This window comes from Pongo pygmaeus, chromosome 5 (assembly GCF_028885625.2).
Source record: "Pongo pygmaeus isolate AG05252 chromosome 5, NHGRI_mPonPyg2-v2.0_pri, whole genome shotgun sequence".
Taxonomy (NCBI): Eukaryota; Metazoa; Chordata; class Mammalia; order Primates; family Hominidae; genus Pongo; species Pongo pygmaeus.
In genome coordinates this window covers 121008711-121080799 of record NC_072378.2, presented here as the reverse complement: position 1 = coordinate 121080799, position 72089 = coordinate 121008711, and positions in this window count along the sequence as shown.

Below are 72089 nucleotides of genomic sequence, written 5' to 3'. Positions count from 1 at the left end.
GATTACCTTTTGAATCAGTAGATTGCATAAAGAATATCCACCCTCAATTGGATGGGGATCATACAATCCAGTGAGGGCCTGAATAGAACAAAAAGAAAACAGAGGAGAAAGGACAATTTTATTCTTTCTTCTTGAGCTGGGACAGCTATTTTTTCCTCACCTAGAATGTTAGAGCTTCTAGTTCTCATGGCTTTGGACTTGAACTGATTTATTCCACCAGCTTTCCTGGTTCTCCAGCATGTAGATGGCACATTATGGGACTTCTTGGTCTTCATAATTGCATGTGCTAATTCCCATAATCTTTTAAATATCTATATGTGACCCACTGGTGCTGTGTCTTAGGAAAACCATGATTAATACAGTAGTCTACCACCTGACTCCTTCAAATGTAAATAATTTGCATAAGAAATTTTTAAGTGTCTGGAATGACTATTTGCATCTGTTTCATTATTTTTTTCAACTCTCATTTTTTTACTTTTTAATTATTTCTACTCCATAACTTCAGTTTACTCATGACATTGGTTTGCTACATTTCATATCTATCTCTAATTTTGTTGGACTTTTCAACTCCACTATTTGATTATAGTCTCTTTGTGTGGTAGGCAGCTTTTAAAATAGTTCTCAATGATTCCTGTCTCCTGGTATTCATGCCCTGTGTAGTCCCCTCCCTTTGAGTGTGGACTGGTCATAGTGATTTACTTCAAACATACAGAATATGGCAAAAGAGGTGGGATATAAAATCCAAGATCGGGTTTTTAAAAAGGTTGTGGATATTGTCTTGTTTGCTCTCTCTCACTCTCTCTTTGGCTCTTCTCATTTGTTCACTTTGATGAGGGCAAGCTACCGTGTTGGGATCTGTTTTGTGGAAGAGACCCATGTAGCAAGAAACCAAGGGCAGCCTCCTGCCAGCAGCCAGTAAGAAACTGAGGTACTTAATCTAACAGCCTGTGAGGAACTGAATCCTGCCAACAACCACATAAGTGACCTGCATGTTGATGCTTCTTCAGTTGAGCCTTAGGGTGACTGTAGCGACTGCTGAACAGCTTATTGTAGTGACAGACTCTGAAGGGATCATACCTGGATTCCTGGCCTGCAGAAATGTGAAATAATAAATCTTGTTGTTTTAAGCCACTATGCTTTTAGGTAATTTGTTATGCAGCTTAGATAACTTATACAACTCTGTACTCCATATTTTAGATAAAGTTACATAGACAATCTATTGGCTCTGTTCAATATATGGATCAGCTGCCCGCATTGGTCCAGTCAATTATAAGTGATGAATGAACTATGTGGCATACAGGTAAGGTAACTACTTAGTTTATATTCTAAACTGGGACACTTTTGAGAAGAAAAGCTGGCATGATTACTAATTATGCCAAAACAATAAGGATAAACAGGATGCTTCTAGACAAACAGGGAGACAGGGTCACCTCATTTGTAAGACAATCACTTCTTGGGTATAGTAAAAGGGTTGCATAAGCCAGAAGAGAAAGTTCAATCTGGTAGACTAGTTGGTTTACCTGTTTGATTAACAGCTACTATATTTCCCATTACATAACTGGAAAACTGAGGGTAGATTGTCTTCTAAGTGGCAATAGATCTCATTTTACCTGGTAGACTTGAGATTCCAACTGAGATCTTTGTCATTCTGCAGTTAGCGTGTGCATTCCACTTGGTCATTACATCTCTTCAGAGCCAAATGTACTACTCTGGTGTTCTTAGAAAACCAGTGTAGAATTATCATCACCCTTAGTCTAAATTATTTTAGGACCACTTTTATTCAGTGGTTCTCAACTTTTGGTGCACATTAGAGTTAGCTGAGTACTTTGAAAATGCCAATGGCTACACTTCTCAAACCCATCAAATCAGAATGTGTTGTGGTGGGATTGGCATCAGTATTTAGAAATCTTGTCCGGTAATTCCAATGTGTAGCTATGCTTGAGATAGCAAGCACAGAAGGCCACTGGCAGATGGGGAGTTAGCCTGAGGAGTTTGGACTGGAAAGAACGATGGAGGGTTTATAAGGTCAAATTTTCTTACATAACAATTTCTCTTCTCCTCTAATTTCCAAGAGAGGTCTGTTAATCTGTTTTTTAAGCAAGTGCCCCCAGTAATTCTAATCAAGCAAGTTTGGGAACTGCTGGCCTAATCCAGTTTCAAAATAGGCCTGTCATATCTAATTATCATAATAACATGATATGATTTGGATATTTGTCTCCTCCAGATCTCATGTTGAAATGTAATCCCCAGTGTTGGAGGTGGGACCTGGTGGAAGGTGTTAGGATCATGTGGGTGGATCCCTCATGAATGACTTGATACTCTCCTCGTGGTAATTAGTGAGTCTCACTCTATTAGTTACAAGATCTGGTTGTTAGAGAATGGCATCTCTCTCTCTCTCTCTCTTGCTCCCACACTTACCATGTGACATGCCCGCTCCCTCTTTGCCTTCTGCCACAATTGGAAGCTTCCTGAGGCCCTTACCAGAAGCAAATGCTTGCACTCTGCTTTTGTACAGTCTGCAGAACCATAAGCCAAAATAAACATCTTTTCTTTATAAATTACCCGGCCTCAGGTGTTCCTTTAAAGCAATGCAAAACAGACTGACACATAATGCCTTATGTTTTATTAAAACACCTTATAAGCACTTAGGCTTGACATTTAGGCTTTGCCATTAGCTTCTGATGCCCAGAAAGTTTCTGATAAAACATTTCTGAAAACATATGAATGGGTACTGGTCAGTATTTCTGCTAGTGTGGACATCTCCTTGACACTGGGAATGAAAAATGGAGATCTAATGTTTTTTCAGGTATTGCATTAAATATCAGATGTTAACAAGTCTGCTGCCTTGCTGCTTTTTGTGTATCAGGAAGACTCAAGGATATCAAATATTTATATAGAGACTGTTCAATCATTTATCTTTCCATTGAAGAGGAGAGCTTCTTACTGTAAAGCTACTTAGCTCTTTTTCATTGAGAAAAAGAATAAAATGCTCTTTTATAAAAACTGTACTGCTCCTTCTTTGAAAATGATTACATCCACAGCCTCTTGAATTTTAGGTCAGAGGAGATGTATTTCTGCAGCTGGTGAAAACAGGCATAGGCATACGATTTAAGACAGGAAGTAAAAAATACATCGTTCAATTAAAACTACAGTGAAAATTTTTTGGGAGAAGGTAACCACCTGAGCGGGAACTTAGCCAGGACAACAGTTAATGCTCTTACCCATATAAAGACAGAAAATGGAAAATGAGGAATTCTCCAGTCTAGTCCCAGCCCCACTTCCATCTCAGAATGTATTTCATTTATGTTCTTGTTGCCCTGTACAACTCAGGTGGGAGAGAAATTTATTACCAAATTTATAGAAAAAGACATGTAGGTAGTTTGTAGCTCACAATTCAAAAGCCATAGAAGCTGGCCAAAATCCCCAAACAGAAATTTCTCCTCGTCCCAGCATATTTAAGTGGTGTACAATATGTGAACCAATAGCTATCAGTCAGGCATCCTGTGTTGGGACATCCACTGGGAACAAAAAGATATTATATGCAGGATTCATGGGAAACAGAATATATGGTATTATTATTTCACTATTAAAGAAGTAGATACTATAAATATATAATAGTTGTGGCAAGCATAGTAATCATTATGCTTTTCTCTTTTTCACTTCTTTCATTTTAACATTGTCATTTGTTTTGCAATTATTCATTTTAATTTTATTTTTTAATTTATTAAACAGTAAATTTAACTAGTTTTGGTTCTATGAATTTTAACACATGTATAGATTTGTGCAATCACCAGCACCACTATCAGGATAGGGGACAATGTTATCACCCCCACAAAACTCCCTCATGTATCCTTTTAGAATAAAGCTTCTACCACCCCAAACCTCTGATAACCACTGATCTGCTTTCTATCATTATAGTTGTGTCTTTTCCAGAATGTCATATAAATGAAATTGTAAAGTATGTAACCTTTTGAGACTGGCTTGTTTTACTCGGCATAATGACTTTGAGATCCATCCATGTTGTTGTGTGTGTCAATAGTTCGCTCTTTTTTATTGCTAAGTAGCTTTTCACTGTGTGAATATACCATATTTTCTCCATTCAAGTGTTCAAGAAACTTTGGGTTGTTTTGCAATGAAAGGTTTTGACAATAATGAATATGGGTGCTTCAAACATTTCTCTACCCTTTAGTGGCATTGCTGCATTATCTGGTAAGTGTATGTTTGTCTTTGTAAGAAACTGTCAGACTGTTTTTCAGAATGGTTATATCACTTTGCATTCCCTCCAGCAAAGTAAAATAAATCCAGTTTCTCTGTATCCTTGCCAGTGGTTGGTATTGACTTTTTAAAAATTTTTTATCCATTTTAATAGTGTGTAGTGGTACCTCATTGCGGTTTTTTCATTTTCCTAACGGCTAATGATATGAAAATCTTTTCATATGCTTGTTTACGATCCTTATATCCTCTTTGGTAAAGTCTCTGTTCAAGTCTTTTATCCACTTTTAAATTGGTTTCTTACTTTTGGGTTTGAGAGTTCTTTTATTTAGATATAAGTTCTCTGTTATGTGATTTGCTAACATTTTTTTCCAGTTCATAGCTTATCTTTTTCATTTTAACAATATCTTTTAATTTCAATGTAGTCTAATTTATTAATGTATTTTTAAAGTATTATGTCTAAGAACTCATTGCCTAACCCTAAGTCATGAAGATTTTGTTTTCTTCTAAAAATTTTACATTTTACCTTTTATATTTAGAAATATGATCTGTTTGCCAGTACCGTGCTGTATTGCTTGCAATAACCTTATAGAAAGTTTTAAAATTAGATTGTATTTTTTTTTCAACTTTAGTTTTCTTAAAAATGGTTTTAGTTATTCTCGTTTCTTTTCTTCCCCAAACATATTTAAGATCAGCTTGTATCTAGAAAAAAGTTCCATGAGATTTTGGCTGAAATTGCATAAAATATATAGATTCATTTGAAGAGATTTAACATCTCAACTTTTGTTTTTTAATATATATTTTAAAAGTATATATAAATACTAGAAAAAGAAATAATATATATATTTTAATATATGTAAATATTATTAAATTGAATCCAGGTATGCAAACACAAATACACACACACGTGGATAATACCTGTCTTTTAAATTGGGGTCTTTGGGCATTTTTTTGTTTTTAAGAAAGAGTCTCACTCCATCGCGCAGGCTGGAGTACGGTGGCGCCATCTTGGCTCACTGCAACCTCCTTCGTCTGGGTTCAAGTGATTCTCCTGCCTCAACCTGCCAAGTAGCTGGATTACAGGGATGCGCCGCTGCCTCCCAAAGTGCTGGGGTTACAGGTGTGAGGCACCATGCCCCGGCCTGGGCATTTTTATTTAATGTAATTATTGATATGTTTGGTTTTAGGCCCACCATTTTATTATCTTCTTTGATTTTATTCTTGTGTTTTTATTTGTTTGTTTGGTTGGTTGGTTCCTCTTCATGCCTTCCTGTGGGTTATTTGAACACTATTTAGTGTTGTTTTGAATTTTTCCATTGCTTTAGACTGTATATCTTTGTACACTTTGATAATCTACTTAGAATCAGTTATTAACCACATCAAGTAAAATGCAAATTTCATTGCCGTGTAGGTCTCGTTAACTCCCCTACTTTTATGTTTTAGTCGTCTCATACATATACATACATTGAGACTCTCAGCAGACAGTGTTAGAATTTTTGCTTTCAACTGTCAAACATATTTTAAAGAACTCAACAGTAAAATAATAATCTAATATATTTACTCAGATATTTATTATTTCTGTTATCTTTATTTCTGATTTTCCAAGTTTACTTCTGGTAACTTTTCTCTCTAATGAAAGAATTTCACTTAGCAATTCTTCCAGAGCAGATATGCTGATTATAAATTCTCTTAGTTTTCTTTCATCTGAGAATGAGTTTCTTTCAGTTTCATTTCTGACAGACATTTTCACTGAATATAGAATAATGAGTTAACAGTTCTTTTCTTCAAGCACTTTAAGAACATTCTACTTCCTTCTGGTTTCCATGTTTACTGACGAGAAATCTGCAATCTTTTGAATTGTTCTTCCCCTGTAGATAATGCCTCATTTTCCTCTGGCTGCTATAAAGACATTTTTCCCTCTGTTTTTGGTTTTCAGACATTTCATTATGATGTGTTTGTGGGTGGATTTGAATTTATCTTACTTAGGATTTGATTAGATCCTTAAATCTGTAGCCTTATGACTTTCACATAATTTGGGACATTTTCAACTATTATCTCTTCAAAAAATTTTTCAGCACCACCTTCTCCACTTCTCTAAAGACACGAATGTTAGACCTTTTCTTATTATCTCACATGTCCCTGAGGCTATGTTTTTCTTTATTTTTTAAATCTACTTTCTTTCTTGCATTCAGATTTGATATTTTCTATCGTTTTATTTTCAGGCTCACTGATTCTTTCCTTTGCCATTTCCATTCTAATATTAATCCTATTCAGTGAATTTTTAAAATTTCAGTTATGTATTTTTCAGTTACAAAATTTGTATATATTCTTATCACCTTTTTTTTTTTGCGTATCTATATTTTCCCACTCATTCAAGAATGTTCAAAATTGCCTGTTAAAGAATCTTTGTAATAGACACTTTAAAATCTTTGTCAAATAATCCAACATCTTGTCATCTTTGCCTTGGCCTCAGCTGATTGTCTTTTGCTGTGTGAGTTGACGTTTTCCTGGTTCTTCATATACCAAGTAATTTTGGATTATTGTCTGGACTTTTTGAACATGATATTATAAAACTCTGCATCTTATAAATCCTATAAAGCATGTTGATATTTTTGTTTTAGCAATCAACCTGGTTAGGTTCAGGACATATATATTTCAATATACCTTCTATGGGCTTTGGTCCTAAAATCAGTTCCATTTTTAAAGCCTGTTCAGTACTATTAACATTTATACTACATGTCTGTCCCCCACAGTGGCCAGGCAAAAGTCTAAGGTGGCAGTCTGTAAGTTATTTCACTTCTCAAATTCTTTAAAAGGCTGATTAAGATAAAATATAACTATGAAACTTGAGGGTGAGCCCATGGAGTTATAAGCAACTTTCAGGGACTTTTTCCTGAGCTTCTCTTCCCCCTGCCCCCATCTCTCCAGTACGTCCAGTTTCCTGGGGCTCCTTTTTCAGTATTCCAACCCGAAAGGTGATACTTTTCTGACCCAGGAAGTTGGGCTTCCATGACTGTACCTGCGTTTCAAGCCAAGTGACTGAGAAACAAGGGATAAAAGCAGTGGGTAATGTGCCCTGCCCTCTTGGGATCACAGCTCCACCAATGAGGAGAGAAGATTCCTCTCTTCAGAATCTGGGTTTCAATGGGCTTCTTTTTCCTACTGCTGCTGCTACCTCATCACAGGATTGCTAGTGGGATGAGGTTTGAGAAACTAGAGAAAGGACAAAAGGTGTTTCCACATTCTCTGTGCTTTAGAAATTCTCTTTTCCACTTCTTGAGCTAGAACTCGAGTGTTTTTTCCTGAGCTCTCTCTGCAACTTAGTGCCCACTTCTGCTTCAGGCTACATTGAGATGAGGGTGAGGGATATGGGAGTGGAAAAATGGAAGACTTACCACTGAGTTGGTGATACTTCAAATTCTGGTCTCTTTTACTGATCTATGTGCTACTACTTCCTTTTCAGAGACATCAGATAGTTGCTCCATGCATTCCATCCAGGTTTTATAGCTGCATTCAGTAAAAGAGACAGGGTGGAATATGCTCACTCTGCACTGAAACTTTGTGCCTCAAACTCTTACTTCATTTTACTTTAAAATCATTACTCAAAAGCAAATTACTATCTTAACTCTTGCCTTACAATTTTATGGAAGTTGATCAGCTTTTGTATATATCCTTTTACATATACATACATAAAAACTATAAAGAACCTGTTTCTATTTACTTGTTTCAAAAGGAAATGAGAACAGTTTTAAAATGGATTAGGTAATCAAATTGCTCGTTTTCATGTGTAGTTCAGTTTTATACTGTGAGTCAGTAATCCATTAATTATTCAGTGAAGAGAATAGAAATGACTATAGACTAAGTTCAACAAAATATTTACAGAGTGTCTGTGTGCTCAGAAATGTACAAGATATCAAAACATTAAAGACATATTTTAAAATATATTTTATACTCAAGAACTATGTCCATTGCAGCCCAAATGCTTAAAATGTAATTAGAAAAATCTATAATTGCATAAAAAAGTAATTCTGCAAAATTATATGAAGCTTGGCTCCTGTTTTCGTGTGTTTTTCTGAGGTAAGTTGTACAGACTGTATGTATGTGAATTCTGAGGTGAGACGGCCTGCTATGCAGTGGTAGGAGCTGGTGCGGCTTCCTAGAGAAATGACAGTGTGAATCTGTGGAATGGGAAAATTTGGAAGAGAAAGAAGGAAGAACCTATTCTTTACTAACACAGAGCAATGAAGACTCAGGAGAAGTTTCATACACAGCCCCGTTAACAAAGTTCAGACCTTAGTCTTGGGCCCCTCTGTTGGTATATATGCCAGAACCAATTATGAATTGAGTGGGACTCTTCATTTTATTTTTCAGCATATTCAAAGTATTGAATTTCTAACACATGGCCTATGTTTATTCTACTATCAGGCAAAAATCAAGAAAATGACATTTTTTACTGCATCAACACCTTTTTCCTTATATTGCTAAGCTCAGTGAATTTCATTAAGCTACCAATCAGTTTTAAAACCTCTACTGAAAAATAGCTTTTATGTGTAATTAGTGACTTTAATACTATATTTGTAGGACAAAGCATTATTTTGCTAATTATAGAGGAATAAAGTTATTAAGAGTCATTAAATTTGATTATGTTCCACATGAAGTTTCAACATTCATTAAAGCAACAGTAAGAACACTACAGCTATTTAGAGTATTCTGTCAAAACCCACCTCATGCCTTATGTCTTTAAATATGCAATACTAAGTGGTTTCATAATTCTAAAATAAATGAAAACACTATATGACACTAATAAGATATACTCACATTTTTCTCACAAGATTTTTGGGTCTACTGTTTAGTTTAAAAAATGGGTAACATTTCAATGTTAAACATAGTTAACTGATTATTTCATACTTATATTTTCAGATATGTATTAGCTTGAATACAAATTTGGTTGCAGGTACCATTGGCCTAATATAAGAGTGTTTTGGAGGAGACAGAGCTTTTTTTTCTTTCCTACAGAATTACCTAGGCTTGTGTGGCACAATGCTTCATGAAGGCACCACAGAAGTAGGTTCCTTCTACCTTGTTACTCCCCTAAATGATATCAAAAGGACTTATCTCTTAGATCTTCTTCTATGTGTTGCCTTCATCCTTTTTTGATGGTAATGATGACTGTAGAATCTCCAAGTCTCATAGCTGCATACCAATGTTGGGGACGTCTGGAAAGTGGCAGCTCCAGTGAACATTCCTAGCTCCATCTCATTCCTAGCCTCATTTCTACCTGAGTACCAGAAGTCAGGAAGGGCAAGATGCTCTATGCTCATTAAGGCTGGGGGAAAGGAGCATGGGAACTTGCACACTAGCTCTTAAAGTTCTGCATGGTTGTTACACACATTACTACTACTTACATACTGTTTGCCAGAGAAAGTCACTTGGTACACTACAAGGGAGAAAGGTGTAATCCTTACCACGTGTTTAGGAGAAAAACACTGGGATACTTATGAACAGTCCTAATTATTTCTATAGAACCCAAAAGGACTTAATAAATAATATGATTTTTGAACTTAAAAATTCAAAAAGTGAATTGAAAAATTGTGTTTACAACCGAACTGATTTAGTAGTGAGAAAAACACAGTAAGAGAAATATTTTGCTTCATAGAATTAGAAACAGTAAAAATATGAGGCACTTGGAGAACAGATCCAAGACAGTTATTTATAAGTAAGAGTTTCATAAATAGAAACAGAAACAGACACAAAATTTATAATTATACGGTAATGGGAGCTAGTTTCTTGGTCAAAAGAAAAAATCTGAAGTTCATAGATTAAAAAGGCTCGTTTATTTTCATGAAGAATTAATGTCAAAATGCAATGATAAAAAAACAGAATGCCTCCCAACACACTGAAATGTTTCTTGGTAAAAGTTCTGAATGTCAAGGAAGGCTAGACAAGGCAAATGTAAACCACGGAAAGTAGGAATGATATTAATATTTGTAACTTTGAGGAGAAAGACATGAAAATAAGGCAGAGTGGTATATTAACCAATATAAAATGGACAAACATGAGGAAGATATGTCATGTATAATTATTGTAAATAAACAGTCTCCACATTATATTTACATTTAGAATATTTCAGAAGTACTTTCATTAAAGAAGCTTATTATAATCATTTAAACTAGAAGAATTAGAGAACAAATTGATTTCTCGATTGCAAGAAGCTACACTAAAATTAGTAAATATGACTAATTCAATTTTAATTTGAATATTGATGGTTTAGATTTAGAAGAACTTAAAAGTATATCTGGAAGAATTAAGAAAAATTAATGTAAGGGGCAGAGAAACTAACATCATCAAAGGTTAACGTTTGCTATAAAACCTCTGTAAGCAGAGAATGGTGTTGTCATAGCAACACAATGAAGATTAGTGGAAGAGAATAAAGTCTGGGAAACAAACACTCTTAGTCTCATAAGACTTAATGGGCATTTTAATTTAGAAGGAAAAGGACAATTGTGATAAATAGCTAGTAATAATTTAACACTCTTTTTCTCTTTTCCATATTAATAGAGATTTACCTAAGCAGGAAACATGATCCACCAGGTAAAGATTACATTTTGCAGACTCCTTTGTATTTAGGTATGGCTATGTAACTAAGTAGTACTGGCCAAAAGGGAAAAGGAAAGAAAATGGAGGTGATGCTGGCATGTATCATTTCTGAATTCTGTCCTCATTGTGAGTGGGTGTGTGTTTTCATGTTTCCTTTTTGTTTCTTGTTTTCTGGGAACTGATGAATCAGAAATGGAAGCTATTTGATGAAGATAGCAGACCTGCTCCCTCATAGCTGAATTAAACTGAATGTTTGTATCTTTGTTTGTATAGCTTGGCTTATCCCTGAACTAGCACCGTGGTTAATTTAATAAGTGGTGCAATCTTTTTATCTGAAAGATAATTGAGATACATCTGATAACATATAAAAATAAAGTTCAGTTATATTTAAAATGTAAATATTCAGTGTAAACGAAAAAGCTGCAGAAAGTTTTAAGAATATTTGAATAGCCTTGAGAAGGGAAGGTAGAGAGCCTCTTCTGAGCCATTTAAGAAACCCAGGAATCATAAAGGTTTGTATTTTTGACGATGTACACATTAAGCACTTTGAAATAAAATAGGACAAAGGATAGCACAAACAAAATTTCAAAATTGTGAAATATACTGACAAATATTCAGGGAAAATTAATGTGTCCAAAATGAAAAAGGTTGTTCTTTAAAAAGATCAGTGCAATTGATAAACCTCTAGTCAGGCTAATCAAGAAAAAAGAGAAAGTCACAAATTAATATCAGAAATGAAAGAAGTCATCACTGCTGATCTCATAGACATTAAAAAGATAATTGAGGAATATTGTGAACAGCTGTGTGTCCACACATTGAGAGCTTAGAGGAAATGGACCAGTTCCTTGAAAGACACAGACTACCATCTCATAGAAGGAGAAATACATAATAAAAATAAGCTAATGTCAATTAAAGCAATCGATTTAATATTTAATAACCTTCTGTATTAGGGTTCTCCAGAGAAACAGAACTAATACGCGCACGTGTGTGTGTGTGTGTGTGTGTGTACACTCTCTACATATAAAGATATATATATATAATATATATTATATATATATATAGAGAGAGAGAGAGAGAAGCTGAGAAGTGCCAACATCTGCAGTCAGCAAGCTGAAAACTCAGGAGAGCTAGTGGTGTAAATTTCAGTCCAGAATCCTGCAGGCTCGGGACTCAAGAGGAGCTGATGTTTTAATTCAATCTGAAGTCAGGAAAAGACAGATGTCCCTTCTCAACACAGGCAGGAGGAATTCTTTCTTTTTGTTGGGAAGGTCACCATTTTGTTCTACCCAGGCTTCCATTTATTGTATGAGAGCCATCCACATTATGAAAGGCAATCTTTACTCATTCTACTAATTCAAATGTTAATAAAATCCAAAACACCACTACTGGCAAACTCAAAATACTTGGTTAAAGCCTGGGCTTCCTGTGGACCAGTCAAGTTGACACATAACAATTACATTTCCAAAAAAGAAAGCATCAGAGATGGTTTCACTGGTGAATTCTACCAAACATTTATGGAAGAAATGATAATTTTCCAATGTCTTACAAAAAACAGAAGCAAAGGGAATAATTCCTAACTCAATTTAAGGTGAGTAGTACACTAATATCAAAACCAGATAAAGGTATTACAAGAAAGAAAAACTACAGAAGTCAATATCTCTCATGGATGTAAATGCAAAAATCTTCAACAAAATATGAGTAATTTTAATCCAATGTTGTATAAAAAGACATGATACCATGACCAAACAATATTTATTTCAGGTATACAAAATTGGTTCAATATTCCAAAATCAATTAATGTCATCATTTATATAAATAGGCTAAAGAAGAAAAATCATATGATCATATCAATAAATGCAGAAAAAGCATTTGACAAAATCCGGCATACAATCATAATAAAAACTTAGCAAACTAGGAATAGAGGGAAACTTCCTCAACTTGATAAATAAAAAAGAAAACAAACTACAGAATTCTGTAGTTAACATAATCAGTGGTGAGAAACAAGATACTGTCCCCCAAAGATGGGGAAAAGCACAAGGATGCTCCCTCTAATTATTCCTATTCAAAATTGTATTAGAAGTCCTAGCTAGAGCAATAAGGCAAGAAAGTAAGAGAAAAGATACAACAGGGAAAAAACAAGTAAAACCGTCTTCATTCATAGATGACAAGACTTTATATGTAGAAAATCCAGAAGAATCAGCAACAAAAAACTCTTGGAACTAATGAGTGATTATAGCAAAGTTGGAAAAGAAAAGGTTAATAATAGCAAAATCAATTAATTTCCTGTACAGCAGTGATGAAAATTGGAATTTGAAATAAAAACACAGTATCATTTCTATTAGCACCAAAAAAAGGAAAATTTAGTCATAAATTTAGCAAAATATGCACAAGGTCTATAGAAGGAACACTCATACAGATAAAATTCTAATGAAAGAAATCAAAGATTCTCTGTATAAATGGAGATATACTCCATGTTCAGCTTCCCAGCTTGGTCTGTAGGTTCAATGTCATCTTAATCCAAATCTCAGCAAGTTATTTTGTGGATATTGACAAACCTATTGTAAAATTTAGGTGTAAAGGCAGAAATCCCCAGAATAGCCAACACTAAAGAAGATCAAGGTGAGAGACTGACAATTCTTGACTCCAAGGCTTTCTATAAAGCTACAGTAATCAAGACAATGTGAGATTGGCTAAATAATAGAGAAATATATCAGTGAAACAGAGCAGGGAGCCCAGAAATAGACCTATGCAAATATAACCAACTGATTTTTCATGAAGGAGCCAAGGCAATTAAATTAAGAAAAAAATGTGTTTTTGAACAGACAGTGCTAGACCCATTGAGCATTCATATGCAAAAAATGAATGTAGACAGAGACTTTGTACCTTTCACAAAAGTTAACTAAAAATGGATCATAGAACTAAATGTAAAATGTAAAAGTATAAAACTTCTAGAAAATAACAAAGGAAAAAAATCTAAGTGACCTTCAGTTTGGTAATAAGTTTTTAGATACAGTATCAAAAGCATGATCCATGAAAGAAAAAAATTGATAATTTGGACTTTATTAAAATTAAAAACTTCTGCCCTGAAAAAGACATGGTTAAGGCAATGAAAATTCGGGCCACAGACTGGGAGCAAATATTTGCAAAACATATCTGATAATGGACTTGTATTCCAAATGTACAAAGAACTCTTGAAACTCAAAAATAAGAAAACAACTAAAAACTGGGCAAAGTCTCTGAATACACGCATTACTAAAGAAGATATACAGATGTCAAATAAACATATGAAAAGATGCTCTACATTATAGGTCATTAGGGAATTGCAAATTAAAACAACAATGACGTGTGACATGACACTACACACCTAGGAGAATGGATAAAACAAAAACGGACAATACCAAATCCTGGTGAGAATGAAGAACAACAGTAACTCTCATTTATTGCTGGTAAGAATGCAAACTAATACAGCCATTTTGGAAAATGGTTTGGAAAGGTTTTAGAAAACTAAACATAGTCTTACCATATGATCCAGCGATCATGCTCTTAGGTATTTACTCAATTGAGTTGAAAACTTATGTCCACAAAAATGTTTTTAGCAGTTTTATTCATAATCATCAAAGACTAAAAGTAACCAAGATCTCCTTTAGTAGGTGAATGCATAAACAATCTATAGTATATCTATATAATAGAATACTATTCAGTAATTTTACAAAAGAGCTATCCAGCCATGAAAAAAAATGGAGGTAACTTACATGCATATTGCTAAATGAAAGAGGCCAGTCTGAAAGGCTAAATACTATATAAGTCCAAGTATATGACATTCTGGAAAAGGCAAAATTTATAGAGACACTAAAAAGATCATTGGTTGCCAGGGATTCCAGGGTGTAGAGGAAAGGGGTGAATAGGTGAAGCAGAGGGGATTTTTGAAACAGTGAAATTATTCTGTATGATACTGTATTATACTGATATACAGAAGATAGATATGATATTCTGTATGATACTGGAATGGTGCGTATATATGACATTATGCATTTGTCAAAACCCATAAAGTTGTACAACATAGGGGTATTATATTAAGGTGAAACAATGTAAATTATAGACTTTGGTTAATCATATATTAATAACAGTTCATTCATTGAACAAGTATACTCACTAATGCAAAATAAAAGAGGAATTGTGTGTGGGTTAAGGGGTGTACAAGAACTCTCTGTAGTATTTGTTCAAAAATGAAATCTATTAAATAAAATATACCCTTGCACAAACCTTAAAAATTGTACATACGCTTATACCCGAATAACCACCATACAAAACAAGATTTAAAAATTTCTCATCACTCTAATAGATTCCTGTTTGCCTTCCCTCTTTTAAAGGTAGCTACTCTTTTCACTCTTTTGACTTATTAGTTATGACTCACCGAATTAGTTATGACTGTTCTTGAATACACCATGTACTCTTTTAAGCCAATCTCTCTCTCTCTCTGTGTGTGTGTGTGTGTGTGTGTGTGTGTGTGTGTGTGTCTGTGATAGCATTAACTCTTGTTTTCAGGGTTATTTTGGCAATAATTCTCAATGTGTTATTCCATATGAAGTTTATAATCTACCTTTCTAGCTCCAGGAAAAAGCCAACTGATGGTAATGTCATTGGAATTGAATTAAATTTATAGACGATCTTGGAATGAACTGACATATTTCTAATGTTGCTTATTCTTTATGACATGGTGAATGTTTCTACTTATTAAATCTCTTTTTGTGTGTGTATTTCAGTACTTATAGTTTCTGTACCTGTATTTTTGTTTGCTATTATACATGGAATTTCTTTCTACTGTATCTTCTATTCAGTTACTGTTTTTATATAGGAATGCTACCTGTTTACCTGCTAGGTTTATATTCTTATACTTTACTTAATTTCCTTATGTCCTCATTTATTTATTGAGATGAAGTTTCACTCTTGTTGCCCAAGCTGGAGTGCAATGGCATGGTCTTGGCTTACTGCAACTTCTGCCTCCCAGGTTCAAGTGATTCTCCTGCCTCAGTCTCCTGAGTAGCTGGGATTACAGGTGCATGCCTCCACACCTGGCCAATTTTTTGTATTTTTAGTAGAGACGAGGTTTCACCATGTTGGCCGGGTTGGTCTCAAACTCACCATGTTGGCCAGGTTGGTCTCGAACTCCTGACCTCAGGTGATCCGCCCACCTTGACCTCCCAAAGTGCTGGGATTACAGGTGTGAGCCACCACACCCAGCCAATTTCCTTATTTTTATAACAAGTTTTCTTCTTTTTTTTTTTCTTTTTTTGAGACATAGTCTCGCTCTGCCTCCCAAACTGGAGTGCAATGGCATGATCACAGCTCACTGCAACCTCTGCCTCCAAGCCATTCTCCTGCCTCAGCCTCCCAAGTAACTGGGATTACAGGTGCACGCCACCACACCCAGCTAATTTTTAGTATTTTTAGTAGAGACAGGGTTTCACCATCTTGGCGAGGCTGGTTTCGAATCTTGACCCCAAGCGATCCACCTGCCTCCGCCTCACAAAGTGCTGGAATTATAGGCCTGAGCCACCATGCCTGGCCATAACAATTTTTCTGTTAATATTTTTGGTAGAAGATTTCTAGATACATAATGATTTTCCCGTAAATAGAAATAGTTTTATGTGGTCCTTTAAAAATTATTGAATTTAGTTTTTTTCACTTGTCAATTATTTTAATTCAATGTTCAACTATAGTTGAGATAGTAAGAATCCTTTTCTTTTTCTTACTTTAAGCAGGAATACTTCTATTATTTCACCTAATGTGCAATAATGTTTTGTGTATGAGTGAGTATGTGTTAAGAAAGTTAAGAAGTAACTTGCTATTTTATTGAATTCTTTTAACATGAAAGGATTGTAAATGTTGTCAAGTGTCTTATAAGATCTGAAGAGATATTCATAATGCTTTTTCTTCTGAGATCTATTACAATGATTAAATTAATGGCTTTCTTAATATTGATCCATTCTTATATTCCTGAAATAAACCCCTCATGAACTTTATATATTAATTTTCTTTTTTCTTTTTCTTTAGTTTACTTTTCTTTTTTTTTTTGAGATGGAGTCTTACTCTGTCACCCAGCTGGAGTGCAGTGGTGTGATCTCGGCTCACTGCAACCTCTGCCTCCCGAGTTCAAGCAATTCTCCTGCCTCAGCCTCCCGAGTGGCTGGGACTACAGTCACTCGCCTCCACGCCTGGCTAATTTTTTGTATTTTAGTAGAGATGGGGTTTCACCGTGTTGTCAGGCTTGTCTCAAACTCCTGAGTTCAGGCAATCTGCCCGCCTCGAAACCCCTCATGATCTTTATATATATTAATTTTTAATATGATGTTGGATTCACTTGGCTAATATTTTAGATTTCTGCCATAATATCCATGGGGAAGACTGATCAATACTGTCCTTTTTGTGTGATTATGTTTTTGTTCAAAGTCACATCATATTTGTCTCATAAAAATAATTTGTAAGTTTTTCTTTTTTACTCTCTGGATCAGCTCAAGCAGCAATGGAATTATCTAGTCATCACAATTCTGGTAAAACCAATTGTGTCTCCCACTTTTTCCTCTCTCTCTCCTGAGGGGTGCAGAGGATCTTTTACAACTTTTTCTGTTCTTTACTAAAATCAATTTTAGAAAATTAAGGTTTCCAAAAAATATACATCCCTACAGTTGGGAGAATAACTGGATACCTATCCCCTGTTGGGGGATACCTGGAGACATAGTTCACTGATGGTGTTGCTTAGGTCTTCTCTATTCCTACCAGTATCTTGCCCACTTTTTCCGTCTTCAAGTGAGAGAAAGGTGGTGTCTATCATTAGTTATTTATATTTAATTCTTCCAAGACTAAAGTTTCTGCTCTATGAAAATTGTTGTTTTCATTGGATTCAAAAATAGTAATGATTATTATATTCTCGTGGTGAATTATAGTCTTAGCTTTATAAAGTGTCCTTCTTTGTCACTTTTAACTTTTTTTTATTCTAAGTTTTATTTTGTTGGATAACAAGATTTCGACTCTTGCTTTCTCTTTATTTTCATTTATTATATCTCTAGCTATTTTTCTGTCTTATATGTAGTATGTAATTGGATTTTGCTTTGTTAGTCTTTATGAACTTACTTATTCTTCTAATAGGTGTATTATGTCCAGTTATATATATTGGAATGATCAACATGTTTGCTCTCAGTTCTGTAATGTTATTTTATTTTGTTTCAAATATATAACACACACATTTGTGTGTGCATGTGTCTGCTCCCATTGTCTTGAAAATCTGGATCTTCTCTCACTTTCCTATAACTAATGTAAGATGCAGACTTCAGCTCCACTGAAATGGTCCTCATTTGTGAAAGATCTCGGGGGTATAATATTTGTTCTACTCCACAGCTTTGATTCCTGGTACGGCCTCATGGGTTTGAACACCCAGGCTCACCAAATGTCAGTAATCTGCTTTCCCTTTTTTGTAATTCTTATTTACAAGTAGATTGAATCTGCTCTCCATTTTAAATTTTTCTTATTATTTTATTCTCTTTATCATTGTCTTTTGAATTTTGAGAATGTATTTGTGCTTTCCTTGGCCAATGTAATTTTCTTGATTATTCAATATTCTGCTATTGTCTCTCATAACATTTTTAAATTAGTTGTCATTTAATCATACTCATACTATCTTTACTGATCTAAATTTATTCTCTTTATAATTGCTGCCCTAATTTCTCAGATGCAATGCTTCTTTGACTATTTTTGAAAACACTAAATAGAAATTTTCTATGTATTTCTCCCTTCTCTTCTTTTTTACCATTTATTTCAGAGAGACAGAATTTTCAAAACAGGCCCTATTTAGAACCACAGTGCTTATCTTTTGTAAGTATGGTGACTTGTTTCCATTTCTGTGTCCTTAAAGAAAAGGATTTGAACATTTATACATTCTCAGATTTGGCTGAAAGGAAATTTGAGTTGAAAGCTATCCCTTAGATTCATGTGGATATCAATTTATGTCCAATAGGCCTAAAAGCACAGATGGTGTAAAATTTAGAATTGTGTTACTTTCAATGATAATACTTTAGAAACTTAGCTACTTAATGAAACAGAGATATGTGGTCCAGAATTTAACTTAGTGGCAGTTGATACAGATAGCAAATGTATTTCTTGTTGTTGCTTGTCATGTTTGCTGAATTTTGAAAATGATGGTGTCCTTTGCTAAATGACAAAACTATCTTTATGTCATGTGTAATGCAGAAAAAAGGTCATAAAATCTTGATTCAAGGAAACAGTGGTTGTAGGGTTGATGTGCTCCTCCCACAAGCTCACTGCACACTTTGCCTCTGCTATGACTTCCTAAGTTTCACATTCCACATCCTGTGACGGTGCTTTCCACTTACTTCCAGCAAAGATACTGTCTCACAGGATGAGAGTTTTGAATGAGTCCTTCCTTCATTCAGGTCTCTTGTGTCCTGTATCTCACAGGAATTCCTTAATATTTTTGCAAGTGAAATATATCCTCTCTTGTTTTCTTTACTGCTGGAAATTTCCCCCAATCTCTGGAGAAAAAGAATTAGATTCTGTCTATCACGTGATGATCTACTTCATGTGCTCAGAAAATTACATGTGAAGTCAGTGATGGAAGATATGTGTATTAAGACATCCCCAAATGCAAGTATGCTCACTCTTTACTTTTCAAATTTAAAATTAAGCTAAGACAACCAAAGATGATCAGATTTGTTGATGACATTATATATAATTCCTTTGTCAGTGTGAAAGCTGGGTCAGTATCAATAGTCAATGGCAGTCAGTTCCTTTCAAATATTCAGACACTTGCAAAATATAGTATTAATTATAAAAATGAATGTATTGTCTCAATATTTAAGTCAGCCATATACTTCTACTCAATTAACTTATTATTTAATATCCTTAAAACACTCCTGAAAAGGAAAACAAAAGAATATGCAAGCATGGTTCATATAATCATATGTAAATATGGCCCTTAAAAGCCAATTTACTTTTTCAAAAGCCATAAAGTCATGTTTATTAACAAAATTCAGATGGCACATATATTTTCTTTTCAAGGTTTCTTATGTTAATAAACTATAGAAAAATACAAAACCTTGTTCATATTATATATCTGCTTTTCTTTTTGTAATTTTCAAATAGAGGCATTTTTTTTTTCCTTAAAGCAACTTATTCTTTGCCTAGACCCAGAGAATTTTAGGTAGGACAAGACCAAAGAGACCACTTCATAGTTTATAAATGAGGATGCTAAAGTTAATTGAGAAGTGGAATTTGGGTAGGAACCCATGTCTTTTAACTTAAAGCTCTGTGGACTTTCAAAAGCATGAATGCTATGTAGCCTCAGGGTGAAAGAGCCTTTGGTCAGGATTTCTTAAGTCTAATCGGTCAGGTCTGTGGATGAGCTGTAGCATATGTATGAGCTTCTTGGCATTGTAGGAAACTGTGTGCTTGTGTTTGTGTGCATTTTTTTGGAATGGCTTTCATTACCTTCTTAAATGAGGTCAGTGACTTTCTCGAAGGTTAATAAATATTGCTGAATACTAATAAAAGCTTCCATAATAGTAAATGGTTTAACAATGTATCACAATATGGAGGAAAATGATTTAAATAGAGGGCAAATTCAGAAGGACTGGTATTATAAAGTTATATATTTTTATATGTAAACTTAAAGAGAAACATCATACATATAGTATATACTGCATAGGAAGTAACAAGCTCCTTTAGCAGATATTTCTGATGATAAGTTTAGTATTCAGTCATATACCTGCAAAATAGCCTCTTAGTAAATATAAACAAAATATATTTACATATCTTCTTTAATAATTTAAAAATTCCATCATCTTCTTTTAACTTACTTGTCTACAGTGGGGATGGTGCTTCTCTAATCTATTTGGTGGGGACAGGAGGAGACAGGAGTAGGGTGTGTGGGCGAAAGGAAGAGAGAGGGAGACATTTCCTATTTCTTGATTTTATTTAACCTTGGTCTCAATGAAAGCCTCAGGGCTTAAGATAAAACAGCAGATAAACAACAAAAAATGTAGTGCATATTAATCCTTCTGGGCCGATGTGTCATAGTATATCTATTATTCACAGTAGATTTCACATCAGTAAAAATGTAATTCTCATTCTCAAAGAGTAAATAAGAATTTCTTAGTCTTTTGAGTTATTCCATAATTCATATTCTGATGGTTCATCAACAATAATGCCAGCTAATGCACAGTTACCAGTCAGGATACTCCTTTCATGGAATATCACTTCCTCTTAATAATCCCCGCCAGTGGACTTGAAACTAGTTATCCAATTGTTTGTAGTACTTGCAATACCTTTTGTGCTTGTGTGCATTCACTTGAAACTCCACTCTTGCTCAGTTAAGATCACAAGATATATGTGTGTGTGTGTGTGTGTGTGTGTGTATATATATGTATATACACAAAAAATATATGTATATATATATACACACAAGATATATGTATTAGCCTAATACACGTATGTGTAGGTATTCACACATATATATGTAAATATATGTGTGTGTATATATGAAGGTGGTGATACATATATATATACACTATATATGTGATCAAAGATGGCTTGCCAATCTTCTCTGAATGAAAATCACATAATTTCCTTTCAGGCCAGGTGTGGTGGCTCATGCCTGTAATCTCAGCACACTGGGAGGCTGAGGGAGGAGGATAGCTTGAGCCCAGGAGTTTAAGAACAGCCTGGGCAACAAAATGAGACCTTATCTCTGTAAGTCTTTTTTTTTTTTGCCAGGTGTGGTGGCATGTGCCTGTAGTTCCAGCCACGTGGGAGTTTGAGTTGGGAGCATCACCTGTGCCAAGGAGGTTAGGGCTGCGATAAGCCATGATTGTGCTTTTGCACTCCAAACTGAGTGATCCAGTGAGACACTGCGTCTAAAAATAAATAAATAATTTCCTTACAAAGTACTTCTTAAGAATACTGAACTTAATCTGTGGACTCCCGTTAAAAGCATACAAAATCTATCTGAAATATAAATAAATTCCCTAATGAAAAGAAGGATAAACACAGAAAGTCTTCATATTTGTAGCATTGTGATTTAGGAGATATAGAAAATAATCATCTAATTGACATTTATAATACTTTAATTTCTATTCTGCCCTTCATAATTCTTATAACTTTCTAAAATTTCAGATCAATGAAAATATTAAATGCAATTATTCCAGAAATTATTGCTATTATATATCTTAGTTAGTTTGGGCTTCTATAAGAAAATCTCTTAGATTGGTGGCTTAAACAACAAACATCTGTTTCTTACAGTTCTGGAGGCCTGGAAGTTAAAAATGAAGGTGCCAGCAGATCCAGTGTCTAGTGATGCCCACCTTCTGGTTTGCAGATGGCTGTCTTCTAGTTGTGTCCTCACATGGTAGAAAACAGAGAGAAAGCAAGCTTTTTTTGTGTGTCTCTTCTTATCAGGGCACTAATCCCATCATAAGGATTTCACCCTCAATACTTAATTCCTTCCCCAAGGCCCTTTCTTCAAAGGCCATCACATTGGGGATTAGGGTTTTAATATATGAAATTGGGGGAGTTAGGGTAACTATCCAATAGGAGCTAATACTTCTTAAAAGAATTACATTGTAATTTGTGATTTATATAAATAGTCTCATTTAATTGTATCATTTGAGGTAGGTGCCATTATTTCTATCTGAAAGACTGAAAAACTGTGTTTCATAAAATTGAAACAGTTTTCCAGTGTCCCTTACTAGTAATAAGAGAGGCAGGATATACTCTCACAGTGGAAGCAAATGGGTTACCCAGAGGAGAAATGCAAAATGGACCTTAGCCACTTGAATATATGGGAGAGATGTGCTTATTTGTGATTAATTCATTAATTGAGGTTGTTGGAGAAATTGGAGCATTAGCAGTATGCTCCGAAAAATTCCAGTAATGGGGGATTTATTTTGCCTTATGCTTAATTTTTCACTCTGTTTATCTTCCATTCCAACATAGATCATTAAGTGGCAAACAGGTCAAAAGCACTTTTATTTGCAAAATCCCTTTAAAGCATGTTTTTATAAATTTATCCCGTTAAAATTAAACAAAACAAAATAATTCTTTAGTACTGGTTTAATTTATTCTTCATTTTGCTTAATATTGACTACTACATTGGTGATTGGTATCAAAACATAAAAGATGATGTTACTAGAGCTTTTTGTTTTTAGAAATACAGATATTACATACTATGTGTATGATTGTGCAAAATAATTTTAGTTTTTTGATTAGTGGGATCCCCTGAACAGAGCACTGTAGATGTGCCATACTACTCTGTGGGCAGACAGTGCATCTATAATCTTTTTATGTATTTTGCAAATGCAGGTTGCAGGTGTCAGTCAAAAGGGTGAATGAAACAAGTTGAATTCATTATTCTTGGGGGAAAAAAAGTTCTGTACCTGATGATGATGATTGAGAAACACAGAAGATTCATAATTTGAAAGTGTATGGTTTTTGTTTTGTTTTTTAGTAATGTAAGGGATTCACTATTTTCTTTTTATGCATGAGAGGGTAAGAAACCTTTTACAATTACTATATATAATAGGTGTTCATAAGTATTATTTGACCAGTTTGGGCTAATGGTTAAAGTTTCAGATAAACACTGGCTTGTCCTAAGCATCTGTAAATGTGTTTTCTATGTCCTCTTTTCTATTTGCCTTCTGAACAATGAAGACAAAATTTAATCAAGGTATTTTATATGTGTGGCTAATTAGTATGTGGCAGAAGTGCAGCTGTGTGCTGCTTGCAATCCATATTATTGCCTCTGCCACTTTTCCAAACATTAATAAGCATTTTAATATTTTATTAGCCAAGCTCTGAATTATGGAAAATAAATCTGAACACTATTAATACCCAATGGGGCACATTAAAAAAGGGGGACAGCATGAACTATTGTGTAGCTGAGTACTTAACACAAGAAATTATAATTTTTTACTGATATTGGAGACCTCAGTGAGGCTAAGGAGAGTGCTTGGGCTTTCTAGAAAGAGCTGATAGGTCATGGATGTATTTAAGCACTATTGAAAATGACAAAAATTCATGCTCAATTTATCTCATTGGTGTATCAAAAAGAAACAGCTGCAGAAGCTGTCTGAAAATCATAAGGTCTGACTAATGGTGTGCTTTAATCCATCACATGTCAGGATTTGCACTGAGCCTTATACTGTATCACTAGTTTCAGTCTCATCTTGGCAAGTGCTAGGAAGGAGGGCAATACATGGACAGGAAGACGTTTCAACATGTATATGTTTCCAAATGACAGACAAAGAACTGAATAAGTTGATGATGCTTCACTTATCTTTCAGTTCCTCTTTACTTCAGAATATTTATGCAAGGATATACTTAGAACAGTGAGAGTACAACCTGTAATCAGTGGGTTGAAACTCAATTTTCAGGTATGACAATTTGAACTCATAAAGCTCAACTCAATATAAGTATTTCATAGAAAGTGATAAGAACACTTTTCCACCTCCTTATAATTCAAAATAACAACAGGAAAAAAATCAAGTTTATAGGTGTTATATAATTCTGCTGGATCAAAAAAAAGCCATTATTTGTGGTTTAAAAATATAGAATAATATTCTAGTGAACAAGAGTACATATGAAAATTAAAGAGTGGATTTTAAAAATATCTTTTAACTCATCTGTATGTACCATTAATCATATTTTAAACTAAATACTGTTTTTTTCTTTGATACCATTATGTGTCTTGTTGATAGTGATGTTTTATATAAAACATATTTGTGTTTCCATTATTTTCTAACTCAGAACATATATTGAGTAAGATTCAACAGTTTTGCATATAATCCAGTTAATTGCCCAGCTAAAATATTCTGACTTGCAGATAGGCCATAACTGTAAGCACGCTTTCTTCCAGAGGCCTTTGTACATGCTATACCTCCTGCTCCCTCTTTAGACACAATCTTTGTGAGAAGCTGTTCTTGATCCCCACACTGGAGGAAGCGAGGTGGGCACCATGACTGACTTTTCAAGATTGCTTGTGCCCGTGGCTGACAAGTGGGTATTGGCCGTTAGCTGTGGTCCAGGGGCATTGGTTCTTCTCCATGTATGTCTCTTCACTGACTGCTTGGGCTTCCTTAAATCAAGATATCTGAAATTCAAGAGTGAGGGTCTGGATAGACAGAAATTGGAAGCTCCCAGTTCCTTAAACCTTGGGCCTTAAAGCTTGCATAGTGTCACTTTTGCCAAATTATTCTGTAAGATGTCTTATAGCACCATGAATCTTTCCTTCATAGCCCCTTTCACAGCTTGTCATTACACAGATATTTGCATGAGTTTTTTCTTTATTTTCTGTCTCCCCATTTGATTATGTGAGGAGGGTTGGAATCTTCTTTAATTTTTCTCACTGCTATGTCTCAAACATTTAATGACTAAAATATAAAGTTGATCAATAATTTTTTATAAATAAGTGGAATGCATTCAACATTTTGCTCATTTACTTGAGAGAGAAGCCACATTTGCATGGTATTTAATTCATGTTAGGTTCTGACTTTGGACTGAATCGAGTAGTTCACTTTCTAGATTAAAAAAGCTTTCCTAACTTTTCCAAGTTAAATATACCTTTTTATTTCAATTTTTCTACACATCACTGAGTTTTTCTTTCTAGAATAATTTGCTTTTTCAAATTTTATATTTTGATTGGATTGATCATGGAAATGCAAATTCAGTTAAGTATATAGAACTTTTAATTTTAAATGTATTTTTCTTGAATTACAACAATATATGCAATCAATCAGATATTTTAGACCAGAGTTTTCAACTTTGGATAAACGTGGAAAAGCTGGGGACCTTTAAAAAAGTATTGATGCAGCATGAGTCCCACACCGAAAGATCCTGATTTAATTGGCCTGGAATACATCCTGGAAATTTGTATTAAAGGTCCATAAATAGTTACAATATTCAGCCATCGTTGAAAACTACTGCTTTAACCAGTTTATCTAACCCTTCCCTTCTTGGATTTTAATGGGATTTGGTCATTTGTGTATTTTAAAAACCCCTATAAGATTATAATCACCACAGTAAGAATAACTACTTTAGACAAGTATTATTTGCCTTTTATATTTATTTCATATCAAGTGATCCTTCACTTTATATCTTTCAGAAGACTTTTTTTTTCCCAAATAATACATTATGTGCTTAAAAATACCAACCTGTTTCTTATTATATGTTTTATATTATTAATATTTGATGTTCAATAGATGTTTAGCCCCATTGCTTATATTAAATATGAATGAAGTAATTAATTACACTCTTAACATGATCTCTGTCTTTTCTTTGCAAATGTTATGACTACTTTGGTATATATTTACTGCACTGATGGGTTATGCAAAATACGTAGAATAATGGTTGAGACCATGACTTTGAGTTGCCAGGCTCAGTGACTGAGATTATTGACCAGCGGGTCAACTAGTAGGCCAGTTACACAAAGTAAACTGTTGCACATATAATGTAATTTGAAAAAGCAAATGTCCCAAAAGATGAGAAGTGCATGCTGCCATTTTTACAAGGCTTGGGCCTGGAAGTTAGCACTTGCAGTTTATTCCACTGTTCAAACAATCAAAGGGCCAGATTCAAGAAGAGGGTATACAGACTCTATTTTTCAATGAGAGGACTGTAAAAATAATTTGGGTCTATTTTAAAATTTGCCACAGGAGCACACTGAAAAAGTAAACAAAGTTACCTCCTTTTCTTGCAATACAGTGAATTAAATACTAAGACAGAGTCTCTTACTAACAGCAACTACGATTTGGGTATTAAAAAAAAGACATCTTATACACATCAGGTTGCTGACAAGAAACAAATAAATAGGACAAATACTAAATGAAGTTGATACTAAAAGAAATAGGTGAAACACTGAAGCTGGTTTTTCCCTTGAGGGCATTGGCAAAACCGAGTGAGTCTTTGTTTCATGGGGCTCAGAGGATAGGACATAAAAACACAAGGTATAAGCTGTAAGGAAGGGATCCAGTTTCAGCTTTCTACATATGGCTAGCCAGTTTTCCCAGCACCATTTATTAAATATGGAATCTGGATTAAAGACTTAAACGTTAGACCTAAAACCATAAAAACCCTAGAAGAAAAGCTAGGCATTACCATTCAGGACATAGGCATGGGCAAGGACTTCATGTCTAAAACACCAAAAGCAATGGCAACAAAAGCCAAAATTGACAAATGGGATCTAATTAAACTAAAGAGCTTCTGCACAGCAGAAGAAACTACCATCAGAGTGAACAGGCAACCTACAAAATGGGAGAAAATTTTCGCAACCTACTCATCTGACAAAGGGCTAATATCCAGAATCTACAATGAACTCAAACAAATTTACAAGAAAAAAACAACCCCATCAAAAAGTGGGCAAAGGGCATGAACAGACACTTCTCAAAAGAAGACATTTGTGCAGCCAAAAAACACATGAAAAAATGCTCACCATCACTGGCCATCAGAGAAATGCAAATCAAAACCACAATGAGATACCATCTCACACCAGTTAGAATGGCAATCATTAAAAAGTCAGGAAACAACAGGTGCTGGAGAGGATGTGGAGAAATAGGAACACTTTTACACTGTTGGTGGGACTGTAAACTAGTTCAACCATTGTGGAAGTCAGTGTGGCGATTCCTCAGGGACCTAGATCTAGAAATACCATTTGACCCAGCCATCCCATTACTGGGTATATACCCAAAGGACTATAAATGATGCTGCTATAAAGACACATGCACACGTATGTTTATTGCGGCACTATTCACAATAGCAAAGACTTGGAACCAACCCAAATGTCCAACAACAATAGAGTAGATTAAGAAAATGTGGCACATATACACCATGGAATACTATGCAGCCATAAAAAATGATGAGTTCATGTCCTTTGTAGGGACATGGATGAAATTGGAAATCATCATTCTCAGTAAACTATCGCAAGAACAAAAAACCAAACACCGCATATTCTCACTCACAGGTGGGAATTGAACAATGAGAACACATGGACACAGGAAGGAGAACATCACACTCTGGGGACTGTTGTGGGGTGGGGGGATGGGGGAGGGATAGCTTTAGGAGATATACCTAATGTTAAATGATGAGTTAACGGGTGCAGCACACCAGCATGGCACATGTATACATATGTAACTAATCTGCACATTGTGCACATGTACCCTAAAACTTAAAGTATAATAATAAAATAACAAAAAAAAACCAGGTAAAAACTGGCAAACTAGAAATAACTAACCCCTCCAAGGGATGCCAAAGAAAATCACCTGTTTGGAACATTGGTACTGATTGAAGGTGTAAAAACTTATCCTGAGGATTAGCAAAAATAAGCTGGTTTTATCTATATTTGTAGCATGAATTCCCAGAATTGTGATGAATTGATAATTCAGTAAATTATAATTTAGTCATAAAACAGAGCAATATACATCAATTAAGGAAAAAAATACAGCTATGCTCAACAAGATCAGATGTACTGAGAGAAAGAAGCCAGACACATACCATACATCCTGTGTAATACAGTTATATGAATTTCAAAAGTAGGCAGAACTGAAATATATTGTTTGGAGATGCATAATTGGGTGGAATAACTGGGAAAAAATTAAAAAGTGAATCCCACAAAAATGACAATAGTTTACATTCAAAGCCAGGTGAGAGAAGGTTAAAAGTAATCAAGGCAAATTAAAAAATGTAAATTATTGGTGGAAGACTATAATTCACTTCTTTCAGTCATTAATAAATCAAAAGATGAGATTAATGCAGTTAACTAGTTTCAGATTACGAATGTAGTAAAACATTATATGTAGAAATAGCAGAATACATCTATTAAATTATACAATGAACATTATGAAAGTTGACTATTCACCAAGCCATAAAGGGTCAACCAATTTCAAAAATTTGCATCATAAAGAACTTATCCTTGGACTTTCATGCAATTAAATTTAATATAAATAAAGTTAATTCAAAAACATACATATATTTGGAAATAAATACATGATATAGAAAAAAGGAATAACAAAAATCAGGAAATATTTTTAATCAAGCAATAATGAAAATACTACATATCAGTATTGATGATGTATAGCTATAGCACAGCTAAAGGGGAAAATCTAGACTCTTGCATACTCATAGTAGAAAAAAGAAGAAAAGTAATTAATTATCTACCTGTAGAAATTAGGGAAAAAATCAGAATAATGGCAATGAAACTAGAAACAAGAAAAAAAGGCAGAAATGAATAAAATAGAAAAGAAATGTGAAATAAAGATTATCAGCAAAGGCAAAACCTTATTTTTTTGTATATTTCAGTAGCTTTGGGGGTACAAGTGGTTTTTGGTTAATAGATGAATCATATAGTGGTGAATTCTGAGATCTTAGTGCACTTGTCACCCAAGAAGTGTATGTTGTACCTAATGTGTAGCTTTTTATCTTGTCCCCATCCCACCCTCCCCCTTCTGAGTCTCTAAAGTCCATTATTTCACTCTGTATGCTTTTGCATACTCATAGCTTGGCTCCCACTTATAGGTGAGCACATATGGTTTTTGGTTTTCCACTCCTGTGTTACTTCACTTAGAATAATGGCCTCTGGCTCCATCCAAGTTGCTTCAAAGCACATTATTTTGTTTGTTTGAATGGCTGAGTAGTAGTTCGTGGTGTGTGTGTGTGTGTGTGTGTATATACATATATATATATATACCATATTTTCTTTATCCACTCATTAGTTGATGGGTACTTAGGTTGGTTCCACATCTGTATAATTGTGAATTGTACTGCTATAAACATACATGTTCCAGTGTCTTTTTCATATAATGACTTCTTTTCTTTGGGTAGATACCCAGTAGTGAGATTGCTGGATCCACTGGTAGATCTACTTTTAGCTTTTTAAGGACTTTTTATACTGTTTTACATAGAGGTTGTACTAATTTACATTCCCACACTCAGTGTATAAGCATTTCCTTTTCAACACATCTATGCCAACATCTATTGTTTTTTCACTTTTTAATAATGGCCATTCTTGCAGGAATAAGGAGGTATTTTACTGTGGTTTTAATGTACGTTTCCCTGATGATTAGTGATATTGAGCATTTTTTCATATACTGCCCAAAGCAATCTACAGATTTAGTGCAATTGCTATCAAAATACCAACATCATTTTTCACAGTATTAGAAAGAACAATTCCAAAATTCATATGGAACAAAGACTTCATTCTTTGAAAGCATTATAAAATTGATAATCCTCTGGCAACCTTAATGGAGAGAGAGAGAAAGAGAGAAGAGAGGATAATTAATGCAGAATTGAAAATACTGTTGATAATTGTAGTGGCAATAGATATTAAATATATAATAAGAAGATACTGAAGACAACTTTATGTCAAAAACATCAAATTTAGATAAAATGCATATATTCTTTGAAAAATGGAATTTAACAAAAGCAACTCAAGAAGAGTATTCCTGAATAGTTTTATGATGATTAAAAAATAACTCACTTTAAGTGGGACCCTGATCCACTCCCCCTTGTGAGGTGGGTCCTCCCAGCCAGGTCCTTCCAGCCAGGTCCTTCCAGCCAGGACCTCCAGCTACTGCCTGTGTTCCACAGGGTTAACAGAGTTCCAATTTCTCCCTGGGAAAGAGTGCCTGAGGGATGGAGCAGGCAGCGACCTTGGTCATTTGGGCTAGTCGGCTGGTCCAGCCTGTGGGCCTTGGAAAGCCCAGACCAACCAGGGGATGAAAGGAAACCCAACACAGCACAGCTGCTCTACCAAAAAGCAGCCAGACTGATTCTTTAAGTAGGTCCCTGATCCTGTTCCTCCTGACTGGGTGAGACCTCACAACCAGGGTCTCTAACCACCCCCTACAGATGCGTTCAGACTGGCAATAGGTCAGTGCCTACTGGATGGAACTTCCAGAGGAAGGGACAGGCTGCCATCTTTGTTGTTTTGCAGGCTTCACTGGCGATACCTCTAGTTATGGGAAGAACTGAAGCAACTAGGGTCTGGAGTGAACCCCTAGCAAACCGCAGCAGCCCTATGGAAGAGTGGCCAGACTGTTAAAAGAAAAGCAAGTAAACAAACAACAACAACAACAAAGAAAAACCACAAAAACCCCATCCAAAGGTCAGCAACCTCAAGGATTGAAGGTAGATAAGCCCACAAAGATGAGAAGGAATCAGCACAAAAGGACCAAAAACTCAAAACTCCAGAGTGTGCCTTTTCTGCCAAATGACCACAACACTGCTCCAGCAAGGGCTAAGAACTAGGCTGAGGCTGAGATGGCTGAAATTACAGAAGTAGGTTTCATAATGTGGGTAATAATGAACTTTGCTGAGGTAAAGGAGCACACTGTAACCCAAAGCAAAGAAGTTAAGAATCGTGATAATACAATACAGGAGCGAACAGTCAAAATAGCCAGTTTAAAGAGGAACATAACTGACCTGTTAGAGCTGAAAAACATCACAAGAACTTCACAATGCAATCACACATATTAATAGCAGAATAGAACAAGTGGAAGAAAGAATCTCAGAGCTAGAAGACTGACTTTCTGCATTTAGACAGGCAGACAAGAATGGAGGTAAAAGAATGAAAAGGAATGAACAAAACCTCTGAGAAATATTCCCATATTATATCAAGAGACAGAATCTACGACTGACTGGGGTACCTGAAAGTGATGGGATAATAGAACCAAGTTGGAAAACACTTCAGGAGATCATCCAGGAGAACCTAGCAAGAGAGGCCAACATTCAAATTCAGGAAATGCAGAGAACCCCAGTAAGATGCTCCACAAGATCATCCCCCAGACACATAATCATCAGATTCTTCAGGCTCAAAATGAAAGAAAAAACGTCAAGGGCAGTCAGAGAGAAAGGGCAGGTCACTGACAAAGGGAAGCCCATCAGACCAACAACAGACCTCTTAACAGAAGCCCTACAAGCCAGAAGAGATTGGGGACCAATGTTCAACATTCTTAAAATAATTTCCAACCCATAATTGCATATCCAGCCAAATTAAGCTTTATAAGTGAAGAAAAAATAAGATCCTTTTCAGACAAGTAAATTCTGAGGGAATTTGTTACCATCAGGATTGCAAAGGAAGCACTAAATATGAAAAGGAAAAACCATTACCAGTCACTACAAAAACACACTGAAGTACACAGACCAGTGACACTATGAATCACATAAACAAGTCTGCAAAATAACCAGCATCATGAGGACAGGATCAAATTCACACATAACAATACTGTCCTTAAATGTAAATGGGCTAAATGCTCCAATTAAAAGACAAAGAATGACAAGCTGGATAATGAATCAAGACCCACTGTTATGCTGTCTCCAAGAAATCCATCTCACATGCAAAGACACACATAGCTCAAATAAAGAGATGAAAGAAAATTTACCAAGCAAATGGAAAACAGAAAAAAGCAGGGATTGCGATCCTAGTATCTGACAAAATGGACTTTAAACCACCAAAGATCAAAAAAGACAAAGAAAGACATTACATAATGGTAAAGGGTTCAATTCAACAAGAAGAGCCAACTATCCTAGACATATATGCATCCAATATAGGAGCACCCAGATTCATGAAGCAGATGCAGATTCTTTTTTTTTTTTTTTTTGAGGTGGAGTCTCACTCTGTCACCCAGGCTGGAGTGCAGTGGCGCGATCTCTGCTCACTGCAAGCTCTGCCTCCCAGGTTCACGCCATTCTCCTGCCTCAGCCTCCTGAGTAGCTGGGACTACAGGCGCCCACCACCACGCCTGGCTAATTTTTTTGTATTTTTAGTAGAGACGGGGTTTCACCATGTTAGCCAGGATGGTCTCGATCTCCTGACCTTGTGATCCACCCGCCTCAGCCTCCCAAAGTGCTGGGATTACAGGTGTGAGCCACCGTGCCTGGCGTCATGAAGCAGATTCTTAGAGAACTTCAAAGAGACTTAATCTCCCACACAATAATAGTGGGAGGCTTTAACACCACACTGACAATATTAGACAGGTTAACAAGACAGAATATTAACAAAGATATTCAGGACCTGAACTCAGTTCTAGATCAAGTGGACCTGATCAATATCTACAGAACTCTCTACGCCAAAACAATAGAATATACATTTTTCCAATTGCTGCAAAGCATTGACTCTAAAATTGATCACAAAATTGGAAGTAAAACACTCCTCAGCAAATACAAAGGAACTGAAATCATAACAGTCTCTCAGACCACAGTGCAATGAAATTAGAACTCAAAATTAAGAAATTCACTCAAAACCACACAGCTACATGGAAACTGAACAACCTGCTCCTGAATGACTCTTGGGCAAATAATAAAATTAAGGTAGAAATTAGGAAGTTCTTTGAAACTAATGAGAACAAAGTGACAACATATTAGGATTAGAATCTCTGGGATGTAGCTAAAGCAATGTTAAGAGGGAAATTTATAGCACTAAATACCCACATCAAAAAGCTAGAAAGATCTCAAGTTAACAACCTAACATCACAACTAAAAGAACCAGAGAACCAAGAACAAAAAAACCCCAAAGATAGCAAAAGACAAGAAATAACCAAGATCAGAACTGAACTGAAGGAAATAGAGACAAAAAACTCTTCAAAAAATCAATGATTCCAGAAACTGGTTTTTTTTTTTTTTTGAAAAATTAATAAAATAGACCACTAGTTACTCTAATAAAGAAGAAAAAAAGATTCAAATAAACACCATCAGAAATGATAAGGGGGAAATTATGACTGACACCACAGAAATGCAACCAACCATCAGAGAATACTGTAAACATCTCTATGCACATAAACTAGAAAATCTAGATTAAATGAATAAATTCCTGGACACATACACCATCCCAAGACTAAACCAGGAGGCAATCCCTGAATAGACCAATAATGAGTTCTGAAATTGAGGCAATAATAAATAGCCTACCAGGCAAAAAAAAAAAAAAGCCCAGGACCAGATGGATTCACAGCTGAATTATACCAGAGGTATACAAAAGAGCAGATATCTTTCCTACTGAAAGTATTCCAAAAAATTGAAAAGGAGGGACTTCTCCCTAAATCATTCTGTAAGGCCGTCATCCTCCTGATACCAAAACCTGGCAGAGATACAACAAATAAAGAAAACTTCAGGCCAATATCCTTGATGAACACCGATGGAAAACTCCTCAACAAAATACTGGCAAACCAAATCCAGCAGCACATCAAATAGCTTATCCACCACGATCAAGTTGGCTTCATCCCCAGTTACAAGGTTCGTTCAACATACACAAATCAATAAGCATAATTTATCACATAAACAGCTAGAGACAAAACCACATTATCTCAATAGACGCAGAAAAGGCCTTTCAAAAAACTCAACATTCCTTTATGTTGAAAACTCTCAATAAACTAGGTATTGAAGGAACATACCTCAAAATAATAAAAACCATCTATGACAAATGAACAGCCAATATCGTACTGAATGGACAAAAGCTGGAGGTATCCCCTTGAAAACTGGCACAAGACAAGGATGCCCTCTCTCACCACTCCTGTTCATCATAGTATTGGAAGTTCTGGCTGGGGCAATCAGCCAAGAGAAAGTAATAAAGTGTATTCAAACAGGGAGAGAGGAAGTCAAATTGTCTTTGTTTGTAGATGACATGATCCTATATCTAGAAAATCTCATCGTCTCAGTCAAAAAGCATCGTAAGCTGATAAGCAACTTCAGTAAATTCTCAGAATACAAAATCAATGTGCAAAATTTTCTAGCATTCTTATACACCAATAACAACAGGTAAGGTGAGGGCCAAATCATGAATGAACTCCCATTCACAATTGCCACAAAAAGAATAAACTACCCAGGAATACAGCTAAAAAAGGAAGTGAGGGACCCTTCAAGGATAATTACAAAGCACTGCTTAAAGAAATCAGAGATGACACAAACAAATGAAAAAATATTCCATGCTCATGGATAGGAAGGATCAATATTGTGAAAATGGCCATACTGCCCACAGCATTTTATAAATTCAGTGCTACTCACATTAAACTACCATTGACATTCTTCACAGAATTAGAAAAAAAAGCTATTTTAAAATTCATATGGAACCAAGAAAGAGCTCAAACAGCCAAGACAATCTTAAGAAGAAAGAACAAAGCTGGAGGCATCACACTACCTGACTTCAAACTATACTACAAGGCTATATAGTAACCAAAACAAGAACTGCTACAATAACAGACACATGAACCAATGGAACAGAATAGAGAACCCAGAAATAAGACTGCACACATACAACCATCTAATCTTCAACAAACCTGACAAAACCAAACCATGAGGAAAGGATTTCCCGTTTAATAAATTGTGCTGGGAGAACTGAGTAGCCATATGCAGAAAATTGAAACTGGACCCTTTCCTGACACCATATACAAAAATCAACTCACAATGGATTTAAGACTTAAATGTAAAACCCCAAACTATAAAACCCTAGAAGAAAATCTAGTCAATACTACTGAGGACATAGGCACAAGCAAAGATTTCAAGACAAAGATGCCAAAAGCAATTGCAACAAAAGCAAATATTAACAAATGGGATCTAAGTAAACTAAAGAGCTTCTGCACAGCAGAAGAAACTATCATCAGAGTGAACAGACAACCTACATAATGGGAGAAAATTTTTGCAATCTACCCATCTGGCAAAGGTCTAATATTCAGCATCTACAAAGAACTTAAACAAATTTACAAGAAAAAAAATCAAACAACCACGTCAAAGAGTGGGCAAAGGACATGAACAAACCCTTCTCAAAAGAAGACATACATGCGGCCAACAAACATGAAAAAAGCTCAACATCACTGATCACTAGAGAAATGCAAATTAAAACCACAATGAGACATCATTTCACATCAGTCAGAATGACTATTATGAAACAGTCAGAAGACAACAGATGCTGGTGAGGTTGTGGAGAAAAACGAATGCTTTTACACTGTTGGTGGGAGTGTAAATTAGTTCAACCGTTGTGGAAGACAGTGTGGTGATTTCTCAAAGACCTAGAGGCAGAAATACCATTTGACCCAGCAATCCCATTCCTGGGTGTATACCCAAATGAATGTAAATCATTCTATTATAAAGACACATGCACGTGTTTGTTCATTGCAACACTATTCACAATAGCAAAGACATGGAATTAACCTAAATGCCCATCAATAATAGACTGGATAAAGAAAATGTGGTACATTTACACGATAGAATGATATTCAGCTGTAATACGGAATGAGATCATGTTTTTTTTTTTGTTTTTTGTTTTTTGTTTTTCAGGTACATGGATGGAGCTGGAGGCCATTATCCTCACCAAACTAACACACTAACAGAAAACCAAATGCAGCATGTTCACACTTAAAAGTGGGAACTGAATGATGAGAACATATGGACACATGGAAGGGAACGAGACACACTGGGGCCTGTCAGAGCATGGTGGGTGGGAGGAAGAAGAGCATCAGGAATCAGGAAGAATAGCTAATGGATGCTGGGCTTAATACCTAGGTGATGATATGGTCTGTGCAGCTAATCACTATGGCACAGGTTTAAATATTTAACCTGCACATCCTGCACATGTACCCCTGAAGTTAAAATAGAAGTTTGAAATAAAGAAAATAATAAATAAGCATATTTTCACAGAAACAAAGAAGTAAAATAACTTCCAGTCACTAGATTATTGTTGTGTACCCAACCATTTAATGGAAAAATAATATTAAATACAAAACAGTCAAGAATATTTTATGCAATATGGAAAGAGAAGAAACTCTCCCCATTTTATGTGTCTGTAATGACTTCGATACCAACAAATAAAAGAGGTAGTAGAAGGAAAAGTGCTAAAATGCATTTTTGTTGCAAAAATTTTAAACAACATATTAGGAAACCAAATTCTGAATTATGTAAAAAGATAACATATCATAAGCATATTGGGAACATCTTGTAATGCAACTTTGGTTTAGCATTTAACAATCAATCAATATACTTAATTACACCAGCAGACTAAAGGAGAACCCCATATAAATCATTCAGGAAAGGCAGAAGTATTTGTAAAATCAAGATTCATTTATGATAAAAATTTGTAGTAAATTAGGAATATACTAAAAATCCTCTAGCAAGCATCATAATTAACTGTTAAACTTTGAAAATGTTCTTTCTAATATCAGGAATAAGACAAAGATGACCGTGTCCACTTTTCAAAATTGTACATAAACCTCTGGCAGGCTCTGTTAGAATAATAAGGCAAAAAAGAAATAAAATAGGTAATAATTAGAAAAATTTAAAAAATCCTTATTTTCATGATATGATTGTTTATGTTAAAAATCACTATGAATATATCAATACAAATGTATTATAAAATAATCACATAATTTAGCAACCTTTTTGGCTAAAGAACATCAATATCTACAAATCAGTCACATTTATGTACATGCCAAAACAGGTAATCACAGTAACAATACAGAGAACATAAAGTATGTGAGAATAACTAAAGAGAAGCTATACATGCTCTTAATGGATAAAATAATAAAACATATTGAAAATGTTGAAAAAGTACCAAATGATGGAAATATATATCATGTTCATTGATTAAAAGTCTCAGTGTTGTAATAACATATTCAAGTAATTCTAATAAAAATTTTAACAAGCCTGTGCATATGTATAATTTGATTAACTCATTTGAAAATGTATATGGATGAGCAAAGAATAAAGAACAAGCAATTAAGCAGGAAATAGAACAAAGTGAGGAGACTTGCCTTTTCATATATCAGGAATTTATTACTGCAGTAATTAATACAGTAGTTGAATGGTAAAGAAATAGACAAATTAGGTAGTAAAATGAGGAGAGAGCACAGAAACACACAAAAAACAGAAACATAATTTATGCAAACTACTGGGAAAACACTTGATTAAAAGAAGTTAGAACACATAATCGTCTATATGGAATAAAAAATGGAGTTGGAATTCTACCTCTTATTATGTACAAAAAATAATCTCCATGTCTTAAAGACCTAGATGTAAAAGGCAAGCTATGAACTTTTATAAACAATATAGAATAATATTTTTTAAACAATATAGATGTATATTTTTACCAAAGTAAAGAAAAAAATTTCTTAAACACATGTACACACACACATACACAGTCAGCAGAGATCATATAAGAAAAAGCTTGATAAATTTAATGACAAAATAAAACGTTTATTAATACTATAGTGATAAGATAATTTACAAATTAGAAGACAATATTTTCAGCAAAAATATTTGATAAATGACTGGCATTAAGAACATATAAAGTACTCAAGAAATCAGTAAGAGACAGACAAATAATCTACTAAAACTAGGCAAAAACCTTAAGCACTTTATAGAAGGAGAAACCTAAATGGCATCCGTAAACAATGCCAGGTTGCAAGAAGCATAGTCTTGGGCAAAAGAAGCAAGAAGAATATAAAGAGAGTAAGTAAATTAACACAAACTTCAAAAAACATGCAAAACTAAACAACACAAATTTATGGTAAACCTAAGTTCAGAATAGTAGTTTCATCAAAGAAGATGAAATGAAAGTGAATGGCTTTAGGAAGAAATACATAAGAGCCTTCAAAATAATAATTTCTTCTTTCTTAACTTGGTTGACATATACATGATCACTTATAAATGTTTTATAAATTTTATTTGAGATCTTTTCAACACTTAAATTCTTTTTAAAAGCGGTTTCTTGGTGAGCCACAAGTATATGGTTGAAAGGCTTTACAAATGACAGTGTTTTGTCTAATAAGAGAATTGCTGCAGTGTTAGAGGAATCATAACAATGCTGGTATTTTTACGTCTGGCTTTATGTTTATCCCCCACCAAAAAAAACTGTATCCTCCACTCAAAAACAGATATGTTGAAGTCCTAAATCCCAGCACCTCACAATGTGAACGTATTTGGATATAAGTTTATTACAGATGTAATTAATTATGATGAAGTCATGCTTGAGTAGGGTGGGCTCCTAATTTAACATTTTGCTTGAGGTTGAAGAGAAATTAAGACAACTTTAGCAGGCTCTAGAATACAATAAATGCAACAATAATGCATATTTTCAAAAAATTAACTCAAAAATTTTTGAGTAGGCATTCATATGTACAAAATTCAAAAGACAATAGTATGTAGTGTACAATCAAAAGTCTTCCATCCCCATTAATCACTTGTGTATCTTTCCAGAGATACTTATGCATATATTAGCACATCAGCATACCATCATTAAGCCACTTCCTTTTTTGACACAAAACTTATTATGCACTGTGTTCTGTATTTCTCCTATTTCACCTAACACTGAATCCTGGAGATCTTTTCATATCAACCCATGAGTATTTCTTCCTACTCATACTTCTATGGCTACATGTGTATGTAGCAATTTTCTAACTAGTGACACTTAGATATTTAGATGTTTTCAATATTTTAATTCTGCTTTATAAAATATAAAGAAATGGAAACTTTTAGGTAAGGATGGCTGCGCAAAGCTTCATCACAGATTTCAGCCTTCCTAACATATAGTAAATACAAAATCGTAAAATGTTATGCATAAACTTTGAAAAATGAAGGCCAAAGGAAAGAAACAGAAGATTCTATATCAAAACAGAAGATTCTATATCAAAACAGCTCCTAATTTTGCTGTCACCCCAATCCTCATGCCAGAAAGGTAATTGAAAATAGAAGGTGAGCTGACAAAATTCTGGTATTTCTGAGAGCTCCAGTCTGGAGAGATGCTGATTGTGACTGTGATAGACAGTGTAGGGAAAAGTCACAACGAAGCCCTTGAAACAGGATCTCAGTAGAACTAAAAATGGTCTCTAGGAAATTGCCTTTTCCAATGAGGCAAAGATTTTCAGAGCAGGAAATACCCCTGGTTGTATGGATTATGTTATTTATAGGACATGCAAAAAAAATTCCAACAGTAAAATAGGGCAGTTATTTTTTAGAAGTGATGCTTTAATTTTCAGGTGTTCCCCTCCCCTTTCCAACACAACAAACTCTCACAATGCAGATTAATGGATAGAAAACATGATCCTGTCCTGAATCTGTAGTTTGGATAAATTGTAACAGTATCAAAAATATTTCACCCTCACTATGTCAGAGAAAATTAACAACCATATTAGCAATACATTTGTTACCAATAGCAAGGCTTTTAAAAATGGACAGCAACTAAATAAACATGGCAAAACAGTGGGTAAAAGGAATGCAGCAATGCAAGACAAATGAAGTACCCAGTAGGGAAAACATATTGTCCAAGAAAGAGAATAAAACTTTCCAAGTAGGTTTTGAGCTATAAAGAACTTAATAAAAATACAAAATCAATAAAACAACAGGTCGTAGACAAGGCACTAAACAAGCATAAAATGAAAAGGGAAATTTCTGTGCTAGTAAAACAAATCAAGTTCAAAATATCAACATTTATGGCTCTAATAAATTAGAAACAAGAAGAGTCAGGAAAGAGAGTAAAATATTGAATTTCTGTTCTGGGGGAAAGACAGGATAATAAACTTAATGAAGAAAAGTAAACAAAGAAATTTTTAAAATTACAGAAGGTTGACAGATTTGAGGCCACAGATGATGTAGTGTAACAACAATTGCTATTCCTAGAGGAGCGAATCTAGTTAATGGAAGAGAAAAACTATTAAGAACTATACAAGGAGGAAATACTCCCAAACTAAGACAAATATTAAAACATATCCTAGGTAGATTATAAATTTCAAAAAAGAGAGACTTCTTTAGAAATCTAGGCAGGAAAAAAATCCTGTCTCCTGCAATGAGTGGGAAGCAGGAAATAAATATCACAGATTTCTCCACAACAACTTTCAGTATTATCTGGAAAGTATATAAAATTCTGAGGGAAAACAAAAATCATCTAAGAATATTTTTTGGCTGAGCCATTTATAGTAAAAGCAACACCTGACAGACATTCTTAGGCAAGAAAGAACTCAGGGATTATAACTCCTATAATATTTTCTTGAAATAACTACTTATTGTTGAAGTTCGAGTAATCAATAAGTGAATCAAATGAGGAGTCAGGAATAAAACAAATTTGAAATGAGTGTAGTAGGCAGAATTCTAACATTGCCCTCGATATTCTCCTTACTAGGTTTATATGCTTTATGTAATCCCTTCCCCTTGAGCGTGGGTGGCACTATTAAATGAGATCAGATATCTCTTCCTTGATTAGGTTACTAATGAGTTGGCCTTGAGTTAATCAAAAGAGAGATTAACTGAGTGGGCCTAACTTACTCAGGGGCACCCTTTAAAGAATATGTAGTTGCAGAGACATGTTCTGCTGAGCTGAAAGAAAGGAAACAAACATGTTAGGATCTGCCTATGGAAAGGAGTGCCTGGTTTCTGGGCAACCCCTAGCAGGATAATAGGGACCCATGTTCTACAATCGTAAGAAACTGAATTTTCCCAATAATAGTTGAGCTTGGAAGAGTACTTAGCCAGCCAAACCTGGATTTCAGTCTTGTGAAACTCTGAACCCAAACCACATCTGGACCCCTGACCCATGGAAAATGCCAGATAATAAGTGTGTGCTGTTTCAAGCTACTAAATTTGTGTTGATTTGTTACATAGCAATAAAAATCTAAAGTAGCGAGCTTTTAAGTATAGAATGGAGACAAAACAACTTGAGGAAATTGGATTAAAAAGTATAAAGTCAGTACTAAAAATTTTGAGAAAGGAAAATTACATAGTTAATTGAAAAAGTTGGAGTAAAGGTAGGAGAACACAAAGAGGAATAATTTTATTTTTAAGGCAGGGAGTATTTAAAACTGTCTATAATAAAAAATTGTGGCTAAAACATACTCCAAATTCTTAATATTTACATAATATTATCCTTAGTATAAGCAGGATTTGGGGGAACTAGTGCTTTTATGGTTCTCAGAGATTAATAGATCCTGTCTATTGATCTTTTAAACTACATTAATCTATTTATCTATCTGATTGTTTGCATAGATAAATCCAGAATGAAGTCCTCAGGAATGAATACAGGAGGTTAGACAGGTAATTCCAGGGCAGTGAGATTTTATGTAATTTTAGCTCTATTTTTGTATTTCTTGATATTTTTAATAATAAAGATATTAGTTTCTCTAAAATAATTATTCCAACATTAAATGCATTACATATAAAGATAATGAATTTAAAGAAAAGGAAATAACATTGGGAATATTATTATTAATCCCATTTTGCAGATGAGAAACTGAGGATTAACAGGATTGAGAAATGTGCCTAAGATTATGTAACTAGTAAGTAGCCAATGATTTGTCACCAGAACTCAGACTCTATTACATGTTGATGCAGAGAATGAAGTGAATAAGAGGAATAAACAGATACTTTTCACATTAAAAGAAGATTCAGGAATCTGCCAACTGGTGATCTCTTTCACAAAAATTTATGAACATTCATCATGTTTTCTCAGGTGTAATATAAATAATTCTTTTAAGAGCAGGAGTAATTTCTGGCTAGTATACTGGACAAATTTAAATATAATTTCTTTATCTACATTGTTTATAATAATTTCATTGATTCCTTTTTCCACAACAGTGATGCAAAAATACTATACCAAACGTATACCAAACATATATTTGGAGAATTTAGGAATTTGTATACAAATAATTCACTTAATTTTGAACTGGGCAAATTTTTATTTTGTTTCTTTTTGGTGCTATCAAATCAAGTTAATATATATAGTTGATGTTTCAACAACATGAGTTTGAACTGTGTGGGTCCACTTACATGCAGATATTTTTCTATATTTTTTTTTTCCTATTTATATATATAGGAAAATATTTTTGGAGATTTTTGGCAGTTTGAAAAATTTCACAGATGAACTGTAAACCCTAGAAATATTGAAAAAATTAAAGTTAGCTATGTCATGAATGCATAAAATGTATGTAGAAACTAGTCTATTTCATCATGTACTACCATAACATATATACAAATCTATTACAAAAAGTTAAAATTCATCAAAACTTAAGCCTACAAACACAGATTGTACATGGAGCCATTCAGAGTCAAGAGAAATATAAACAAACATAAAGATGCAGGCTTGGTAGCTCACGCTTGTAATCCCAGCACTTTGGCAGGCCAAGGTGGGCAGATCATTTGAGGTCAGGAGTTCAAGACCAGCCTGTACAACATGGCAAAACCCCTTCTCTAAAAAAATGAAAAAATTAGCCAGGCATGGTGCACGCTTGTAATTCCAGCTACTCGGGAGGCTGGGACAGGAGAATTGCTTTAACCCCGAGTGGCAGAGGTTGCAGTGAGCCGAGATCACGCCACTGCACCGAGCCTGGGCGACAGAGGTAGACTCTGTCTCCAAAAAAAAAAAAAAGTTATAATTGCATAAGTTAACTATAGTGCATACTGTACTACTGGAGTAATTTTGTAGCCAACTCCTGTTTCTATTGCAGTGAGCTCAAGCCTTGCAAGTATTAGCTTAAAATGCAATGCGACACTAATCATCTCCACTTGGCAGTTTCTTTTCTCCAGTATAGCAGTAAAGTTATCTCTCACCGTTCTTGTGTATTTTTCATTTTATTTATTGCAATATTTAGTGAATAATAGCATGGCACCCATACAAAGCACCACTATACTGGAAGTTCTCCCAAGAAGCAGAAAAGAGTCAACAGTAGGCTATTAATAGTTCAGTTTTGGGGGAGTCAGAAGTTATAAGTGGATTTTTGACTGTGTGAGGGTTGTTGAACCCATGCATTGTTCAAGGGTCAACTGTAATTTTCTAGACACATTCATTGACTCAACAAACACAGACTAGGAATGTTAAGTGTCATAGTCTGTGCTAGAAACTAGGAATACAATGTGAACAAATCCACTATTGTTCCTCCACTCCTGAAATTTAAATTCTATTGGAGGAGACAAGCAACACGAGGAAGCAAACAAAATAAATGCAGTTTGTAATCCATTTCTATGAGTTCAGTAATAAGTTGCTGAGAAAGAGAATTAGAGTGAAAAAACTTTCTTTAGAAATGATGGTCAGGAAAGACTTTTATTGGGAAGTTTTATGTAAGCTAAATCCCAAAGCATGAGAAGTTAGTTATATGAAGGGAGTAGATCAAGTTTGGGTTGACTATCCTGTTGCAAAGAAAACAGAATGTGTTGAGCTCTTGTGGTGTTTAGGATCTGAGAGAACTCCAGTGTGGTTGGAGTCTAGTGAAAAACAAGGGTTGGAAAGAAATCAGTAACAGGTAAATCATATAGGACTTTAAAGATCACAATAAGATATTGAATTTTGATATAATGAGAATTATCGAATTGTTTTTTGTAGGGAGATGTTAAAGGCAAGTCCTCTCATTGTAGTATAGAGTGTATTAGAGAAACAAGAAAGGGTGGATTGACACCAGTTAGTACATTAGGGAATAAAGCAAAGAGAGTGATGATGGTGGTACCAGCAAAAACGAGATGGGGTCAGTGCATGAATTTAAGAGGTATAAGGGAGGTAAAATTCACAGAACCTACTTTTACATTTAATATAAGAATGATTTACTTGTAGGATCAAGCATGATTCCTAGGTTTTTATAATTGATACTGCATATTTAGATTCAGCAGAGGGAAAAATAATGGTTAAGAGGGGTAAAATATTTTTTCTAAAGTGTGTTTTGGACATTAAATTCAAGATGTCTATGAGACATAAAAGAAGAAATTTAAAGTAGGGAATTGGATATACATATATCTTGAGCTCAGAGGAAATGTCTTGGGTAGAGATGTAGGCTTGAGCTCCATAGTGACACTGAGGTGTGTTTTTATCTTGTTTGTTTTTGGAAGAGAATGTGGAGAATTGGTACCATGAAGTCCTTAAATATTTGGTATAATGCACCACCAGAACCATCTAGGCCTGGTGCTTTCATTTGTCAAAGGCTTAAATTATTAACACAATGTATTTAATAGATATTGATATATTCATATGGTCTCTTTCTCTTTGTGTGAGTTTTAGTAGATTGTGTCTTTTAAGAAATTGGTCAATCTCATTAGGGTTATTGAATTTCTGGGTGAAAAACTGTTTATATTATTACTTTATTATCCTTTTAGTGGTCCTAGAATCAGTAATTATGATCCCTATTTCATTACTGATATTAGTAATTCATGGTTTGTTCCTTTTTTTCTTGATCGCCTGACTAGATGTTTATTGATCTTAAAAACAAACAAACCAAAAAACCAGCCTTTGGCTCTATTGGTTTTTCTCTATAGCTTTTCTTTTTTCAATTTTATAACTTTTGCTCTGATTTTTTATAATTTATTTTCTTCTTCCTACTTTAGATTTATATTGCTCTTCTTTCCTAGTTCCTAAAGTGGAAACTTAGATAATAGATGTTAGAGCTTTCTTCTCTTCTAAAATATGCATTCAGTTCCATAAATTTCTCTTTAAGCACTGTTTTTGTTATAACAAACACATTTTTTAAGGTATGTTTTATGGCCCAGAATGTGGTTTGTCTTGACATATGTTCCATGTGAGTTGGAGTAGAATTTATGCTGTTGTTAGATGGAGAGTTCTATAAATGTTGACCAGATAAAGTTGGATGATAGAGCTGTTCAGGTCAACTATATCCTCACTGATTTTCTACCTGCTTTGTTTATCAATTACGAGTAGAGGGGTATTGATGACCCCAACTATAATAGTGGATTTGCCTATTTCTCTTTTCCATTGCATCAGCTTTGCATCCTATGTTTTTACATGATTATTGATATAGTTGGATTAAAATCTACCATATTTGTAACTGTTTTCTTTTTGTTGCATTTTTCCTCTTTTTAAAATCTCCCTATTTTTTGTCTTCTATGTTTTAATGGAGCATTTTTTATGATTACATTTTCACTCCTCTCTTAATCCAGTGATTATACTTCTTTCAAATTTTTTAGTAGTTGCTCTAGAGTTTCTAATATATGTTTCTCAAACACTTTATATGTAGTGAAGTTACCTTATAACATAATATTGCCAGTTCCTCTCACTCATCTCTAATGGCATTTCTTTCAGTCATTCATTTCACCTAACTGTATATTGTAATCATCCCTCAATATATTCTTTATTACTTTAAGCAAAGTTTTAGATCAATTAAGAATCAGAAAAATAAAAGCTTTTATTGATCTTTATTTGTGCCTTTCCTAATGTTCTTATTTTCTTGATGTAAATTCAAGTTTCTTATCTATATATTTATATTTTCTCTGTATCCTTACTTACATCTCCCTTTGTGATATTGGGCTTCCCTAAATACTCCTTCTCAGAGAGAGTCTGAACTTTGCAGCTCTTGCAACTCTAGTTCACTGTTATTTTACTGGAGCTCAATTAATGTTCTGTTGAGGTTTTGGTGAGGAGAAGCATTGCATAATTCTACTAATAAATCTTTGTCTTTTCCAGTGCATTTGGGCTGTACTTTCATAAACATTTCTTGCTTTCCACACTTCTCCCTTAGGTAAAACAGGAAGGTACGCCGGGCGTGGTGGCCCACGCCTCTAATCCCAGCACTTTGGGAGGCCGAGGCGGGCGGATCACGAGGTCAGGAGATCAAGACCATCCTGGCTAACATGGTGAAACCCCGTCTCTACTAAAAAAATACAAAAAATTAGCCGGGCGTGGTGGTGGGCGCCTGTAGTCCCAGCTACTCAGAAGGCTGAGGCAGGAGAATGGCGTGAACCCGGGAGGCAGAGCTTGCAGTGAGCCCAGATTGTGCCACTGCACTCCAGCCTGGGTGACAGAGCAAGACTCTGTCTCAAAAAAAAACAAAAAACAAAACAAAAACAAACAAACAAAAACAGGAAGGTACAAGGGGGCTGGAGACGGAGAAATATCCTTTCCCCAAGTGAGTGAGACTCTGGTACGTCCTTTATCCCTAATTAGGCCTCTGTTATGGGGAATACTCTGCACCTATTTTTAAGTGATTCTTCTTCTTCTGCCAAAGCCACAAAGGGATGTTTTTTGACTGTTCACCTTAGAAACTTGTGGAGTTTCTGAAGGCAAAACTCATAAAAGAATGATGGGCCCTTTATGGCTGTGACCCCTAGGAGTTTCTCCTTGTTCAGCTACTCCACACTCAGCCTCTAGCAATTTGTCAAAGTAATCATTCAGTTATTACTATCATCTTATGGCTCCAGAGGTTTCTGCTTCAGTTAAACAGCTCTTGGTTATCACTCTCAGAATTCACTAATGTCTTCACATTTTAGGGTGGCGTTTGTCCTGGTGACCTCAATTTTTTAGTAGATTTCAGAAAAATTATTGATTTTCAGTTTTTCATTATTTTAAGGGAGGGATGACTTCCAAACTCTATACATTACAGCTGAAAAAAGAAGTCCTTTTGTTTATTGTAAGTCATGGAGATACAAGAGTCATCAAAGAAGAGACTTGTAGAGAAAGAGGTGGTAAGGTTTTAGAAACTTCAACATTTAGACATAAGCTACAGTAGAATAATCCAGTAATGAATTCTGAGAAGGGGTAACTCTTCGGAGATGGAATAAATGTCAGGAGACTGTGAAGTCATGAAGAGCAAGAAAAGAGAGTGTTTCAAGAGAAGGGAGCAGTCAACTAGCTGAATATTGCTGAGAGGTCAAGAAAACCCAAGATAGAGTAGTGTATATTTGATTTGGCAAAAAGGAAGTCATGGTTGGTTTACGTAGGAGTAGTTTTAATAGAAAGAGATAGAAAGAGTGTGGATATGAGTATAAGAGTGTATGTGATGAAGAAGGAGAGCGGAAGCCAGACTGGAATAGGTGAGGTGAAAGAGTTTATTAAAGAGTAGAAGTGAAGATATCAGGTTGATTTTCAAGGAGAATATCTCATCAGAAGAACAGCTACCTTTAACCCTGAATTATTTAGAAAAACCCTGGGTTACTGAAAGTCTGTCTGTTCATCTGTTTATATAGATTTCCCATAAATCTGATTTGCAAAATAGGAATAATAACAAACAAGATAAATTGTATTTTTTTTTTTTTTTGAGACAGAGTCTCGCTCTGTTGCCCAGGCTGGAGTGCGATGGTGTGATCTCGGCTCACTGCAACCTCCACCTCCCAGGTTCAAGCAATTCTCCTGCTTCAGCCTCCTGAGTAGCTGGGATTAGTGCCTGCCACCACACCCAGCTAATTTTTGTATTTTTTAGTAGAGATGGGGTTTCGCCATGTTGGCCAGGCTGGTCTCGAACTCCTTATCTCAGGTGATCCACACACCTTGGCCTCCCAAAGTGCTGGGATTATAGGTGTGAGCCACTGCACCTGGCCAATAAACTGTGCTATTAATGAGACAATAACAATGTTAAAATATTTTGGGAGGGACTGTAATAGCCTAGCTTTACTTCTCCAAGGAAAATTCTGGGGTCTAAATTTAGGGAGTCTCCTATAGATGGTTAAGAACTTTACCAAACATAATGGTCCCTTTGATAAAGAGAAATAGTTGCAATCTTGGGATATAATTTTTATGATTCCTACATGTATCTAGGATTTTCAAAGGGAATAATATGAAGCAACAGTATATATATAGGGTTACTACATATATAGAGAGTCTACTGGGGAAAAAGCATTGCTCCTTTTTCATAGGTCAGTTACTCTTCTCATCCACCAGCCTCCTTGGAAACAAACATTACAACCCTTCCTACTTCAAGGACAAAGAGTTAAGTGACTGCATCAGAGCCTGCCTTTGAGACCAGAATTTAATCAGGCATTCTGAGAAGGCAGACCCCATGAAGGCCAAGGTAGTAGGTCTAATTGCTTTTATTTGCGCGCTGTGTACTGTGTGCACTGTTTCCCTGTAAGGAACTATATACTTCAAATGAGGTTTCTCAATTAAAGTGAAACAACTTAGTCTGGCAAGTTGAGTTTTTTAATGAACTTTTGAAACTTCCCTTCTTAGCATGACTCTAATGATACATTATCATAGAACAAATTCATCATTCATTAACTCCAAATCAAATCCAATTTTTCTACCCAGGAGCACTGCCTTTCAAAAATTAGCTGTGTGAATTCCTCTGCTTAAAGTATAATAGCATCGTGTTAGAGGAGGGTGAATTTCAAATGTGTGTACCTACACAAATCCCTGCCGACTTCCAAAATCAACTACTACCACAGATACCCACTGGGATATTAGAACACAGCAGGACATAACAGGGCCTAAGACAGTGTAATCAGCCACTCTGTTCTCTGAGGCAGGTTTCCTGAGTAGCAGGCAGAATGAGAACTCTGACAGGGATTGCTGCCAAAGAAGTGAGAGCATGTGGTTAAGGTATTCATACTTAGTACTTTTCTTTTTCTTTTATCCTGAATTTTCTCTTCTCATAAATATACCTCCTTGGGTTTCCTTTGTGTTTACACACAGGCTTCCATTTTCCTTCACACAGTTCTTTCTTCCTGTTTCAATATGTGTCAGCAAATTCTCTTTGCATCTTTAATCACCTAATGAATTTTTCAGAAATAAATTTTTTTTATGAATAGTTGCTAATACTACCATGGGTCTTATTTTTTCAATTTCTTTCACTCGTTTTTCTTTAATTTCCATGAGTGTTTTACTTTCAATAATGATTCTCCCACAGCTTTCTTTTCACCATCTAAAAGTGAAAAGAAACCAACACTAGTGCTTATTTCTCAAGAAATGTTTCTTGTTTTTCTATGTAAATAATGCATCAACCTAAACACATGACTCTCAAGCCATGTTTTACTTTACTATGTATGTACAAGAGGTGAAATCCTCTACACAATACTGAAGAGCGTATTATTCAAATTTTTATCAGCAAAGAACAGCAGCAGGGTAACACCTAAAACCTCTAGAGAAAAACTTGGCTGCTTCAAGGCTGACCCTCTGGGAGGAAGAGAAAATTCTGTTTTCAAGAAGTTGGCTAAGTAGTATTTTTTATTTTTTGCAGTTCACCACACCTTTGCTATAGCATATCCAGATTCTATGACATAGAAAAAGAAGTCACTTCACCGTTTGAATACACTCTCTAACTTCTTATTAATATTTAGACAGACATCATGCTTTATATCTTACAGAATTTTTGTCACTTATATTTGAAAAATAAGAAAAAGCAACCTATAGAATTTGAAAATAGAATTCACCTTAGGGAAAAAAGAAAACTTAATGAACTTCAAGGAAAGGCACTCTGGTTTTAGGTTTTTGTTTGGCTAGGCTAGCATTCACCTCTCATTTTTAGAAGGAGGAAAATTAATATTTCATCAAAACTTTTTTGCAGTGATAAATTTTGAAAGGAGATTAAGACACCTAATTATAATTTCTAAACCTAACTATAAGGTGAATTATGAAAGACAAGTATTTCATTTATGAAGTGAATTTTTGAGATGAAATGATGAATGCCAGCAATCAATAAAATAATTCAAATTTTATGATATAGACAAGTAAAATGAAAAAAAAATATTTTTTTTCTTCTTATAGACAGGTGAATTAATTTTATCTCCAAGATATCTTTTGTCTGAATGCCCTTTGGTGTTTAATAACATGATCTCAATATCAATGCTTCTAGCAAAGTAATCACAAACACATTTGTAAGATCATCAATTTCTACCTTTACATTTCCAGGAGTTTATTTGTTGGGTCATACAGGATAACTAAGGGACATGAAAATAATCTGTCTGTCCAACTATATTTTTTATTTATTTATTTTCATAATTTTCCATATTATGACTGGTGTGTTGGAGTCGTGAATTAGAAAAAGCTGCTATGGAACAAGAGTGTGGTCCACAGAGGTTATTCTCCTTCAACTGATGAGTATCAGAGCTAGAATTAGAACCGAGTGAGCCTGATTCCCACACTAGGGTGCTTTGCATTTTATCAAAAAGTTTCCCTCCTCATGAGGCATAGACAAAACATATTTATCAACTAATATAATAAGGTAGGAAAGGAGTAAAATTATATGCCCTCCCAAACTGGCCTCAAATAATAACTCTTCTCTGATGCTTTTCTTGGTACTTCTTGGCCAAGTAGACACTTCCTTTTGAATTTCTCAGAATATGTATTATATTGTAATATATATATTTTTTCCACAGGATCCTTAGTGTATCACTTTGCCAGCCAGAAATCTCTGTGGCCGGCGGCGCCTCTGCTTAGGTTTTGCTCACTCCACTGGGCTCTTGGCCCAGTAGGCTGCACTCCGCTTGCGCTACTGGCTTGGATCCCATGCCTGCCAAGGGCAAACCAGGCATGGAGTGGTGAGAGGTGTGTGAAAGAGTAAGTGTGGGGTTTGGCCACTGTGCACAGCCAGGCACGTTGGCTGCTATGACAGGGCAGGCAGCTCCAGAAGCTGGCACAGGCGCTGGCTCTGTGCGAGGCTGTGGCTGGACCAGGTGTACCACAAGCAGCTTCCACTGCAGGTACCAGGGACTACGGTGCCAACCAAAAGCTCGGAGACACCAGGAACCACAAAGTCCCAAAGAGAGTGTTACAGCATGTCACAGCCCTGGCTCAGAAAGCCCTGGGGTCTGGGCTCCCAGAAGGGCCACAGTTCTCTCATTCTTGTTGCCTGTAGTGTGGTGAGCAGGGCAGGGGGGAGCATGGGGAAGAGGGGAGTGTCTTTTTGGGGGGCATCTTTCAGCCTGTTTGTGTTACAGCTCTTTCAGTTTCACTGCCCCACTCTGGCCCATGGCGCTTGGGTTGGTCCAGCCCTGCCACTGCTTCCCATCATGTGGGATGGCTACCTGGCACCAGCAGAGGACAGGAGGGCTATAGTGTTACAGCAGCTCTGGCTTGGGGAATCCTGAGGTCTGGGTCACCAGAAGGCTCACCATTCTTCACTCCCACAATCCAGGAGGGTGTTACCACCTGCAGCTTGGTGAGCCAGCCAGGAACTGTTATAGCTTCTTTCACTCCTACCGTTCAGTGAGTCCCAAGTTCTTGTTCCGCATCCAGAAAGCATGAGTTTACACAGACAACTAGAGGGTGAGCAAGGCAGAGAGGAGCTTTATTGAGTGACATAACAGCTCTCAAGAGACCCAAAGTGGGGAGCTCCTATCCTCAGGCAGGTCATCCCGATGAGTGTCTGAATCTGGCTTAGTCTGGGGTTTTTATGTGCTCAGAATGGAGGATGTCTGTGCCAACTGGTCCATGGGTGGCCATGGGCAGACCTGGATAAAGCACCATCCAACTGGATGGGAGGTATCAATGAAGTTCTCACTCCAGGTTGTGGACTTCACCCGGAACTGGCAGCCCAGCCCCCAGGCTTCAGGCCATTCCTGGCTTTAAGGTGGGGTTTTACTGGGGACCTGCCCCTCCCCGCCTAGGAACCTGTCTGCCTCCTGCTGCTGTCACAGGATCCTTGGGGTGTCACTTTGCAGGCCAGAAACCTTTGTGGCCAGTGGCGCTTTTGCCCCAGTTTTACTCGGGCCTGCTCGTCTCATTCCTCCCACTTGGCCTGGGAGGCTGTGCTCAGCTCATGCTACCAGTCTGGATCCCACACCTGCCAAGGCCCAGCCAGTTATGGAGCAGTGAGCAAGTAAGCATAGGGGTCCAGATGCTGCACACAGCCAGGCACACCAGCTGCCATGGGGCAGGAAGCTCCAGGTGCCAGCATTGGCGCCAGCTCCCTGCAAAGCTGTGGCTGGACCAGGCGTACTACAAGTGGCCTCCACTGCTGGCACCAGGGAACATGGTGGCACCCAGAAGCTTGGAGTTTCCAGGAACCACAGAGCCCCACAGAGGGTGTCACAGCCCTGGCTCAGGGAACTTTTAGGTTTGGGCTCCCCAAAGGAATGCAGCTCTTCTCTCCTTCATGTTGCCCGTGACATGGCAAGTGAGGGACATGTTTCAGCCCTGTTTGTGTTACAGCTCTTTCAGTCCTGCCATTTGGTGGGTCCCAAGTCTTGTCCTGTGTCCAGGAAGCAGGAAATTTGTGGACAACTGGAGGGTATGGTGAAGAGGTGCTTTACTGGGTGACAGTTCAGCTCTCAAGAGACCCAGAGTGGGCAGCTCCTATCCATAGGCAGGTCGTCCCATTGAGTGTGCAGCTCTCAGAAAAGAGACCCATAGCAGATAGCTCCTATTCACAGGATGGTTGTCCTGATGTCTCCTCAGCTCTCAGCTAAGAAGAGACCCACAGTGGGTAGCTCCTTTCTGCAGGCGGGTCATCCCAACATCTGCTCAGCTCTCAGCTGAGTGGAGATCCACAGTGGGTAGCTCCTGTCTACAAGCAGGTCGTCCTGACATCTGCTCAGCTCTCACCTGAGGGGAGACCCACAGGGGGTAGCCCCTGTCTGCAGGCAGGTCATTCTGATGTCTGCCTGAGTCTGGCTGAATCCGGGGTTTTATGATGTTCAAACGGGAGAAAGTACATTCTGATTGGTCCATGGACGGTCATGGGTGGGCCCAGAAAAAGCATTATAAGCCTTGCACCCCTAGGCTTCAGGTCATCCCAGGCCCGAAGGTGGCGCTTCACCAGCGACCTGCCCTTTCTGCCCAGGAGGCTGTCTGCCTCCCACCGTCATCAACTTGCTGACCCTGGTGCCCGTGCTGTTGGTGCTGAGGGACGCCTACAGGCCTGCGCTGATCTACCCTCAGCCGCGTCTCAGGCTCCCTCCCATGTTCCTCTCTGCGCTGATCCGCCCTCAGCCCCTTCTCAGCCCGCCTCCCGTGCACCTTGCTGCCCAAAGTCTGGAGAAGGCGGAAGCCGCAGGGGACTGGTGTGTCGGTGCTGCCCTGGGTGCACACACACCTGGCTGGGTCCCAACAGTACCCAGGCTCGGCTTCAACTTTGCTTCAAAATCAGAGCAGGCACCCAGGAGCCAGGAGAGGCTGGGCAGTGGGAGCAGCCATTTCCAAGTCTGTAGAGGTAAGGGGGGCTTCCTGAGCCCCTGAGAGTGCAGGAATGCCCAGATCTGCAACCCGCTGGGTGGCTGCAGCTGTGCCCGGGAGGGCAGGGCTCCTTTCTCTCCAACTCAGAAGGGGTGGGGTTTCTGCCGGTTCCCTGTTCCTGCAGACTCCCACTGCACCTCCCCCACTGCATCCTGGTCTTTGCAGCAGCCACTCCAGATGGGTGCTGCTGTCATAACCGCCATCAACATGCCATCCACGGTGCCCAGGCTGTCCACATCAAGAGGCGTCTGTAAGCCCAAGTTGAGCTGCCCTCAGTCTCCCAGCCTCCTTCCCACTCTACTTGGGGTCCAAAGTCCTGAGGGGGCCGAGGCTGCAGATGGGCAGGAGTGTCAGCGATGTCCCAGGGCATGCATATCTGGCCAGGTCACTACAGTGAGGGCTCAGCTACAACTTTGCTCTGCACCAGAGTGGGCACCGGAAGCGCGGAGAGGCCAGGGAGCAGGAGCAGGCACTTCTGAGCCTGCAGGGGCACGGGGCTTCCGGGGCCGAGAGAGCACATGTCTGGAGCTGCGGTTGAGCAGCTGCAGCTGCACCCAAGAGTGCTGGCTCCTGTCCCACCAACTCAGTAGGGCGCGGGACTCTCACTGGGATCACCTGTTCCCAGTCCCGGTTCTGCAGAGCATGCAGCCCCAGCTATGCTTCTCCCACTGCAGCTGGGATCCTCTCAGCGGCTGCTCCAGACGCACCACCTCTGCCATCATTTCCTTATATTTATATGCGTCCCACTAGCCTGTGAACTATTTCCAATTAAAAAGTAAATAATAGCACATCTTTATAATCCCAGAGACTAGCATTATTGAATGGATGTGTAATGTACGAATGTACAAATTAATGAATACTGCAGCAGAGGGAAAGAGAAAGACAACTAACATCTACTGACTGCCCACTATGGGCCAGGCTATTTGATTCACATGTAAAATGTTATCTGTAATATCTTAACTACTTGTCACAACAGGCTTATACAATTCGTATTTTATTACACATTTTAGTGGGATTGTTGGATCATATTGTAGTTATATTTTGATTTTGTTGCAGCTTTTTCTATAGAAAAAGCCTTTTGTTTTTTCATAATGGCTGTATTAATTTACATTCCCATCAACAGTGTTTAAGGGTTTGCTTTTCTCCACATTATCACTGACACTTGTTATCTTTTGTCTTTTTCATAATAGCCATCTAAACTAAAGTGAGGTTAATAATATTTCATTGTGGTTTCATTTGCATTTCCTTGATGATTACTGATGTTGAGTATTTTTTCATATAGCTGTTGGTCATTCATATGTCTTTTGAGAAATGTCTATTGAGGTATTTTTCACTTTTTTAAATTATGGGGTTTTTTTTTTTGCTATCGAGTTGAGTTCTTTTTATATTTTGGATATTAACCCCTTGTCAGTATATAGTTTGCAAATATTTTCTCCTGTCCTGTAGGTTGTCTCTTCAGTCTGATGATTGTTTTTATTGCTGTGCAGAAGCTTTTTATGCTGATGTATCCCATTTGTCTATTTTTGCTTTTGTTGTCTGTGCTTTTGAGGTGTTGTCCAAAAAAAATTATAGCCCAGACCCATGTCATGGTGCTTTCTCCCTATGTTTTTTTTTCTAGCAATTTCATAGTTTTGAGTTTTACAGTTAACTCTTTAATCCATTTAAATTGATCTTTCATATGGTGAGCGGTAAGGATCTAATTTTGTTCATATGCTTATGAGTATTCAGTTTTCTCAGCACCATTTATTGAGGAAACTGTCCTTTCCCCATTGTGTGTTCTTGGCACCTTTGCAGAAAATCATTTCACTGAAAATGTCTGGATGTATTTCTGGGCTCTATAGTCTATTACATTGGTCTATATGTCAGTTTTTATTCCAGTACCATGCTATTTTGATTACTATAGCTTTGTAATGCATTTTGAAATTAGGTAAAGGGGTTAATAATTCAAAGTGTTAAATTGCTTTTTGAAAGTCACACAACCAATGAGCCATTATTTAACACTAAGTCTGACTGATTTGAAGCTCCTGCATCTATCTTAGACATAACATGGGATAATAATGATGAGTAATTATTCACTCCCAAACAGTGAACTGAGAGTTGTTTACATGATATGTCATTTCTTTTTCACAACAATTTTAAACAGGTGGGTACTATTGTTAGCACAATTTTTTAGCATCATTTTACAGATTATGAAACAGAGATTTAGAAAGATTTGGTAACTTTTTAAAAGTCATATAGGTTGTCAATGCCAAACCAGGATTTCAATGCAGATCTGGGTAACTTTAAAATGAACATAATTAGAAATTGAATGACATATATAAAGACATCATTATTAAAAATAAATAATGGCAACAACAACAACAACAAAACAGTTGTGGCAGGCACTTGTGCTGCACTGTACTACATTCCCGGATTTCAGCACAGCTGTGGTGGACAGTTCCCTGTACTTTCTAGCTCTCATGTGAAAACTGCAGACTTCCCTTTGTCAGACACTACCAATACCACTCAACAGTGTCCATGTAATTTGTTAAATAAAGAAGAGCTAACTTTCTTAGGAGTAAACTTTAATGAGGTTACGAAGTCAGTGGATAACAGCTTTCATTCTGTAGTGGTATAATTCTGAAGCTCAGTCTCTATGGTTCTTCATAGAATTCTTAGAGGGATTAAGTTCATCTGCCCAGGATGATAAGTTAACATACCTTTGATTGATTTTTCTCCCTTTACTCTCTCAATTCTTCTACTCCTTCAGTTATAGTTCCTCAGTCGCCTCCAAAGTAAACTACTTGCTCTCAAGTTTGCTTTAGGAGAAAAAATGAACTAAGGCAATGGATATAACAAAAGGAGAATAAAAGTAGTTTACATTTAATGAAACATTTTATATAATTTACTTGAGTGTGGAAATGTGGTGGGCACTACAAACTACTACAAATTAAAACGTGCTTATGTAAAGGGATATACATATAGATGAAAAGATAGATGATAGATAGATATTTAGATAGATAGATACAGATTTAAGGCAGTATTGCCTGGTATTGCCCTTCTTTTCTTCACTATGAAGTCCTGGATTATCTCCCTTTAAAATTTTTTTTATTTGGTCGAGATAAGAAATGATATTAGAAGTCTTTATTTCTTCCCCAACCACCACATGGGAAAAATAGCCTGTAAGTCATGTATAAAATAAACAAAAAATGTATAACATCTGCTTTTGAGCAGAATCAGATTTTGCTCAACTACCTGAATGGTAGTAGTTCTGGCTGACTACTAGTATTGGCTTCAATACTAGTTTTGTAGCCAGAATTGCGAAACAAAGCCTATGCCTGCCATCTAACCTGCAATGGAAAAGATCAACTCTACTGCCCAGTGACCTTTTATTCCATTTCCCCCATTCACCTGTTACAACAAAAGAATATCAAAATAGTCATATCTTCTTTTAATCCATGCAGTGTTCTTCTTCTAAGTGTTTCCTACCCTGTCTTCCCACAAATAGACAAACACACAGACAGAAATTTTTCTAGGTATAACAATTCCATATATTTATCCATTGTTAATAGAACCTATGACGTACTTCAAAATATTTCTAATACATAGTTGGGAATTCACAAAGTATAACATGGTTATCAGCTTTAGTTTTATGACCTTAATATTTATAAGGGATTTAATCTGCTGTAATTAATTAGATTTAAAGCTTTGCAGAAGAAAAATTCGTATAAGAATGAGGGTCTTCCTCTGCCCTACAAAATTTGTGGGAGCTGGAGTTTCTTAAATCACTTTTTTTGGTGCAAGTATTTCAACATTTATGTTTTGCAATGCTTTGTAATGTCACCAATATTGCAAAAGTTTGAGCAAGCCTGCTAGACATTATAAGTGACTATAAGATGGTATCCTCTGAGTACTCAAGGCTCCGGTAATGTTTTATGCCCATCACTCTCTAAGACTTTCTTGGATCTTAGAAGAGGAACCCTGATTTACCTGTCAGAGATTAACAAGAACACAAATTGTATTCTATTTGGATGATATAGTTTTTTGTTTTATTTTTGCTTGTTTAAACAAGAATGCTAGGGGTCATTCCAAAGTGAAGGGAATTATGTCTAAATGGTTGTCTTAGTGGAGTTTATAAAATAGTTATTTGTGGGTGATTTCAAAATTCAAGGTTATGTTAAAGCAGGATCAATTTTACTTGTAAAAAATGGCAACATTTACTAGATAATTTGCATCAGGTAATTTGAATTTCAAAGATGTTTCCTAACAAACTGGATAAGTTAGATAAGAGTAGAGTGATTCCTTTTAGGGAGGATCATGAAAGTTATTTTCTGTCAATAGCAAATATGTTTCCAATTGTGAGGTATTTTAAGGAGTTTTTCAGAAGACAAGTGGAGTCACAGCTACTTCTTTAGCGTTCTTACAAAAAAAAAAAGAAATCTTAGGAGGAATGTAACAGAAATCTATACAGAGAGATGGAAGCTGGACTCAATATGACACTGAAGGATCTGGAATTGTGACTGTATGTGGCCATTTTTCTCGCTAACATGGTTTATTTAAAGCGACTAAAAAGTTTTCTCACAACCAAGTGGCTTGCATTTTTTTTGGAAACTATCTTTAAAAAATTAATAAGAAACAATATCCTCAGACATTTATAAGCTGTGACCAAAGAAAATTTGCTTACTTTATGCTATAAATTAAATGTCAAGAATATGTCATCTAATGATGGAAGAAGGAAGGAGTGATAGAGGGAAAGTTAGTTTGGATAGCATTTTATTTTCTTTCCTGATAATATAATCACATTATGTCATGTCTATATGGTCCTCAATATAAAGTATTGCAGATTGTGCATTAAAACACACTGAAGACATCATCTAGAAATAGAAGTTTTAACCCCACCCTCTTTCATCGTGTGAGTCATTTCTCCAAACTAAAAATTCTCTGTGCTAGTAGAATCGCCTTCATACTATGAAATTTGAGGTTATACACTAATTGTATTAACATAACTATCTTTTTTTTTCCCCACAACTCATCAATATGTGTCCTCCACATCTAGTGTCTTCTTTATCCCATGCTTCAGGCACCTTGTTTTTTTCCCCTTTTGCTTTTGGTCATGTTTTAAACACTCATTGGTCTGTCTTGTTTCTCTCATATACCTACTTGATACTTCCAGGCACATTCTTTGCCACCTCTTCCATGAAATCTTCCCCATCTATATTTCAGCCCACAGTGATCTAAGATGCCAATAACAAATATTTATTTTACAAATGAAAACATGTGCCTTGTATAATTTGCTTCTTTCTTAGGAGTTAGTAGTAGCATACTGCTGTGGAAAGAATAATTGATAGGCAATACTATTTTCAGTATATTTACTCTCTAATTCTTAATATTCACACATGTAAAATGAAGACAGTGATATTTATAATTCTTGAAATATTTATAGAAATTCTTGAAATATAACAGAAATGTAAGGCATTTATACAACTGAAATAATTATTTCTAAATACTTTACATATGTACTTTTTATCCTAAGCCCTAAGAGAACAGATATGCCTTAGTGTATATTTGTTTACAACTTTTGCAGCATGTTGGAAGAAATATATAATAATAATAAAAATAGCAAATATTAACAGTGTTCATATATGTCCTGTATTGTGCTAAGTGCTTGGTATACATCATCTCATTTAATTGCTTATTACATTATTTTGCTGGTGACAAAACTTAGTTTCAGAGAGTAAATAGCTTGTCTAATCCACATACTTAGCTAACAGATGGAGGAATTCCAATCCAAGGATTATTGAATTCAAAACCCATCTTTTTTTTTTGCACGTTTAAAGATGAGGGGGGAAAGTTTATGGAAAAAAAATGGATTGTTTTGTAGATGACAGTTTCTATAAATTGAAACTATTTAGGTCTCTGATTGTTACTCTGAGCTCAAGTAAGTTGCAAAAACTGGAAAGAAACTCAGTTATGGCTGTGGACAATAACAGATGGGCATATAAACCTAGTACTTTGCTTAAACTTTGGGTTTCCATAACATTATTTTTGATGTATGTTAAAAGCTGCCAAACAGAACAACTAGCTTTTCATTTGCATGGCCACACTGTTTAATTAACACCTGACCAGGTAGCAAGTTAAGATGATAAAGTGAGTGAGAAGATTGCCATATTCAAAATAGGTGATCAATTAGTAGAATATTCCAACTGTTGTTTAAAAAGGAAAAAACAAATAATGAGAATTGTGAAGCTAGATTTAGTCAAAGCTGCAATTGGACATATTAAGGCCTTGCAATTGGACATATTAAGGCCCAAATAAAATCATATCTTTTAGAGTTGGGGTAATTATTAAATGTTTCTATATTTCTTTCTTTCCACTCAATTATGTATGCATTAATAACATATAATTGATAGATACAATTGTATAGATTTACAGTGTACAAAGCTATATTTTGAAATATGTATATATTGGGAAATGATTAATTTAGCTAATTAAAATATACATCACGTGATACTTAATGTGTGTGTGTCTGTATGTGGTAAGAACATTTAATATCTACTGTCAGCAATTTTCAAGTATATAATAATTTATGATTAAACTATAGTCACCATGCTATGCAACAGATCTTCAGATTTATTCTTCCTGTCTAATGAAACTCTGTGTCTTTTGACCAACATCTCCCCATGCACTTCTTCCCCAACAAGCCCTTGGCAATTGCCATTTTACTCCAGGCTTCTATGAGTTAGTTTTGATTCCACATACAAGAGAGCTCAGGAGATACTTGTCTTTCTGTGTCTGGCTTATTTCACTTAGCATAATATCGTCCAGCTTTTCTCAACACCATCTAAATCATTTATCTTTTATCTTGTTGATAATGGATATTCTAACACTGGTGAAGTGATAGCTCATAGTTTATTTATTTTTATAATTTTTTTTTTTAATTTTGTGGGTATATACATTTTATGGTACATGAGATGTTTCAATACATACAGGAATGTAATGTGTAACAATTATATCCCAGAGAATGGGGTATCCATCACCTCAAGCATTTATACTTTGTGTTGCAAATCCAGTTGCACTCTTTTAGTTATTTTAAAATATACAATTAATTTATCATTGATTATAGTCACCCTTTGTTGTGCTATCAAATACTAGATTTGATTCATTCTTTTTATTTTTTGTACGTGTTAACCATCCCCACTTCTCTCCCATCCCACTACTACTTTTCCCAGCCTCTGTTAACCATCCTTCTACTTTCTATCTCCATGAGTTTAATTGTTTCAGATCCTACAAATAGGTGACAACATGCAATGTTTGTCTGTGTCTGGCTTTTTCACTTAGCATAATGATTTCCAGTTCCATCCATGTTGCTGCAAATGACAGAATCTCATTTTTTTTTTTATGGCTGAATAGTACTCTATTACATATATGTACCACATTTTCTTTAGCCATTCATCTGCCAATTGACACTTAGGTTATTTTCTGTCTTAGCTATTGTGAACAGCACTGCAACAAACATGGGGGAGTGCAGATATCTCTTTGATATACTGATTTCCTTCATTTTAGGTATATACCCAGTAGTGGGATTGCTGGTTCATATGGTAACTCTATTTTTGGTATTTTGAAGAATCTTCAAACTGTTCTCCATAGTGGTTGTACTAATTTACATTCTCACCGACAGTGTAGGAGGGTTCCCTTTTCTCCCCATTCTTACAAGCATTTGTTTTTGCCTGTCTCTTGAATATAAGCTATTTCTACTGGTGTAAGATGATATCTCATTGTAGTTTTGATTTGCATTTCTCTGATGGTTAATGATGTTGAGCACTCTTTCATATACCTGTTTCCCATTTGTATGTCTTCTTTCAAGAAATGTCTACTCAGATATTTTGCCCATTTTTGATCAGATTATTAGAATTTTTCTATAGAGTTGTTTGAGCTCCTTATATATTCTGGTTATTAATCCCTTGTCAGATGGGTGGTTTGCAAATATTTTCTGTGGGTTGTCTTTTCACTTTGTTGATTGTTTCCTTTGCCGTGTAGAAGCTTTTTAACTTCATGTGATCTCATTTGTCCATTTTTGCTTTGTTTGCCTGTGCTTTTGGGTATTGTGCACAAATTTTTTGCCAAGAACAATGTCCTGGAGATTTTCTTCAATGTCTTCTTGTGGTAGTTTCATAGTTTGAGGACTTTGATATAAGCTTTTAATCTATTTTGATTTGATTTTAGCACATGGTGAGAGGTAGGCATCTAGTTTCATTTTTCTGCACAGGGATATCCAGTTTTCCCAGCACCATTTATTGAAGAGACTGTCTTTTCCCCAAAGTATGTTTCTGTCACCTTTGTCGAAAATGATTTTTCTTTAGGTGTTCGGATTTGTTTATGAGCTCTCTATCTGTTCTATTGGCATATATGTCTGTTTGTATACAAGTACCATGCTGTTTTAGTTACTACAGCTCTGTAGTATAATTTGAAGTCAGGTAATGTGATTCCCTCCAGTTTTGTTCATTTTACTTAGGATAGCTTTGGCTATTCTGAGTCTTTTGTAGTTGCATATAAATTTTAGGATTTTTTTTTCTATTTCTGTGAAGAATGTCATTGGTATTTTGATAGGGGTTACATTGAATATATAGATCGCTTTGGGCAATATAGACATTTTAACAATAGTGAGTCTTCCAATTCATGAACATGGAATATCTTTCAATTTTTTTTGTGTGTCCTTTTCAATTGCTTTCATCAGTGTTTTATAGTTTTCATTACAGAGATCTTTCACTTCTTTGGTTAATTCCTAAGTATTTAATTTTATGTGTGGCTATTGTAAATGGAATCAATTTGTAAATTTCTTTTTCAGATTTTTCACTGTTGGCATACAGAAGTGCTGCTGATTTTTGTATGTAGATTTGTATCCTGCAACTTTACTGATTTTTTTTATCGGTTCTAACAGTTTTTTATGGTCTTTAGTTTTTTCTAAGTGTAAGATTATATCAATAGTATATTATCTATAAATGAAGATAATTTGACTTTTTAAAATTCCAATTTAGATGCCCTTTATTTCCTTCTCTTGTCTGACTGCTCTAGCTAGGACTTCCAGTACTCTGGAATAACAGTGGTGAAAGTGGGCATCCTTGTCATGTTCCAGATCTTAGAGGAAAGGCTTTCAGTTTTTTCCCATTTAGTATGATACTAGTTGTGGGTATGTCTTATATGGCTTTTATTATGTTGAGGTATGCACCCAATTTTTTTGAGTTTTTTTTTTTTTTTATCATGAAGGGATTTTGTATTTTATCAAATGTTTTTTCAGCATTAATTGAAATGAGCATGTGGTTTTTATCCTTCATTCTGTTGAATATGTTGTATCACACTGATTGATTTGCATATGTTGAAAACTCCTTGGGATTGTTTTCTTGATTTTTTTAGATCACTATTAGTGTATAGAAACACTATTGATTTTGTTTGTTGATTTTGTATGCTGCAAATTTACTGAATTTATTAGTTTTAACAGTTTTTTCAGTACAGTCTATAATTTTCTAATTAAGATCATGTCATTAGTAAGCTGACACAATTTTATTACTTTTATTTCAGTTTGAATGCCGTTTATTTCTCTTTCTTTCCCAATGGCTCTGGCTAGGTCTTCTATCCTATTGAATAGAAGTTGTGAGGTGGGCCTCTTTGTCTTTTACTAATCTTAGAGAAAAGCTTTCAGATTTTGACCGTTGAGATATGATGTTAGCTGTTGGCCTGTCACATATGGCCTTTATCAGGTTGAGATACATTCCTAAATACCTAATCTGTTGAAAGTTTAAACGTTTATTTTTGTCATGAAAGGATGTTGAATTTTGTCAAACACTTTTTCCGCATCTATTCAGATGATTGTGTTTTTTTCTTCTTCTTATGTTTTTGCGGTGTATTCCATTTATTGATGTACATATGTGTAACAACCATCCCTGCAATCCAGGGATAAATCCTACTTGTTCATGATTTGTGATCCTTTTAATGTGCTAGTATTTGTGATAATTTTTAAATCTATGTTAATCCGTGATATTGATGTATAATGTTCTTCTCTTGCAATATCCCTTTCTGGAATTGTATTGGGGTAACACTGTCCTCACAAAATGACTTCCAAAATATTCCCTCTTCCTCAAATTTTTGAGTAGCATGAGCATTACTTCTTTGAATGTTTGCTAGAATTCGGCTATGAAGCTATTTAGTTGTAGACTTTCTTTTTTGGGAGGTTTTTGATTACTTGTTCAATGCCTTTACTTTTATTGGTCTGTTGAGATTTTCTATTTTTTTAAGACTTGGTCTTGGTAGGTTGTATGTTCCTAGGAATTTATCAATTTCTTCTAGATTATCAAATGTGTTATCATACAGTTGTTCAAAGTAGTCTCTTATGATTCTTTGTATTTAGTGGTATCAGGCATAATATCTCCTCTTTCATTTATGATTTTATTGATATAATATCCTTTTTTCTTGATCTAAATAAAGATTTGTTGATTTTGTTTATCTTTTCAAAAGACCAGCTCTTTTATTTTTCTTTTTTATCTATTATTTTATTTATTTATGCTTTAATATTTCTTTTCTTCTGCTGACTTTGGGTTTAGTTTGTTCTTTTTTATTCTAGTTCATGGAGATGTAATATTTGGTTGTTTACTTGAGATCTTTCTTCTTTTTAGATGTAGGTGTTTATCACTATAAACTCCCCTCTTAGAACTGCTTTTGATGTATCCTGAAGGTTTTGCTATGTTGTGTGTCCATATCTGTTTGTATCCAGAATTTTAAAAATTTCCTTTTTAATTTTTTCGTTGACCTATTTGTTGTCCAGGGACATGTTTAATTTTCATGTATTTGTGAATTTTCTCATGTTCTTTTTGTTATTGATTTCTAGTTTTATACAACTGTGATCAGATAAGATACCTGACATGATTTGATGTGATCTGTCTTATTAAATTTGCTATGGCTTGTTTTGTGGCCTAACATACGACCTCTATTAGAGAATGTTCTGTGTGCACTTGAAAAGAACGTGTATTCTAGTACTTTTGGATGGAATGTTCTGTATAAGGCTGTTAGGTTTATTTCATCTGTAGTATTATTCAAGTCTACTTCTTCCTTATTGTTTGTCTGTCTTGATGATCTACACATAGTTAAAAGTGAGGTATTAAAGTACCCTAGTATTATCGTATTGCTTTCTATTTCTTCATCTAATTCTGTTAATACTTGCTCTATATGTTTAGTTTCACTGATGTTGAATGCATATATGCTTAACATTTTTATATCATCTTGATGAATTGACCTCTTTATCATTATATAATGACTTTCTTTGTTTCTTTTTACAGTATTTGACTTCAAGTTTATTTTATCTGTCATAAGTATGGGTACTTCTATTCTCTCTTGGTTTCCATTTGCATGAAATATCTGTTCACATCACTTTACTTTTTGTCTATGTGTGTTTTTACAGGTGCAGTGAGTCTTTTGTAGGCAGCATATAGTTGGGTCCTTTTTTTTTTTTCTTTTATTATTATTATTATTATTATTATTATACTTTAGGTTTTATGGTACATGTGCGCAATGTGCAGGTAAGTTACATATGTATATATGTGCCATGCTGGTGCGCTGCACCCACCAACTCGTCATCTAGCATTAGGTATATCTCCAATGCTATCCCTCCCCCCTCCCCCCACCCCACAACAGTCCCCGAAGTGTGATGTTCCCCTTCCTGTGTCCATGTGTTCTCATTGTTCAATTCCCACCTATGAGTGAGAATATGCGGTGTTTGGTTTTTTGTTCTTGCGATAGTTTACTGAGAATGATGATTTCCAATTTCATCCATGTCCCTACAAAGGACATGAACTCATCATTTTTTATGGCTGCATAGTATTCCATGGTGTATATGTGCCACATTTTCTTAATCCAGTCTATCATTGTTGGACATTTGGGTTGGTTCCAAGTCTTTGCTATTGTGAATAATGCAGCAATAAACATACGTGTGCATGTGTCTTTATAGCAGCATGATTTATAGTCCTTTGGGTATATACCCAGCAATGGGATGGCTGGGTCGAATGGAATTTCTAGTTCTAGATCCCTGAGGAATCGCCACACTGACTTCCACAAGGGTTGAACTAGTTTACAGTCCCACCAACAGTGTAAAAGTGTTCCTATTTCTCCACATCCTCTCCAGCACCTGTTGTTTCCTGACTTTTTAATGATTGCCATTCTAACTGGTGTGAGATGGTATCTCATTGTGGTTTTGATTTGCATTTCTCTGATGGCCAGTGATGGTGAGCATTTTTTCATGTGTTTTTTGGCTGCATAAATGTCTTCTTTTGAGAAGTGTCTCTTCATGTCCTTCGCCCACTTTTTGATGGGGTTGTTTGTTTTTTTCTTGTAAATTTGTTGGAGTTCATTGTAGATTCTGGATATTAGCCCTTTGTCAGATGAGTAGGTTGCGAAAATTTTCTCCCATTTTGTAGGTTGCCTGTTCACTCTGATGGTAGTTTCTTTTGCTGTGCAGAAGCTCTTGAGTTTAATTAGATCCCATTTGTCAATTTTGGCTTTTGTTGCCATTGCTTTTGGTGTTTTAGACATGAAGTCCTTGCCCATGCCTATGTCCTGAATGGTAATGCCTAGGTTTTCTTCTAGGGTTTTTATGGTTTTAGGTCTAACATTTAAGTCTTTAATCCATCTTGAATTGATTTTTGTATAAGGTGTAAGGAAGGAATCCAGTTTCAGCTTTCTCCATATGGCTAGCCAGTTTTCCCAGCACCATTTATTAAATAGGGAATCCTTTGGGATGCAAGGCTGGTTCAATATACGCAAATCAATAAATGTAATCCAGCATATAAACAGAACCAAAGACAAAAACCACATGATTATCTCAATAGGTTCAGAAAAGGCCTTTGACAAAATTCAACAACCCTTCATGCTAAAAACTCTCAATAAATTAGGAATTGATGGGACGTATCTCAAAATAATAAGAGCTATTTGTGACAAACCCACAGCCAATATCATACTGAATGGGCAAAAACTGGAAGCATTCCCTTTGAAAACTGGCACAAGACAGGGATGCCCTCTCTCACCACTTCTATTCAACATAGTGTTGGAAGTTCTGGCCAGGGCAATTAGGCAGGAGAAGGAAATCAAGGGTATTCAATTAGGAAAAGAGGAAGTCAAATTGTCCCTGTTTGCAGATGACATGATAGTATATCTAGAAAACCCCATTGTCTCAGCCCAAAATCTCCTTAAGCTGATAAGCAACTTCAGCAAAGTCTCAGGATACAAAATCAATGTGCAAAAATCACAAGCATTCTTATACATCAATAACAGACAAACAGAGAGCCAAATCATGAGTGAACTCCCATTCACAATTGCTTCAAAGAGAATAAAATACCTAGGAATCCAACTTACAAGGGATGTGAAGGACCTCTTCAAGGAGAACTACAAACCGCTGCTCAAGGAAATAAAAGAGGATACAAACAAATGGAAGAACATTCCATGCTCATGGGTAGGAAGAATCAATATCATGAAAATGGCCATCCTTCCCAAGGTAATTTACAGATTCAATGCCATCCCCATCAAGTTACCAATGACTTTCTTCACAGAATTGGAAAAAACTACTTTAAAGTTCATATGGAACCAAAAAAGAGCCCGCATCGCCAAGTCAATCCTAAGCCAAAAGAACAAAGCTGGAGGCATCACACTACCTGACTTCAAACTATACTACAAGGCTACAGTAACCAAAACAGCATGGTACTGGTACCAAAACAGAGATATAGATCAATGGAACAGAACAGAGCCGTCAGAAATAATGCCACATATCTACAAGTATCTGATCTTTGACAAACCTGACAAAAACAAGAAATGGGTCCTATTTTTTTTAATCCATTCTCCCACTTCATGTCATTAGATTAGATAATTTAATCCATAATACCAATACAAAGGTATTATTATTAGATAACAACTTATCAAATGTTTTTTCAGCATTAATTGAAATGAGCATGTGGTTTTTATCCTTCATTCTGTTGAATACGTTGTATCACATTGATTGATTTGCATATGTTGAAACCTCCTTGGGATTGTTTTCTTGATTTTTTTAGATAGTTCACTATTAGTGTATAGAAACACTATTGATTTTGTTTGTTTTTGATTTGTTATTGATTTGTTATTTGATTTGTTATTGATTTTGTTTGCTGCCATTTTGTTAATTGTTTTTCTAGTTGTTTTGTAGATCTCTTATTTCTTTGTTCCTCTATTGCTGTCTTCTTTTATGACTAAGTGATTTTCCCTAGTGGTATGTTTTGATTCTTTGCTTTTTATTTTTTTTTTATCAATTATAAATTTTACTTTGTGGTTACCATGAGGCATTCAAATAACATCTTGTAACATGTTTTTTTAAGCTGATGACAAATTTGATCAGAAAAACTCTGTACCTTCACTCAACTCTCCCCTCATTTTTAATTTTCAATTTCATGATTTACATTTTTTATATTGCATATTCCTTAGAATTTTTATAACTGTTATTGTTTTCAATACTTGGTCACTTAACCTTAAAATTAAAACCACAATGTGATATCACCTCACATCTATTAGAATGGCTATTATAAAAAAGACTAAAGATAACAAATGTTAATGAGGAGGTGGAAAAAAGGGAATCCTCATACACTGTTGTTGGGAATGTAAATTAGTGTAGCCATATGGAGATTAGTATGGTGGTTCCTACAAAAAATAAAAATAGAAGTACCATATGATCCAACTGTCTCATACTGGATATATATTCAAAGGAAATAAAATCAGTATGTCTAAGAGGTATCTATACTTCCATTTTTATTGCAATATTATTCACAATAGCCAATATATGAACAGCCGAAGTGTTGTGTTCATCAATAAATGAATGGTAAAGAAAATATGATATATGTACACAAAAAATACCATTCAGCCATTAAAAAAATAAAATTGTCATTTGTGACAACATGGATAGAACCAGAAGACATTATGTTATGTGAACTAAGCTAGGCACAGAAAGACAAATTCTGCATAATCTCACTAATATGTGGAATGTAAAAAAGTTGGCTTCATAGAACTAGAGAGTAGAATGGTGATTACCTGAGGCTGAGGTTGTTGGGGTGGTGTTGGGGGGATGTTGGTTAAAGGATACAAAATTTGTTATACAGGAGGAGTAAGTTCAAGAGATCTATTGTATAACATGGTGACTATAGTTAACAATTTATTGTATTCTTGAAAAAATCTAAGATAATTGATGTAAAGTGTTCTCATAACAAAATGATAACTATGTGAGATAATGCATGTCTTAGCTAGATATAGTCATTCCATAATGTATATATATTTCAAAACAATATTTTGTACATGGCAAATACATACAATTTTACGTCAACTAAAAAATATAAAAAGATTTACATACCACCATAAATTTCTACTCTGAATTTGACTATATTCTTAAGTTTACAGTGAGTTCTATAATTTCCTATGGGCTTGTGTTGTTAGTTGGAGTTCTTTCACTTCAGCTTGAAGAATTACCTTTAGTATTGTAAGAAAGGTATACTGCTTATGAATTCCCACAGCTTTTGTTTGGGAAAATCCTTATCTCTTCATTTCTGAAGGATAGCCTTGTTGGGTGATATGATTTGACTTTGTGTCCTCACCCAAATCTCATCTCAAATTGTAATCCCCATATGTCAAGGGAGGTAACTGGTGGGAGGTGATTGGATCATGGGGATGCTTTCTCCCATGTTGTTCTCTTGATAGTGAGTGAGTTCTCATAAAAGCTGATGGTTTTAAAAGTGTTTGGCAGTTCCTCCTTCATTCTCTCCTTTTCTTGCCACCTTGCGAAGACATGTGTTGCTACCTCTTCACCTTCTGCCGTGATTGTAAGTTTCCCGAGACCTCCCCAGCTATGTGGAACTGTGAATAAGTTAAACCTGTTTTGCTTATAAATTGTCTAATCTCATGGAGTCTCTTTATAGCAGTGTGAAAATGGACTAATACACTGGGTAAACATTAGCATTTTGTTGTTGTGTTGTTCAGCTCTTTAAATATATCATCCCATCTTCTCCTTGCCTGTAGAGTTTGTGCTGAGAAATCTTTGTTGCTTTTATCTTTCTCCTTTCAAAATTATTTTTTTGTTTTTGACTTTTGAGAGTTAAATCATAATTTCTTGGTGAAGACCTCTATATTTCATCTATTAGGAGTCTTTGGCCTTCATTGATCTGCTTGCTCATTTTCCACTCCGCAGTTGAGAAGTTTTCTGTCATGGTTTCTTTAAATAAACTTTCTTTCCTCTTCTCCTCTTGTATTTCTGGAACTCTCATAATTCATATATTGTTTCACCTGATGTTGTCCATAAGTCTCATAAGCTTTCTTCATTATTTATCATTTTTTTCTTTTTTTTTTTCCTCTGGCAGGGCAATTTCAAATGACCTGTCTTCATGTACATTTATTGTTTTTTTTCTACTCGATCAAATACGCTGTTAAAATTCTCTATGGAATTTTTCATTTCTGTTATTACTTAGTCCTTTTTTATGGTTTCTATCTCTGTTGAACTTCTCATTTTGTTTGTGTACTGTCTTCCTGATTTAGTTTAATTGTTCTTCTGTGTTCTCTTGGTGCTTACTGAGATTCTCTATATAATTTTAAAAATTCTTTGTCAGGCAGTTCCTAAATCTCTATTTGTTTAAGGTTGGTTACATGTGCTTTTGTTTTTTAAGGTTGTATGTATCCTGAATGTTTTTGATCATTGTGTGATTCCATTTTGTTGATGCATTTGAAGAAATAGGCACCTATTTCAGTCTTTGTGGACTGATTTCTGCAGGGAAAGCCTTTTACTAGTCAGACCATACAGAGATTCTGGGTGGATCATCTGACAAGGTTCATGAGCAAGCTTAATGCCTGAGTCCTTAGCTTGACTGTCTTGTTGCCTTGGTCAGCAGGTGGGCAGACCTGGCACCAGGGTCTACAAGGGTTGTCTGGGAACTTGAGTTCATTAAGGCTAGTCTGGGTCCACTGGGGTGGGCCTGGATCCTAGGTTTATGGGGACAGACCTGGTGCTGGGGTCCACTGGAGTGGGCCTGTCAACTGGGTTCCTGGTATTGAGGCTGGAGCCTGTGTCGATGGGGATGGGCCTGGAGCCTGTTTCTACAGGGGTATGTCTACAACCTGGATCCGTGGAGGCTGGCCTGGTACTGAGTAGTTCTTGAGCTTGAGTTTGCACAGGTTTTAGAAATGCCCCTGTAAACTCCAACCTAGGACCAGCCTGGTTCTTGGGAGGGCATTTATCCCAGGTCTGTGTGCCGGGGTCTGTGGTTTCTTGTCTAGAGGCTAGGTTGTGGGGGTTCTGATCTGAGGCTGAGGCCATGGAGAACGTACCTAAAGGTGTGGTGGGGCCAGGAACCATAGGTCTTGGGGGACCTGTCTGGTGCTGGAGTCTAGTGGGGTAGGCCTGGACTTGACTCTTCTGGATCGTGGGGTCATGAAGGCCTGCTTGGAACCTGGCATTGGACTGGAACCTAAGTTTGTGGGAACTACCCTTGGGGATACCAGGGCTAACCTGACTCTGTGGCAGGCCTGAATACTAGGGCCACAGCTACTATTCTGGAGCCTGAGGTTGTGGAGGCTGGCCTAGCTGTGAAAGTGGCCTAAAGGCTTGATCTATAGATGCCAGTCTGGAATCTGATATTTGGGGGCTAGGCTAGCACCAGATTTCAATGAGCTGAGCCTGATGCTGGGACTGAGGAAAAATCAGGTGTTCATTTTACTCTCCTTCTCCCATCCAAAGTATATCTTTCTTCACATGTGGTCTTTTGAGATAGACTCTTTTCACTTACTAATATGCATTTACCTTTCCTCCATGTCTTTTCATGGTTTGATAGCTCATTTCTTTTTAGCTCTGAAGTATATTCTGTTGTTTGGATGACTAAAGTTTATTTATCATTCACCTACTGAAGGACATTTTGGTTGCTTCCATGTTTTAACAATTATGAGTATAGCTACTATAAACATTCATGTGCAAGTTTTTGTGTAGACATAAGTCTTCAACTCCTTTGGGTAAGTGTCAAGGAGCAGATTACTGGATTGTATAGTACGTTTATGCTTAGTTTTGTAAGAAAGTGCCAAACTATCCTCCAGAGTGGCTGTGCCATTTTGCATTCCCAGCAGCAGTAAATGAGAATTCCTGTTGCTCCTTGTTATTTGGATTTGTCTGTTTTGGATTTTGGCCATTCTAATAGGTGTGTAGTGGTATTTCATTGTTGTTTTAATTTGTTATTCCCTTATGACATAAGATAGTGAACATCTTTTCATATGCTAATTTTCCATCTGTACATATTCTTTGGTAAGGTGTTAAGATAGTTTGTTCATTTTTAAATTGGGCTTTTTGTTTACTTACTGTTGTTTTATAAACTTAATTTTAAAATTCAAATAAAGGATATTTACATAAAAAACAAAATTTCTAAATACTTTTATT